The sequence below is a fragment of the Chionomys nivalis genome, chromosome 21 (genome assembly GCF_950005125.1).
Source record: "Chionomys nivalis chromosome 21, mChiNiv1.1, whole genome shotgun sequence".
In the NCBI taxonomy this organism is placed as follows: domain Eukaryota; kingdom Metazoa; phylum Chordata; class Mammalia; order Rodentia; family Cricetidae; genus Chionomys; species Chionomys nivalis.
In genome coordinates this window covers 8,513,087-8,579,197 of record NC_080106.1, presented here as the reverse complement: position 1 = coordinate 8,579,197, position 66,111 = coordinate 8,513,087, and the positions used below count along the sequence as shown (strand labels likewise).

Genomic DNA, 66,111 nt, shown 5'->3' with positions numbered 1-66,111 from the left:
TGTGTCTTTCACTTTGATTTGGAGTTGCATTGTGACTTCTTCAGTAGGTGTTTTTCTGTCTTCCAGTCTCTACTGTAACTCGGAAAGGAAACGAACATGGAAAGCTGCAGGGATACGGAGGTTTGATCAGGTGGTGTAGTTCAGGCTCCCTGACACCGGAGACAGGCCCAGCCTGTTATTTATTCTGCCTTCTTTTCCTAATCAAAACACCACGTAGCTCTGCCCTCCCGGTATTAATGGTGTGACTTGGTTGGCAATATTTGCCTTGTAGAGTTGTTTTTTTTTTTTTATTTGATACCCATTGTAAATTTGAAACAAAGACCAATCTGTGTAAAAACAAATCCCCATATGTTTTATATAAATATATATAAAATGAAGGCCTGTCCCCCTTTTCAGTATTTCGGCCGCAGAGGTGCGCCGTCTACAACACATTTTAAAACCCCTTCTGCACTGTATAAAAGGATAATCCGAGGGTATGCTTTTGTGTATTTTTTCCTACAAAAAGAACAAAAATAAAAATGTATAACATTTGTACATGGCCTCTAAAACTCTTGTCGCTAGAAATAAACTCGAATGGCTACTTTGTTGGGGGTAATAGACATTGCCTGTCTCTGGAGGAAACAAAACTTTAAGTCTAGGTGAATCTCACCCCGGCCCCCATTTCTCCCTCTCTTTTTCACTCTTCATTTCATGCTGCAGTAAAATCTGGGTAGAGGTAACTTTTTTTTCCTGCCTCTAATTTTTGAAGATGAGCTTTCTGTTCCCCTAAATGTCATTTCTTGGTTTTAAGAAATAGTCAAACATTTAAAGAAAAACTGTAGTATTTTCATCCCTGGGGGAAAGTCGGTGCGTGCAGAAGCACACAGTTTTTATATGTATTTCTGTATTTTTTCCTTCTACCCTGAACCCAGTGTGCCGTTTACTCCGGGCATGAGCCTTGCTTGACCTGTCTTGCATTCTGTTGTAGATAATGAAGTAACTTCAAAGTTTTGTTTGTTTATTTTGTCTGTTTTTCAATTGCCTGGTGGTCTTCCCCGGTGGACTCTGTAAAACCCAGCCTGGAAGGTTCCATCCGTGGGTGCCGCAACTGCATCCATGTTCCTGCCACTAACATATTTCCCTTCTAAATCGTATTTTAACCCCCTCTTCTGGAGACAACGAACAGCTAAACTCTGGGCTCCCCTGACCACCATCTCCATCACCAACCGCCCACCTAGGAAAACAAACACAATAAGCTGCATTGTTGGTACCGCGGTCCTGACCCACCGCAGTGTCTGTGCACCGTGGGGTCGTGCCTCAGAACCTGCTTCTTCTCAGACTTGACATTCTGGACGGGAGGGTAATTTCTCCGGTGCTCTGTTACATCAAAATTATCAATAAACTCGTCCGGGCAATTAATGTCCCAAACTAACAGCTGTCTATAAAACCCAGATAAAGAGGACAGGAAAAGGCCGGAGCAGCGGCGTCTGCAGCATCGGGCGGGGGCTATGGCCTCCCTGCTCTCAGGGCCCTGCGGCCTGGAGCAGGTTCGAAGCCAGTGGGGAGGATCTGACCTTCTCTTGGGCGGTAAAACAGGTCCAGGGAAAGCCCTCGGGGACCCTAGAACCGGGACACCTTCCTCCCCAGCTCTGATTGTGCCCTTGAGGGAACTGAGGACAAGGGAAGCACGGAGGCGGCCCCCTGGTGCGGTGACTTCTGCGCCCTGGATCTGTGTGCCGGCGGCGGTGCTGAACCCCAGCTTCCGGCTCATCACTAGACTCCTGTGTGGGTTTCGTGGGATTTCCCAGCTCCCACACATCAGGCCCAGCTGGGTGGAAGGCACCCAGAGTCGCTCCTGCAAAACTGGTCAGGGCCTGGGGAATTGGAGCTCTGCTTTCGCCTGATCTGCCGCCCGCCCGAGGGTGAGAGGGAAAGTCCAGCCTTCCCCAGAGGAGGGCGGCTCCAGGCAAGCTGAGCTGGGTCAGATTTGGTCGGCAAGAACGCCTAGCCTCTGCCGGAGGTTTCCCGCCGCCGCTTTGATGGCGCCAGGCTTTCTCCCGGGCTCATTGGCTTAAGTTCGCAAAGGGTGGGAAGGGCCCACCGCTGTGTCCACGAAAGCACTCGGACACGTGCAAGTCACGGTCTTAAATTAGCACAGGGCCTCTGAGTGGCACGGAATAGTGCAATAGTGCGTGCGTGCTCACTTACCTATCGTTAACACAGTCTGAGCCCTGCCGTTAGTTATCTCCAAGCACCCTGGCAGAGTGGTCCAGAAGCCCTGAATGTGTGTAAGGCCTAAGGCTGAAGGCCCCTGCCCGGAGAGGGACAAACAGCGGGAAGGCACAAAGCTCGGCCCTGTAGGTGAATCACGGGGTCCCCTCCATAACCTCTTCCTCTTGCAGACCTGGGTGCACAGCCTCCTAGGCCTTGACTCCAGGTACCAACAGACCTTAGTCAGGAGGAACTTCCCTGGGCCACTGACCCTGAACCCAGACCCAGGGTGACCTCAGCACCCAGAGGCTAGAGGACAACAGGGTGTGAGCCGTGATGTGCAGGTGCTGTCTATTGTCCTTTTTCTTTGGGAGTGAAGGGTCCAGGGCAGGGAAGGGTTGGTGCTGCACCAAAACCTTACTCCATGCCTGACAGATGCCATCAGTGACTGTATTCCTAGGAGGGAGTAGAAATAACGGACCAACCGGAGTACTTGTCCTGGGGCCACCTGGAAGTGTGCATACCAAGCCACCTCTCTTTGCTTTCCTCCTCTCTGACAATGTCCCAGTAAGATGGGGCAGTGACATGCTCAGGTGGAAGAGGACATAATGCCCTGGCACCCAAAAGGAAGAGTGGTGGCCTTCTCACCGTAAGGATGGTGTGTGTGTGTGTGTGTGTGTGTGTGTGTGTGTGTGTGTGTGTGTGGAGAACACTTTCCAGGAGCCGCCTCTTGGGTGCTTATAGCTCCGCCGTAGGTTTGGACCTGAGACTCCCCCCCCCCACACACACTACCAGAATAGTCTGAGGGTCTCAGGTGGGGAGATGAAAGGGTCGCATCACTTCCTCTGGTGGCTCTGAGCGACCCACCACATTGGGCTTCTCTAAAAGAGGAAGGGCAGGGTTCCTGGTAAGGGCTGAAGTGTGTGCTCCTCCTCAGAGCCCTCAGCCCCAGCCGGCCCTGGTGAGGTGGTTTGGTCTGGCCTCTGCTGCCCTCTCCTGCCCGCCCTGGCTCCAGTGGCAGTTTGGGAAAACTAGGTGCCCTGGGGAAACAGGCGATATTCAGGAGACTCTGACATCCTGACAGCCCTCTCCTCAGTCCACCCTCACAACACCCTTTAAGTGAATTTCATGGCCCCTCTTCCCCCCTAGGTATGGAAGCCCAACTCAAGAGAGGCCACACAAGTGCTGGTGTAGAATAGGAGGATGTGGGATTGGGGCTCAGACCCTGGACTTTCTGCCCCCCAAAGCTGATGATCTGTTTTCTTGGATAACCCATTGTCAGTGGAGGGGGGGATGTTGAAGGGGGGTTCCTGACCCAACCCAGGCTGGCCTTCATGCTATACACAAGGGCTACCAGACCCTGCCCAGCATTTCCACTGAGCCCAGGAAGGCCACAGACTCTCAGTGTCCTGTCAGACTGGAGACTCTCACGTCCCTCCTGGAGTTGCAGACACGGCCTTTCCAGCTTTCACGATGGCTCACTGCCTGCCCCCCTTTCTTCCTTCAACCTCTTGGTACAGTGGAAATAAACATCAAGCGAAAGTTGACACAAGACCAGAGACTGTGGGCGGCAGTCGGGTGCAGCTGCCTGATTCTGTTTCTCTGGGTAAGGAGAGGAAGGGCCTTCTTTCCTGCAAGCCCAGGTGGGGCCCTGCCAGTCACTGGATGGAGTCTGGGCTATCGTCAAGATGGACACGTGGATCACGGACCCTAATCGTGAGCTCCCCCCTCCCCCACACCTGCATTTCTTCACTTTGCCTTCCTTCTTCTCCACTCCTTTTCTCTTTTCTGGGCCGAGTACCCCACTCAGTGTTTCAGCTAGGATGCTCTCTACCCTAGATCTCTGCTTCCACCCTTATAACATTTTCTGATGAGCTTTGACGGCCCAGAGAGGAATACAGTCCGCGTGAAACAACAGGCTGGATAAAGAGTGAGCCCAGCTGTTCAACCACCCGGAGTGCCCTCAAGGGCCACACTGAGCCGCCATGAAAACTTGCCATTAGACTTGTTCCCAGTAGACAGGTCAGCACAGCACAGCCATTACCATAGTGTCGACAGTCACCTGGCTGACCATATGAAAGAAGCCCCCTTTGCAGAGAGCATGATGGGAAGATGGGGTTACTAAGGTGGGGTAGCACACCTGCTCTGAACAGAACAGGTGTGCTGGGTCCTGCAGCTCTTTCTACTATAAGGAAGGCTCGTTTGACTCCCCTGAAGGGATGTCACTGGGCCTGGCCCACCCAAGGGACAGTTGGGTGGGGTAGTCTGAACAGAGCTGAAAGCTAGCCCCACTGAGCCCAACCATAGTGCCTGACCAATCCTTTCGGTGGGCCCTGACCCAGCCCATATTACTCCGGCACAGTTCTAGTGTTCAGTGCCCTCATGGTGACACAGCAGTGGTCTGGGGAAGGATCACGTGCTAAGCATCTTTGAGCATCTTATTAAAACTAGTGACATCATGCTAGGGAGGTAGGGACCCCATGTTCCCTGACTGTCCCGGTCATGACCACGTGGAAGAATGCCAGGTTCTTAGATGTCCCTGAAAAAAGGACCAGTTATCTGTCTTTGGGAATTTGTCCCGAAAGCAAGTTCTAGATAGGCACACAATGTCTCTGGGTTTCTGTGTGATAGGGGCCTGGCAGGAATGAGCTCTCACCGGACCCTCAGCACCAGCCCCTGTCGTCAGGCTGGGTCAGAGAGCTAGGCCTGTGTGAAGAAGGAAGAGGATCACAGGGGTAAACCCCAGAGGGCAGGGCAGCAGATGGGCAAGGGGTGAGGGGCAGCAGGCTCCACTTCACCATGACGCCAGTACAGGGAGACAGCTCACGGTTAGGGACCCTTTGAAAATAAGAGGGAATCCCGGAAGGCACAAAAAGCACTCGCCCTGGGATTCTGCCCCTGCCTATTTCTCACGAGGAGACGGCGCCACCTGCTGTTCATTTCTCACAGTTCATGTTAGAACTACAGAAAAACAGATTTCACCAGGCAACAAGCATCCAGGTCCAGATGAGTGGACCCTAGTCCAGACCCTTAGACCTCAGTTTAGGGGAGATGGATTGTTCTCGCTGAGAGCTGAACTAATTATCCTTTCCTAGTTACACAAACAATAGGGCTTTAGAAAATGGACTTCAGAAAAGCGGAGGGTAAAGTCACTTCTAGCCCCATCCCAGGCAGCTTTGGGGTCTCTGAACGCATCCCCTGCACACCAAAACCATGGGGCCCCCAGAAAGCATGCTGGTTCGAAGCTCCCAGCCCCCAGGGTGTGGTTCCAGTCCTGCCTCTGCCTCTTCCTAACTTTGCTTGCTTCCCTCCTGTGATGTGTGGGGAAATCTGCTGCAAGTCAGATTTCCGGGCGGTGGTGGCGCACGCCTTTAATCCCAGCACTCGGGAGGTAGAGGCAGGCAGATCTTTGTGAATTTGAGGCCAGCCTGGTCTACAAGAGCTAGTTACAGGACAGGCTCCAAAGCTACAGAGAAACCCTGTCTCGAAAAACAAAAAACAAAAACAAAAAAAGTTAACTCTGAAGAACCCAGGCACAGAGAGGGTGAGCCCTGCCTGAGGTCACACAGCTAGAACAACACACTGCACACACAATCCCCCACCACACACACACACACAACACACACACACAAGTTGGTGTGTGACTCTGACTCCCAATTCTTCAGCCACTCAATGTTCTCTGTGTTCTGACAAGTTGCTGTGGCTTCCAGTTGGCCTGGAGGCCCAGCTTGTGGTGAGGAGATGAGCAGGTCAAGGTTCCCCTGGGAACAGCCTTTTTCCATTCCACAGGGCCAGGATCCAGGGCTCCAGCTAGTTCTGGCCTGAGACCCTGATCCAGAAAGCTGCCCCTACTGGGGGGACTGTCCGACCTGCAGGTGGGAGCGATGTTGGAGTTACCCACAGCTCAGCGCCTCAAGACCGGTGCTTAGCGCTTCCAACCACCAAAGTACGGCGCATCCACACCACACAGGCGCATGTCGGCTCCCATTGCAACCATCATGATTTATGGCCCTGGAAAATAAAGGGCTCCATTCACAGGAGGCAGCCCTGCCCCTGTGAGGAAAAGAGCGCAGCTCCTCACTTAAGTCTGCTTGTCTGCACATCTCTGCAGTTCCCAGTAAAAGCCTTGGGTGACCCAGAAGATGGATGGAAGGATCCAGGGTCCTTGGGACCTGCAGTGTTGCCCACAGGAGCACCAGGGAGGCAGGGGCCACAACCTAGAGGTGAGAAGGCTGAAAGATGCAGGAGGGACCCAGCAGGGTGGGTGATCCTGACACCCATGCCACAGACCCCAAGTCCATTTATCCTCTGCTGTGGGAAGAGCGAGGTGGAGGGGAGGGCTGATTTTCTCTCCTGACAAATGGCCCCGACTTGAGCCTATACTCACTGGGGGTAAAGAGCAACTTGACTGCGCTCCTGGCACCTCAGTTGGCTGAGGAACCCGTATCTGCAATGATGATCATGGTGGTTATGGTAAACCCTATATCTACTTTTTTTTTTTTTTAATTTTTCGAGACACGGTTTCTCCGTAGCTTTTTGGTTCCTGTCCTGAACTAGATCTTGTAGACCAGGCTGGCCTCGAGCTCACAGAGATCCATCTGTCTCTGCCTCCCAAGTGCCCTCTATCTACTCTTAATTGCTGCTCTTCAGAGGAAGTATTGGTCTATACTTTTAACATATCTTTTACATGTGTCTATCATTATCTGTGACAATAAGTGAAACTGCGTGATTGGTTACTGAGGAAGCAAACACCTGCCCCAAGTTTAGCGGCTCAAAACATTAAAGTCATCTCACTCATGAAGTTACAGGGAGGCTTCAGTGTGACCAGTGAGGGCTCCTCCCCCAGCCCAGGATCCCTTCCAAAATGGCACACCATCCCAACAGTGCTGGGGGTGTGTGGTCCTCTCCACAGGGCAGCCCAGCATCACCACTGCGTGGAGCTGGTCCCCAGGTGACTAGTCAAACGTGGTGTGACTTTAGCCAGTTTGGGGAGGTTTCTGGGGGGGGGGAACTGAAGCACTTCCTGGGAGATGCACCAAGCTCCCTGGGCACTTCCAGTCCTTGGGAGAATAGAAGAGAGCTCTCCTCCGCCCCCCAACTCCTCCATCCCCCAACTGCAGGAGAAGGAAGTTCAGAGTTTAAGAAAGGCCAAGGGGACAAGAAAGGCCAAAGGACCATGGACTGGGTGTCACCTGCATGCCAGCCCTTATACATGGGTCCTATCAAAGATCTACTTTTCAGAAAAGGCTCTGATATTTTGAAATTTGAAGCTGAGTGTGGTGGGAGACAGAGGCAGGTAGATCTCTGAGTTTGAGGTTAGCCTGGTCTATATGGCAGTTCTAGGCCAGTCAGTGCTATGCAGAGACCCTGTCTCAAAAAAACAAAACAAAACAAAACCAGAACCAGGGGCAGTGACAGGCCTTTAATCCCAGCATCCTGGAAGCAGAGGAAGACGGATCTCATGAGTTTGAGGCCTAAACTGAGGAAATGTACCCACCAGACTGGCCTGTGGGCAAGTTTCTGGTGCATTTTGATTGATGACTGATGGGGGGGGGGGGTCACTCTGGGCAGTGCCACCCTAGATTGCTAGTTCTGGGTTCTACAAGCAGGTTTATCAACCATGAGGGTAAGCCAGTGAGAATCCTCCTCCATGGTTTCTGCACCAGCTCCTGAATTCCTTTGATGACAGACTATGACATGGAAGTGTAAGGTGAAATAGTCCCTTTCTTCCCCAAGCTGCTTTTGGCTATGGTGCCTTATTATAGCCTCAGCTTCAGGTATCAGTCCGAGTCATGGCAGGAGGCTGAGACTCTGTTCTCGTCAGAACAGCCAGATGCAAGGCGAGCACACACAGGAAGAGGCCAGTGTGCTGGCTAGTTTTATGTCAACTTGACACAGGCTAGAATTATCTGAGAGGGAACCTCAACAGAGAAAATGGCTCCAGGCAAGCCTGTAGAGCATTTTCTTAGGGATTCATGTGGTAGGGCCCAGACCATTGCAGGTGGGGTCATCCCTGGGCTGGAGGTCCTGGATGCTATAAAGAAAGTAGGCTGAGCAAGCTGTGAGGAGCAAGCTAGTAAGCAGCACGCCTCATGACCTCTGCATCAGCTCCTGCCTCCAGGTTCCTGCCCTGCTTGAGTTCCTACCCTCACTACTTTTGATGATCAATTATTGTATCAAACTCTGAATAAAATAAACCCTTTCCTCCCTAGGCTGCTTTTGATCGTGGTGTTTCATCACAGCAACAGTAATCCTAAGAGTCGGGGTGAGAGCCAGACCAATTTCTTCTAAACAGCCCAATTACCATGTGGGTGGGTAACAGGGAGGGCCCAGAATCATGCAGCAACACTCACAGTATCTTTGCCACCTCAGCACCCGACAAGAGTTCTGCCCACTGTTTACTATGTGCCATACAATCACAGTGACAAAGAATGCAATGACTTGGTCACCTGTAGTCCACCAGACTCAAAGGTGTCCCGAGAAAGGCTACGGCCTGCCGCATCACCATGGCTGAGACTGAGGGCACCGGGGCTTCAGTGCTGATGCCACTTTACACAAAGACACAAGTGGCTCAGACTGTGTGTCAACACATCTGGGTGACCTGAGTGACTGGAGTCAGGCATGGCTGGTTGTGGGTGAGGGTCATCTCCCCATTTCCCAGCTCTGATGGACAGCTCACATAACATGCCCTGCTGGTCTGGGAAAAAGCTCCGGGCTGCTAACCTGCAGCCACTGTCCCGTGGGGAACATCAGTGGTAAGAAGGGACACAAAGGGCAGGCGAGGATTCAAATGCAGGCAGAGCTCTGGGAAAAGCAGAGTGGGAAAGGATGGGATGGTAAATGGCTGTGCTGGGGTGGAGCGGAGGGAAGGCCAGGCCAGCAGGTGCAAGGCCAGAGGTCAGCGCAGCTCAAGGCCTGCTTCCCACAGCCACTCTTCATAGCACCTGGGACAACTTGGAAGGGGTGGTTACTGAACTAGCACTGAGTGACTACGGCTAGGTCCCTGCAAGGTGTTGTGTGTCACAGGATTTTTTTTCTAGGCCTGCCCTTCTGGGGCAAAGGACAATGTTAATGGACACTGTGGAAGACCCACTGGTAAAAATGAGAAACTTCTCAAGCATGAACATTCAATAAATGCTTATTTTGACTTTTTGCCTAGGATCAATGGCACAAGTATTGCATCTTGGCAAGCACAGGCAGCTGCCACCCCCACCCCCCATTCTCACTGAGGGACAGTGAGGCCCTGAGCCTGTGGAGTTAAAGCTGTGCCGCCTGGGTAGACACTATCATACATGTGCACAAGTGGGGTTCCCATTCTCCGGGTGCAGAGCCCCTTACCCACCCGTTCTGCTGGACTGCGGCTCTGCTGCCTGCCCTGGATCCCTGCCCTGGCCTCTTTTCTGTGGGTCTGTGTTCACTTTCTCTCCTACCCTCAATCAGGTCTCCATTCTCTACCTTTTGTCCCTAGACCTTCTGCACCAAGAGGGCATGTAGGGGAGACCCAGCCAATCACCTTGCTTGTAGGGCGGGGTCCCCCGAGGATATTTTTTACTTATAAAGATTGCAGGAGTGCTCCCCACCTTCCCTTCTGTGTTCCTGTTCTCCACTGGAACTTTGGTCTCTGTGAGTCTTTCCCCAATTAAAGCTGAATATTTTACTATAACTTCCGTCTGACGTTCATTTATGCTGTTACAAGGGCATATCACACGGACCTCACAACCAGAACCAAAACTGGAATGGGTTAGAATAAGTCGGAGTTTGTGGTATCCTGAGAGTTGTGATGTGCTGCATTAGGAAAGTGTGGCCTCTTCCCAGAAGGAGCAGAGCCTATACCTCACACAGCAGCAGGTCCCCATCAATAGCAAACTACCACACGTCAGAGACATTCCAACAAGACGGCACAGCTCTTCCGCTGGGGGCTGCTCACCAGGTCATGTATCCCTCTGCTGCCCCAGTGCCACCCTCAAGGCGTTGGCACCTAGATGTACGCCCTGTAGGCGGGAGGCAGCCTGCTGGGCAGCAGCTGAGTCAGCATAATGTAGAATGGCCCTGTGCTGTGGCCCCTGCCAGGTAAGCCTCAGGGGCACTGCCCCCAGCTCCTGGAGGGCTCTCTTCAGTTCACGCACGCGAGCATTAGAGGGCAGGTTTCCCACGTACACAGTGGCAGCTGGTTGGGTGTCCACTCCATGGAAGGGGCTATGGGACCCTCCTAGGGAAGCTGCTTGTGACTGCGGTATATCCTGGGGTCTCCTCATGGTGCTTGGAGCTGGGTGCTGGCTGCCAGGCTCAGCTTGAAGAGCGACGTCCTTTCCAGCCCGCTTCTCTCGCTCACGGAGGATCCTGAGCACTGGGATTTTCGTAAGCATCTCACAACTGACCTGAAACAAATAGTGACCTCAGTCAGAGTCTTGGGGTGACCAGGTGGTAGTCACACCAAGGCCACACCCACACACTCAGGAGAGACTCTGGTAACATACCACACCATATGACTGAAAGGGTGCTGAAGGTCCCAGCTTTGGGGAGATAAGTAAGACACCACTGCATGTTTAATTTTATTTATTTCTCTGAGGCTAGGGGTGGAGCACAGGGCCTCACATGGGCTAGACAAGTAAGTCTTCTACCACTGGGCTATAGCCCAGCCATTTCTCTTTATTTGGAGAAAAGGCCTCATCATATTGCCCAGGTTTGCCTGGACATCAAACTTGCCATCCTCCTGCCTCAGCATCCAGAGTGCCCAGATGATAAATAAGCCTGCAACACGAAGCCAGGCCTGGATTCCATTTCTTAATAGAAAGTCATCAGCCTGTAGCTCAGCTCCGGCGCCACGGCAGCCTAAATGAAACCTGACACTCTGACATCCTTCAGACTGCCCTTCGTGCGCCACAGCAAGGGTGGAACGGGCCTCTATCTTCCCAGAGGAAGCAGCTGGGCTTCCTTTGTGTGCCACTCACCCAGAAGAGCGCCTGCAGTCAGTGGTATTACATGGCCACAGAGGGCAAGTCCTTGCCTACCTCCAGAAAAGTGCCTGTGGCAGGGATGGGGTCCTTTACAAACCCAGGAGCATCTCTTGGGTCACACTGAGGCCTGGTCCTGCACACTGCCAGGCAGGTCTGACACTAAGCACGACTCATGCAGCATTCCCTAGTAGTGGGCCACCAGGTTGTTAAATGAACAGCTTGCTGAGCTCAGCATCAGCCTGTGGGGCTTTCGCACAGGCCGCCTGTGGTCCTACCAAGTTGGTAAAGTTGCCCGCAAACATCCCAACAACCTGCAGAGGCTGTGGAAGGCAGATCACCATGTGAGCAGTGTGCCTTGGAGGAAGAGCCACGTGCCTGATCCGTGTGCACAAACACGGCTGGAAGCGTGTGGACCACAGCAGCCAGTTTGCCAGTGCAGCAGAGCCTGCAGTGGGCCAGGAAGCAGACTTGTTCAGTCCTTTCTGACCCTTCTCATCCATCAGAGGCAAGTTTTTCTTTAACTTTGGAGGCAGAAAACTGACAAACAAGCAGTTACTGAGAGAACAGCCATGGCTCCAAGACAGGGTTTCTTGTGTGTATGTGTGTGGGGGGGGAGGTGTTTTTTTGTTTTTATAGTTGATGCTGCTGTTCTTTTTTTTTTTTTTTTTTTTTTTTTTGAGAGTCTCACTATATAGCACTGGCTATCCTGGAACTCACTATGTAGTCCAGGCTCCAGGCTGGCCTCGAACTCACAGAGATCCACCTGCTCTTTCCTCCCGAGTGCTGGGATTTAAGGCGTGCACCACTATGCCCAGCTCAAGGCAGGGTTTCTACAGTGCACACATCAGATCAGCACTCGGTGCGCACATCCGATCAGCACTCGGTGCACACATCAGATCAGCACTCAGGCTCTGGGTTCCTTTCCTATGAAGTCCAGCAGCACAGGAGCTGAGCTGTAAGGATGGCATCTCCTGGTGCTCAGGCTACTATGAAGCCAGGCACCACTCCTCTTGGGAACAGCCTGTTTTGAGTAGAGAGTCATGCCACCTAGCATGGCTTGGCTCACTTCTCCACAAGTCCCAATCACATTGGCTCTGCCATTTCCCCGCGGCTTACATTTGGGCTAGCAGAATGGGTTGATGTCATAATCCACACTGAGGGGATTCTGTTTTTACTAGCTGGCAATTAGAAATGGTCCTTACGTTTTATCAACGTGCCACATGAAATGAGAGCTCTACTTGTTAATCAAACAGAAAACAGCATCTTTATGCTCCATCCTCCAAAAATTCCAGCTCAGATTTGGTTTTCATGTGTCAATTACCTAGAAGTTTGCAATCCTTTGTGGAGGGTGGCAGTGTAGCTTATAATCCTGGCTACTCAAGAGGCCTAGGCAGTGAACCCTGCCTTCAAAATAAAAATTAGCACAGGACTGGGAGGCAGCTCATTAGCAGTGCTTGCCCGAGTCACAAGGCTGAAGTTCAACCCCACAGAAATGCAAAACAACAAACTATAAAAACGTTCAGGGTGTGGTGGCACACACCCTGAGGAATGACACCCAAGGCTCATCTCTGGCCTCCACACGTGCACATATATGAACACAAATGCACGCGCACACACACATGCACACACACACACACACACATGAAAAAACTAGCAAAGGCACCACAGTGAAGTGACCCTCCCATGACTGCTTCCTAGGTAATTCTAGACCTCACCTGAAGACATTACTTGGAGCTACACCATTCAAAGTTCCAGGTAGTGCTGATGTCCAGCCACACAGGACAGCAGACAATGGCCAGGTCATACAAGGAACACTGATGGCCACTACAGTAGGCCATGTCAGCCACAGTAATAACTCACCTTGGACCAGATGATCCCTGTTGGCTTTGGGCGTGCACAGTCTGTAGCAATGACCCTGGTCGGAGTGATGATGTAGTCAACCGTGAGATCGTGGTCCTCTAGAAGAGCCTCAGGAATGTCAATGACCTGAACAAGGTAAGGCGCTGACTAGTAAGGTGACAGCAGGGCCCGGAAGGAACTGAGCAACTGGACGGATGATCTCCAGGGCATGAGACCCAGGGTCTCATCCATCAACACTGCTCATAGTAGTGACCCAAGAACAGGTGCTGTGGAATACTGCTTTAACTACGGAAATATGTGTTACATTTGTTTATATTGTGGAATATTACTTTAACTGGGCAAAGATGTGTTACATTTGTTTAAGCTACATTTGTTTAAAGATGTAAAGATGTGTTACATTTGTTTATGCTACATTTGTTTAACGATGCAAAGATGTGTTACATTTGTTTGTGCTACATTTGTTTAACGATGTAAAGATGTGTTACTGCTTTACCTTGTCTGCCTAAGGCACCTGATTGGTCTAATAAAAAGCTGAACGGCCAACAGCCAGGCAGTACAGGAACAGGCAGCACTGGTGGGTGGAGAGAATAAGTAGGAGGAGGAATCTAGGCTCAAGAGGACAGAGGAAAGAAAAGAGAACAAGGGAGAAAAAAGAGAGAGACGCTGGGGCCAACCAACCAGGTAGCCACTAGCCAGACACGGGAGAAGCAGGAAAAATAGGACATACAGAATGAAGAAAGATAAAAAGTCCTGAGGCAGAACATAGATGAAGAGAAACATGTTAAATTAAATTATAAAAGCTAGTGGGACAAGCATAAGATAAGGCTGAGCATTCATAACTAATAAGTCTCCATGTGCCTGCTATGAAGAGGTGTCTCTCTCACCCCTCCCTCTCCCAGAGCTGCTGAGAGGCACCAATGATAGATCTGCAGGACGTACCTGGCAGTCATGGACAATGGTGACGACCGGAGTCCCCTTGTGGACAGCTCCCATCGACACCATCATGGCATACTCAAGATCAGCATAGCCTTCTCCCTTCCCAATTCTCCAGCCTAAGAGACAAGGCAGGGGCACAGCAGAGGTGGGTTCCTATCAGGCCTCAGTGGAAAGGATGGGGTCTCAGTGTTCCTGTTGTCCCCAGCAATCCACAAGTGGCCCCGAACACTGAACGTGCACAATGAGTGCATGGGGTGACCAAGCTTGCACCTGTGAGCTGGCCATGTCACCAAGACACAGTGAAAAGCAGTGACAGCGGCCAGGTGCGGTGGCGCAGCTGCACCAGCACGCAGAGGCTGAGGTGGGAGGGTGGAGAGCTAACGTCAAGTTCTGAAATCAAAACTGAAAGCCACGAAGGGCCGGCAGGTGAGGATAGAGAACAACAGAGTTCTGCTTTGAAGGACAGGTGTCGCATCTCCTGTCTTAGGAAGAGAAGCCAGAAGCAAAGGGGGCCAGGCTCAGCGGGGCTGCACGGTCACAGGCCTGAGAGAGGAAGACTAATCTGAGGTCAGTGTGGGACACACAACAACACTGACTTTAAAGGCACGGGAGAGATTACGGCTCACTATCAGCCTGCTCAAAGTTCAAGCTGGATAATCCCAACATGTGCAGGGGACAGGAAGAGGAATGCTGGGGCCCCGTGAGCCCCTGTGACTCTGTCACCTGTCAACTTGACAGAAGCTAGGGAGACAGGCCTCCGTGAATGCCTGTGCAGACTATCCAGACGGCATTAGTTGAGGTGCAGGCCTCATACACTCTTCTGTGGTACCCGGGAGACTCTGATTTGACTAAAACAGGACAAAGCCTATACAAGTGGCCAGTGAGTGGCTGGGGTCAGGCACGCAGGGCAGAACAACTGGCAGGGGAGAGTGGACAGGGCAGCCTTCAGAACACCTGGACAGCCTGTCTCTAGCTTACCTTTCTCAGACACAGCAACAGATCCCACCACAACTAAATCCACGAGGACACTGGAGTCCAAGCCCATGGGGACGCTGAAGTTCCGCACGCCCTATCAATGGAAACGGGGGCTGAGCCATGGTCTTAGTGCAGTCAGAGTGGATGTGACTCCCACGCTACCCTAGAGGCAGTATCCCGGGACAGCCAGTCCAGAAACAATTTGAGAGAGTGTCTTCTACAGTTCTTACCCCAGGAAGAGGGACAGAGGGAACGAACCACACAAAGTCACAGAACACTAATGCCAAAAGAACACCATAGGTAATCAGGTGGGAGGGCCAGGCCCCGTTGTGTCTCAGGAGCTTTAGGTTCCTCATGGCACGGGACACCAAGACGAACGTTAGAAATGGAGGCACAGGACATGGTCAGTACCTGCTTGGCCATCGCTTCAGGCAGGGTACTCTCGCTTCTGGATATGTCCCCCAGTGGACCCACCCATCCTGACCATCAGAGGCCTGGATAGAAGGTGTGAGGGGACTGCCCCTGCAGAGCAGGTCAGAGACCTGGCAAGTCTCTTCTGGGATCAGTGTACGGCCTGGGTCTCCCTGGAGCACGTCACAGGGCATGCCCGAAGCACCCACCCTGTTGGAGCCTTACGCTGTCCCTCTCAGTGGCCATGGAAATAGGCTCCTCACTGCCTGAGTTGGGGCCCAGGACTGACCACTGCCCTGTCGCTGAGAATCCTGAGCTGCGGGCTTGGGATTGGCCAGAACTATGATTTTATCTTTTCATCCTTCTTATTCTTTCTCCATTTTCTTCAGTGCTGGGGTTTTGTACACGCTGGGGAAGAGCTCTAATGAGCTACGTTTCACCCCCACCACATTCCTTTTAGCATTTCTTCTGAGATGCAGTCTTGCTATAATCAGCAATCTCCTCTCCCCACCTCCCCAGCAGCTGGTTTCAGACGTGTCCTCCCCAGCTCGCTCCTCTACACACACTATTTTATCTTTATAGCATACTGCACATGTTTTTGTAAGCCGTAGCCAATTTTTTTCAATAAGTTATCAGAAAATAAAAAGTCATTCAACATTTACATATTAGACTCAAGGTAAAATCCCTTTAAAAGGAATAAGTAAAATCACATGGTGTTTATGGTTCTTTTTTTTTAAAAAAAATTATTTATTTATTATGTACAGTGTTCTGCCTGCATGCGTACCTACACCCCAGAAGAGGGCACCAGATCTCATTATAGATGGTAGTGAGTGACCAAGTGTTGCTGGGAATTGAACTCAGGACCTCTGGAAGAATGGTCAGTGTTCTTAACTGCTGAGCCATCTCTCCAGCCCCACGTTTATAGTTCTTTAAAAAGCTATCAAATGTGATTTAACGTAAGACGCAAATCCTAGTTCTTTAACACATCGATGAATTTACAGACTCTAGTTTAGCTGCGAAGTGTCTGATGACATGCAATCATCAGGAGTTACAACTGACGGGTGATTTACAGCCTGTCCAGCAAAGAGGGTGCATCCTGCCCTACACTGCTTCATCTAAACAGGCGGGAGCAAGCACAGGCGCAAACCAAATCTACCACAAGAGGGCACCAGAGTGCCCCGTGCTGTGTCTCCCTGGCTCTTGAACAAGCATTTCTAACCAACCAAACTCTCTGTTCAGGTATCTACGGCACAGGCAGAACTGGCGAATACTTTAACAGTGCTCTCATGGCTCTGTGTGAACTCCATAGATTCTATTCCACGGTGCGATGACTCAGGAGGGCAGTCCCCCAGGGTGGGCGCTTCTAGCACTCACCTGGGAGGTGGCACATTTCCTCAGTATGTCTTTAGTGGCTCCAGGAGGTGGTGTGATCTTATTAAACAGCCCTGTCCTCAGCCGTGGAGTTGGGACCAGCAGTGTCTTTTTGCTCTTTGCGGGAAAAGACAATCAATTACACAGCGAGTGCATGTTTTCCCCATGAACAAAGGGAATCTCTACAAAGGGACAGCTGAGCATAGCTGGACTGCTTCCCCTCTCATGCCTGTTTCCCAGGGGCCACTGAGTGACCACCCTAGTGTCCTCCCCCACATCAGCAACAGCTCCCTCCTGCTGCTCCCTGCTGTGCTCCTTGCAGTGTGGGGTGTCAGTCTAGTTCAAATACCATCTCACTGCCTGGGAGGGGAGGTCAACATTCCTGCGCTTCCAGGAAGCCTCCTTGAGTCTCATGGGCCCAGAGTAGGAGCTGCACGTCACTGCTCTCCTCAGCACAGAGGCCTTAGGCCTCTCTTACCGCACAATGTCCTGCACAGCTGAGGCTTCTGCCATGTAATGGGACAGCAATGGGGGACCAGCAAGTCACTCCATGGCCTCTGGCAGTCCCAGGTTGATTTCCAAAGCTCCGTGCCTGACATTCAGTGCCAAAGCAGCACAGCCTTGGTTCGGCAGAGCTAGGTCAGTCATCACATTGCCTGTGCCACTCAGTGACACGCTGTGGCTTGGCCTGTATTCACTTCGTCTGCACTGGTTTTATAACTGCTTAGAGCTATGAGCATTAAAATGCACACCTAGCTCTCGCCTCATACTACATGAGATGATATAAAGTAGTTTGAATGAAATGATGGGGGTGCTCTCTTTTCTTTGAGAAGTGGTCTACACATTTGTTTGTTTATGTCTTTTGAGACAGGATTTCTCTGTGTTGCTCTGGCTGGCCTGGAACTCACTCTGCTCTGTAGACCAGCTGGCCTTGGACTCACAGAGATCCGCCTGCCCCGGCCTCCCTTGTGCTGGGATTAAAGGTGTGCGCCACCATCACCTAACACAGATTCAGATTTCTAACTGAGTTTTTGCTTCAAGGAATTAGAACATTAAAAACGAAGTGACAGATGGCTGCTGTGAGCTGCAGGTCACCTAGAGATGCGGCATGCAGCATGTGCTCAGTAGTCATCTAGAGACAAGGCATGGCATGCGGTGTGCGCTCAGCAGTCACCTGGAGGGGGAGCGCTCCTGACTGAGGGCAGCTTGGGAACATGGAGTTACCTGCAATGCCAGTAACCGGACACCTTCCAGGGGCTTATCAGGGTCCACTTTCACTTCCTGCGTCCCAGCAAAGACGTCCAGGTCTTTGATGCTTTGGCAAGTCAGGTAAGACCCCTAGGTAGGCAAAAACAGTGCTGCACTCACCTCCAGCACGAGGAAGCGGGCGTTTCTCTGAGGAGCATCGGGGTTGACTTTAATGGTTCTCGCCACCCTGAAAGCATGCAGGTGTGGGAAATGCTGCGCAGCACGAGAGGCACCCTGTGTAAACGTGGCTGCATGTCACCTTGGGGACGTGGGCCAAATATGGCCTAAGCATCACAGCCCCGCATCCACCCCGATACAGGAGCCCTCATTCCCCCAAGGAGACACTTCAGAAAGAACACAGGACAGAAAGGAACTGAGCCAGAATTCAAGTTTTTTTGGTTTGTTTTTTGTTTTTTAAAGATATTTACTTTATGCTCTACCAACTTTATGCCAGAAGAGGGCATCAGCTCTCATTACAGAGGGTTGTGAGTCACCATGCGGTTGCTGGGAACTGAACTCAAGACCTCTGGAAGAGCAGCCAGTGCTCTTAACCACTGAGCCTCTCTCCAGTCCCAGAACTCAGTTTTTAAGGAAAGAAAACTCTAAAAAGAGCACAGAAGCTGAAGGATTTCCACAGAAGAGCGGAGCTCACGTAAGCAGCGTCAGTTAAGGAGCGGGATGCCTGGAGAGGCCTCTCCTTCAGCTTCTCCCTTCGCTCCAGACCCCATGAGCTCATCCTGTGCCCTCTGCCTTTCCACTGCTGGGACGGCCAGCTTGAACCAGCTCCTGGCTCACACTGCCTCTTTCAGGCAAACTATTTTCCAAGCAAACTATCGGCAATAGTCACCTTGGGTTAGGAAACAGGGCCAGGGCTTCTGTCACGTGACGCTTCTCTGGGAACTAAGGCTGGGCTTCCCTCTGGGGGTTCCACAAGCTCCTCCATAAGTGGCTGAGGGAAGCCAGCTCTGTGAAAAGCCCTGGTAGCAGCTATAGTGTAACCCTCCACCCCCACAGAGAGGCTGGGCCCCACTGGGTAATGGAGGGGAATGTGTCCAAACACAAAGAGCCCTCCAGGCCCGCTTGGATTCTGCCTCTGTTCACTGTGCCTCGATGACCAATCCTACCAGAAAGCAGAGGAGCTGTGTTGCTGACGTGATTCTCCCAGGGATAACTTCATCCCCTTCTAACAACCCCAGGAACACCTCCGTACCTTAAAGTTCGGAATCCTGTGATGCACAGGCCGGGGGAAGTCAGCTAAATCGTGTGATTCCATATAGTCCCAAATGCGTTCACGGATGCCTTGCTTGGAGACACCTATGGCGACAAAGGACTGTGACTTACTGATAAAAACCAATCCCACAGTGCATGTGGCCACTGTGCTCTTGTGACAATATCTGCACAGGAGTCTGGGTCCACGCCAGACCAGCTTAAGGTGCCAAGTCTTTCTTCGGGGCAATGGAAATATTAGTTTCTCCTGAAGCTCCCTCACCAGTTGGGAGAAGAGCTCCAAACTTGTGCTAGGAACCAGGAGCATACCATGGAACCTAGCTGTGAAGTCATTTGCATTTTCTCTGTGGTACCAGGGGCGCCAGTATACTTAGCCATCATCTACTGAGAAGCTACACACCACCTTTTTTGAGGCAAGGTGACACTGTGCTGCACAGATGGGCCTTGAACCTCAAGCGCTCTTGCTTCAGCCTCCCAAGTAGCAAGAGTTGGGAGTGTGGACCACCAGGTTTGGCTAGAATGCAGTCTTGATTATTTAGGGGTGCAGAGGGTCAAACTCAGGGTTCTGAGTGTGCTAAGCAAACACTCCATCACCGAGTCACACCCCCAACCTGCCTGGTGTATAGTATTTTTGTCTTTCTTTTTAAAAAGATTTATTACATACGTGTGTCCGCATTTGTTTACGTGTTTATGTGCACCACCAGCAATTGCGGGGTGGTGGTGGTGGGGGAGCACGCAGGTGCTAACGGAGGCCAGGGATCAGAGGGCATTGGTCCTTTCTCTTGTAACTGCGAGTTGTGAGCTATCTCATACGCTGGGACTGATCTCCCGTTCTCTGTAAGAGCAACAAGCGCCCTTGACCACAGAGACCTCTCCAGCCCCAGCTTTGGTCCTTTGTAAATTTCGTGGCATTACAGCGTTTGCGAGGGCAGATCTCACCGACGGGCAAGTGGAAGCTTTCCAAACTTTCGCTGCTTGATGCGTACGCTTCCTCGTTTACAATGCTTTGTAGCGCGGGCTGTAAAGGCGCGGCGCGGTGTTCGAGGCTGAACGATCCCACTACACTCCCCCTACCCACCCACCCCGGCTCAGGCTAATTTATAAGGCGTAGAGCCCGGCTGGGAGAGGGCCGGACTGACTCTTCCCTCGCGCTGTCAGCCTGGGCATCATAGCGTAACAGGCCGGGTCGCATCCTCCACAGGCCACGTTCGGACCACCAGGACTTTTGGGCAGGCCAAGCCTTGGTTTCCCCCATTGCCCACCGTACTCCTCACCCTCCAGAGCCTCCATGGCCAACCCACGTCACAGCGCGACTCCTCTCATGGTGACGTCAAACGCCTGCGCGTCACACTGCGCCTGCGCACTGAGGCTAGATGGGCTCAGGACACACGCCTGCGCAGGCGACGCAGCGGGCGGGGTTCCTGCTTTGGGTCCCAGTTCTCCATCTTTTCAGCTTGATGAAAGCTGCAAATGCACCCAACACCTTTATTTATTTATTTTACTATTTATTTGTATAAGTGCTATGTCTTCATGCAGGCTAGAAGAAGGAATCTGATTCCGTTACAGGTGGTTGTGAGCCACCATGTGGGTGCTTGGAATTGAACTTAGGGCCTTTGGAAGAGCAGTCATGTGCTCTTAACCGCTGAGCCATCTCTCCAGCCCGCCTCAGTGATTTTTTTTTTTTTTTGAGACAGGGTTTCTCTGTAGCTTTGGTGCCTGTCCTGGAACTAGCTCTTATAGACCAGGCTGGCCTCGAACTCCCAGAGATCCGCCTGCCTCTGCCTCCCGAGTGCTGGGATTAAAGGCGTGCGCCACCACCGCCCGGCATGCCTCAGTGATTTTGAGGCTGCCGCTGGAGCCGCCTTAGAACGAGGGTGCCTGGGACACACACATACACACACACACACACACACACACACACACACACACCATGTATGCTTTTGTATTACGTGGAACATATATAACGCACATAGGGCTGACAAAATGACCTAGCTGGGAAAGGTGCTTGCTGCCAAGCCTAACAACTTTCATTCCCAGGACCCACTGTAAGAGATGGGTATTGGGTTCAGGATCCCCAAGACCAAGTTCTCAGCACAAAGGAGGTTTATTTGCTACACGAGGAAAGAATGCTGAGGGGTGGGGGGGGGTGCAGGAATTAAGAGGCAAAGCTGGGAGATAAAGGGAGAAGGGGAAGGAAACAAGGGAGGGGGTAGGGATATTTGTGGAGGGGCAGGAGAAACAAAGGATTGCCACTGGATAGAAAGGAGACAGCTGGGGCACATAGGAAAATGGTGATTTGTAAGGTACAAGGGAGACTCCATGTTAGGATGAGGTGTTTAATTTTAATTGGGCATGTTAATTAGGTGAGCTGAAGGCTAGACCTCGGTGGTCAGCCTTGGGAGGAGGAAGTATCCAAGTGAGGAAATAGACCTCGGAGGCTAGCTTTAGGAGTGTAAGCTCACGTTTTTTTAGCAAGGCAGCGGGAACTGGGGAGAGATGGGCAAGCCTGCCAGAGCCATGTTTGCCTCGCTCGAGCTAGCTATAGTCCCTTCACACACATAGTTGAAGGAGAAAACCGACTCCCTAAAGTTCTCCTCTGACTTCCACAGACTGTGCTGTATCATGAGTCCATACACACATAGCATTAGCGCACGTACTAAATACATGGAACATGCATATGCATGTATATGCAAGTATGTAGTGTGTTTAGACCATCTTGTGTGTACATCTGTAGAGACATCGCTTGAAAGTCGAAGGAAACCTATGTACACGAGAAGATCTGAGACTGAGGACACCCATTGGGATTTCCAGCTCCCTGTGTCTCAGGACAAAGAACTATCCTAGGGGCACATGGTTAGATGTAGAAATAAAGGCTGTTTATTAAAAAAAGGAAAGAAAACTCCTGAAATGAAATGAAGATGGTGGTAAGGTGGGGACAGCCAGAAGCTCAAAAGTCTTGGGCCTGAAGGCTCCTGACTCCTGATGAGTCACTTACATAGACCCACTCACGACTTTGTCCAGGACTCTTTTTTTGCAGGGAGGGGTTCTTTTTTTGGGGGGGAGATTCTCTGGCTGTCCCGGAACTCCCTCTGTAGACCAGGTTGGCCTGGAACTCACACAGGTGGCCTCTTTCATAGGGTGTGTCTGTGTGTCCTTGGGCACACCCATGTTTGTGGAAGTCAGGGGCAGCCTCAGGCTCTTTTTTTTTTTTTTTTTTTTTTTTTTTTTTTTTTTTTTTGAGATAGGATTTCTCTGTGTAACAGTCCTGGCTGTCCTGGAACTCACTTTGTAGACCAGGCTGCCTTCAAACTCACTGAGATCTGCCTGCCTCTGCCTCCCTGAGTGCTGGGATTAAAGGCATGCGTCACTACTACCTGGCACTTTTTCTTCTTTAGTTACTATAGCTGTACCTGCTGGCTTCTTGCTGTGTGTTTAAAGGTGGCAAAAAAAAATCCCCCAAATTGGCTGGTTTCCAATGCAGAGAGGAGTGGAGGGGCCTTAAAAGGTGACCGAAGCTGCTCTGGGCTTGCCTGTCCTCGTGTACCCTGTGTTTGGAGCATCTGAGTGGCTAGGGATGTCAGGTCAGGTCTGTGGTGGCTGCCCAGCTCCCACCCCAGCCTCTGATGGAGGTATCTGTTGTGGTTTTTGTTTGTTTGTAGCTGAACTTCATTTTCACCTTGAAGAAATTAGGCCCCCGTGAACCCTCTTTATGACATGTGACCTCAAGGCCACCGTCTCCACTGATTCCCCAGCTAGTTAGAGTTTGTTAGCACTCTGCCCTTGCTGCCTATGGATCACCAGGACAGTGCATTGTGGTTTTTTGTTGTTGTTGTTTGTTTTGTTTGTTTGTTTGTTTTGAGACAGGTACATACTGTGCAGCCCAGGAAGCTGGCCTTTTTTAAAAATTATTTATCATTACACAGTATTCGGTCTGCATGCCAGAAGAGGGAACCAGATCAAATTACAGATGGTTGTGAGCCACCATATGGTTGCTGGGAATTGAACTGAGGACCTCTGGAAGAGCAGCCAGTGTTCTTAACCTCTGAGCCATCTCTTCAGCCCCAGAAGCTCGCCTTGAAATTACAGATCCACTTTCTCTGTCTCCCGAGTGTGAGTGCCAGGATCAAAGGTGTGCAGCGCTTCACCTGGCAGGGTTCAATTTTTACTGGCTATTGTTTCTGAAGTTTTAGGTTTACAGCAGAAGTCACAGAGAGTCCTATACTCTCCTTCTCTCATGGAAGCAGAGCCTTCCGCAAGGTCACACCTCTGCCAGAGTGGGAAAGCTGTCATGTGTTAACTCGCGGTCAGTTGTCACCCTGGTACACAGCATTCCTGGTGGGGTAATACAGTTTCCTGTGAAAGATGGGAGTGGGGAAGGGGACAGTATTTCAGGGATAAGAAATGGGAACAAATTTGGCTCCAGCAGAGAAGTGTGGCTGAGAGCTGAGGGTGTTTCTGGACATTGGGATGAATCAGAGTCACCATTGCTCATGGAAGATCACCAATAGGGAAGCTGCTAAGTCACAGCTAGGAGGTGTACAGCAGTGTGCAGGTAGGTGGGGGGCAGGGAAGCAGAAAGTCGGGAGAAAGGAGGAGGAGAGTAGTTGAGTTAGGGGGCTGATAGACTAAGGGATGTCACTACGCAGCTTGGCTGATGGCAGCGAGAACGTCCAGGAATCTCCGTGGTGTCTCTGGATTCCTGGTCTTGCCAAAATGTAGTCTCCCATGATGGCTGCTGAAGAGTCCAGAAGAAGAGAACCATGAAGAGCAGAACAGGGGGATGGAGACCCAAGAGAACATCCTAGTGTCTCAGGAGCTTCCCCAAAACTTAGTGCTTTCTCTCCTCCTCCTTCTTCCTCCTCCTCTTCCTCTTCTTCCTTTATTGAGACAAGACCTCTCTACAAGCCGGGTGGTGGTGGCGCACGCCTTTAATCCCAGCACTTGGGAGGCAGAGGCAGGCGGATCTCTGTGAGTTCGAGACCAGCCTGGTCTATAAGAGCTAGTTCCAGGACAGGCTCCAAAACCACAGAGAAACCCTGTCTCAAAAAACCAAAAAAAAAAAAAAAAAAAAAAAAAAAACACACACACACACACAACAAAAAAAACCTCTCTACATAGTCCTGGCTATTCTGGAACTCACTAAGTAGACTAGGCTGGACTTAAACTCAGATCCATTGTACCAGGTTTTCTTTTGGGCCACCAATCAGCTCCCAAATCCTGATATGGAGACATATTAGTTATAAATGCCTGACTTTGGCTTAGACTTACTTCTTGCTGACTCTTATAACTTAACCTGTTTCTCTTCATCTACGTCTTGCCTTGGGGACTTTTACCTTCCTTTACTTTTGTATCTTACTTTCACTGCTTCTCCAGTCTGGCTAATAATGGCTGTCTGCCTGGCTAGCCCCAGGAGTCTCCCTCTCCTTCTCTCTGGAACCTAGATTCCTATCTATTCCTTCTGCCTGCCAGCCCGGCCTATTCCTCTCCTACCTGGCTATTGGCTGTTCAGCTTTTTTTTTTTTTTTCGGTTTTTCGAGACAGGGTTTCTCTGTGGTTTTGGAGCCTGTCCTGGAACTAGCTCTTGTAGACCAGGCTGGTCTCGAACTCACAGAGATCCGCCTGCCTCTGCCTCCCGAGTGCTGGGATTAAAGGCGTGCTCCACCACCGCCAGGCTTGTTCAGCTTTTTATTAGGCCAATTAGGTACTTTAGGCAGGGAAGGTGAAACAAATGCAACACATCTTTACATAATTAAACAAACACAGCAGGAACAAATGTAACACACCTTACATTGTTAATGGAATGCAGCAGAAAGAAAAGTAACAAACCTTTATACAGTTAAGGTAATATTCCACAGCATAATCAAATGTAACACATCTTTTAAGTATTCCATAACAATTCATCTGATTCTGCCTCCCAAGTGCTGGAATTAAAGGTGTGTGCCATCATGCCTGGCTACTGTTTCCTTTTCTGCCCCTTCTCCTCTCGGTCTTCCTCTTTTTCCTCCTTCTTCTCCCTCTTTTTCTTCTTTCCTTCTGCCTCTTCCTGCTCCTTTAGATGTTTTAAGACAGGGTCTTACTCTCTGTTCTGGCTTTGAATTCACAATCTTCCTGCCTCAGCCTCCCATGCTCCCAAGTGCTAGGATTGTTACAGGCCTGTGTCACCACACCTCAGCTGGTGTTTTCTTTTCCTGTGTTTGTGTGTGTGTGTGCGCGCGCGCGCGCACGCACCTGTGTTGGGATGGTGTTTACTATGTAAGCACACATGAGGACACTGTTGTCACCCTCATGAGTCATCCACCTTGTTTTTTGATCATCCAGAGGAATCTGCCTGTATTTCAAAATCTGCTGGATTTCCAAGGGCCCACTACCACACCCAGATATTTATTTTTATTCTTTAGCGTGGGTGCTGCTTACAAGGCTAACACTGTACTGACTGAGCCATTTCTTACTTCAAATGCCTTCTAACTTGGAAATGTGGCATGAAGGAGGAAATGGTGGTGTCCTGTTTAGTGACCTCTGGTTTCTAGGATTGTCATTACTATGGGAGACACGGTCAGACTGAGCTCTGAGAAAGGACTGGGACCTGGACTGGAGACCAGCACCTCTCTGTGCAGACACTTGGTTACCGGCCTTCCAGGACCTGGCTCACTCTCCTGAAGCCCTCTTAGATAAAACATATTTCCCTGGAAGTGGGGGAGGATGCCTCTCCAGTAGATTTTAACAGTCATTCATTTATTTATTTTGGATTGGGAGACAGGACCTCAGAGCCCAGGACCTACATGGTGGAAGCACAGAACGGACTTCTGATGCCTGAAAGTTGCTCTTTGACCTCCACAGTCACCTTGGCCTACATTCCCCTGCCCCACATAAATAAATGCAAAACATTTTTAATTTTAAAAGGAAGAGATCTTAACAGCAGGGTTCTAGGCTGCCCTGCCCCTACTTCCTTCTGCTGTGTGTGTGGTCTGGCAACAAATGGAAGCAGATCGCATCAGACTGACTGGTGTGGCTGAGAAATAGAACAGGGTCAGGAGTGTGTGTGTGTGTGTGTGTGTGTGTGTGTGTGTGTGTGTGTAGGGGGACGTAGGCAGGTGGTCCTAGTGAGGCATCAGAGGAGGAGGCTGGGGATCAGGTACCTGAACTTGAGGGACAGCCGAAGGCTCAGCAGGTACAATGGGCCTGAAGAGGGTGGAATCAGGGTGAAGGCAACCCTAGCTTTGTCACCCCTAAAGGTAAAGGGGATCCCGTGGTACAGGACAAGGGTCCTGTTGTTCCTGTGAGGTCCCAGTGTCAGTCTTAAAGGCCTCTTTGAGTCACCAGTCCAAATTGGGGACTCTGAGTCAGCTCATGCTCAGCGCTGGTAATGTCAACCCGGTAGGCTGCAAATCCCACAAAGGCCAAGTGTCCATCTCCTTACCTCTTTCTCCCCTCATCCCTGGAGATGGTTTAGTTCTTTTCCGACCTCCCAGTGCAGGTTCTCACAGGGAGGAGGGTGAGTCACAGTGTTCATACCATCCATTTGGGACTGGAGTTTGAGAAAATCCCAGAACAGTGGTAGAGGGGACACTTGGTGATTCTTGGTGAACGGTCTCCATCCACTACTGTGGAAAGACCTTGGCTTTCTGTCATTTTTTTCTGTTTCCAGAGTTATGATGATATTTTGAGTTTTGAAAATTTCCAAATTTAACAGAAAACTTGCAAGAATGGTGCAGTGGAGGCCCTAATTTAAAAGCCACCATTGCGCTCATTTGTAGGACCCTCTTCCTGTTCCTGTCACCTGTGTTAGTGCTGATCGTCAACTTGACAGAACCTATACTCACTTGGGACAGGGGACTCCGGGTATGTCTGGGAGGATGACCTTGATGGCCTTAATGGAGGTGGGAGGATCCAACGCTGCAAACATGCCCACCCCTGACTGGAGTTCTGCACTGTCTGAAACAGAACAGAGTGGAACACTAGCATGGCGGCTGCCATGTGGGCAGCTGCCTCAAGCTCCTGCCCTGTGACAAGATTCCCCCACCCCAAAGATGAGGAGCTGTGAGCTGAAATCACCTTTGTCAGAGTGGTTTATCAAGGCAGCGGCGCAGAAAGCAGGCTAAGGCACCATCATTGGTGAGTATTTACTCCCCCCACTCCTTCCTCCCTTCTCTTCCCTTCCCTCCCTCTCCCCGCCTTCCTGTTCTTCCTCCCCCCTTCCTCTATCCCTCCCTTCTTTCCAGTGTTGGGATAGAACTCAGGGCCTTGTGTGTCAGGCAATCACTCTGCTCTACAGCACATCTCCTTTCAAATCTTTTCAGATTTGCACAGACTGTGACATTAGCCCTAAATATTATGACACATGTCTGCTCCAGACAGAGCGTGTTCTTACCTGAGCACAGTCCTATCTCACTCAGGGATCTTGACCTGGGAGAGATGGCTATACTACACACACTCTGGATTCTGATTCCCTCAGACCTACCTGCCCTTTATTTGTTCTGAACTTTATACCACCTAGCATCAAACACTGCATGTAACCGCTGGGTCTCCTTAATGCCCTTTGACCCTCCCACCCTCACCCCTATCTTCACCATCTCAACTCCAGAAAAAAAAAAGTCATTCTCAGTAAAAATGAGTTTGAATCCATCAAGGGCTGAAACTTCCTGAAAAAAGTAATTTCTAGAAGCTGACTCATGAGGGTTGTTTAAAAAGTAGCTCTGAGGCTGGACAGTGGTGTTCATACCTTTAATCCCAGCACTTTGGAGGCAGAGGCAAGCAGATCTCGGAGTTCATGGCTAGAGTGGTCTACAGAGTGAGTTCCAGGATGACTAAGGCTACACAGAGAAACCCTGCCTGGAAAAACCCAAATAAATGGATAGATAGATTAGCAAGACCCTGTCTCGAAAAGGGGGGATGCCTCCCTGCCCATGTCTAACTCACGGGTCAGATTTATTTATTTATTTATTTATTTATTTATTTATTTATTTATTTTTGGGTTTTTTGAGACAGGGTTTCTTTGTAGCTTTGGTGCCTGTCCTGGAACTAGCTCTTGTAGACCAGACTGGCCTCGAACTCACAGAGATTCGCCTGCCTCAGCCTCCCGAGTGCTGGGATTAAAGGCGTGTGCCATCACCGCCCAGCACAGGTCAGTTCTTAAGTAGCCTGGGAACCTGAGACTCTTCTGCTATCTCATTCCTAAAACTGAAGGCATCTCCTGAGCCCAAAGGATGCTAATCAAAGAGCTGAGAACAAAATCAGCTTCCAGCTTTCTTGCATTGGTCCATGCTGGCCTGAAAGACAGAAGTCTCAGGACCCTCCAGAAACAGTCTGTCATTTCACATCCTAATAGTCAGCTCTCTGCTTAATTTCCCAACCCTCCCACAACACCTCCGCAGGTGTCAGGCAATTCTAGCCAGCCAGGATGTGCAGAACCTCCTTGCTGCTCTGGAAACTTCCAATAGTCTCAAAAGATGCTTCTGTCACTCAGCAGCCTTGACACATGGCAAATCTATGGAAAATGACTTTTTGTAAGCTAACAGCAAGGCCCAGTTGACTTGACCTTCTTTCTGAGTTTTTGCACGCTTTATTCTTGCAGTGCAAAGCACGCTGGCGTCCACAAGGTGTCAGCACCTTCATTAGAACCAAACCCGTCTGGCATTCTTTGCTTTTTTTTTTCCTCCCTTTTTTCGATGTAGTTCCCCAGTTGGCCTCACGATGGCACTATCACCCACGGAGTGCGTGTCTCCAGGTGCTGGAGTCGTGGCGTCTGCGGAGGAAGAAGGGCCGGGGAGGCAACTCTCTGCCCTTTTCATCGCTTATTATTTGACTAACACACAGGACCCTCTGGGGTCTGATTTGCTTTCGTCTCGCTGACAACAAGACAAGGAAGAGAAGGAACAGGCAATAAGCAAGAATGTAGCAACTCTTAGACCGCTGAGGCCTCTGCAGGCTGCCGAAGCCGCGTGATGTGGTGCCTGCCAAGTCCAGGTGTGTGCGGTGTTGTTTTAGAATCCGGAACAAACAGATCTCTCTTTGCTCTACAGAAGTTGGAGAAGCCCAGGTTCAGAGAGGGGGAACGTCCCTACCACCTCTCTGAGACCGGGTAGTAACTGTATGTGACAGCTAAACCAATGTTCTTCCTAGCAGACACTGGTTCAATCCTGGGCATATGCAGGCAGAAAGTGGCCTTTGGGAATTTAGATTTCATAGTCGGAGTTGTTTGGTTTCTGCCCTGTGCTTTGATAAAGCTATTTAAGCAGACACACACACAGACAGACACACACACACGGACACAGACACGTACCAACACACACATACACAGGCATATATGAACACACAGAGACACATATGGACACACTCGGACGTGGACACATATGGGCACACGTGCACACACACACCTCTCATAAGAACAAAGTAAACAGTGTCCCTGCAGGAAGCACACAGATGGGGGGAGTGTTTCTTGATCAGTGAGTGGAATTTCCAGTAAAATCGTGAGAAAAATTCAACACTGCCTGCCATGAGCTTCAGGGGTGAAAAGGCACTTTCTGTCATAGTCATAAAAAAAAAAAAACTCCCAAAAAACACATGAACGCAAGTACACTAGGGGCATTGGAACAATAAGGTCTTAGCGAGAGTCTGAGAGTAGGGGAAAAGCTTAAACTGGAACTCGGACCCGGGAAGAATTATCTTGCTGCTTAAAAAGGAGAAGGTGAAACATGCCAAAGAAGAATCCAGAACAGCCAAAAAAAAAAAAAAAAAAAAAGTGTTTCCCAAGATACTTTAGGTCAGGGGGCCTTGTACCTCCCTTCCCTTTAAATCCTGAGTCAAAAATAGTACACACAAATATTTATTTGATTGTTTTGATTGTAATTCACAAGATGCCACTATTGTCATCTACTCAAGCGTCAACGCTGAAAAAGAAGTCTCTAATGTCTCAGGGCCTTTTGCTGAAAATCTAATGCGGGGGGGGGGGGAGCACGGAAAGCTGAAACAAATGTTTTATCTGTCGCCTTCTTCCCTACCCAACCGGACCAACAACTTCCAGAAGGTTCGGCGGGGCATAGAGCCTTTCCGAAGGGATGATGATGACCCAGTGCTTCTGGGGAAGCGGGCGAGCAGGGATCCGATGACGACCTGAGGTGTTGAAGGAATAAATAAGCACTCCACAAATAAACAAACCGTCCCTGGGATTCCTAGAGGGAAGGCGAAAGCCTGAATGTTGGAGACCTCGGTGTGGCTACGCAGCAAGGCTGGCAACGATAAAAAAAATCCTTCAGTTGCCAGGTCCTCTGAGGAGCCCTTGGTCCCCAGCTCACCTTATCAAAACTCAGCAAAACAAACAAACTGAAATATAGTCGATTTACAAATCCCAAAGATGCTGGCTACAGAGTGTGATCCGGCGCGGGCCAGGAAAGCCGGTCAGAGGCCACGCAGTGCGAGCACTCCAGTCAATCTCGAGCGGCGAAGCCCCGGGTGGAAAGGAGGCCTGGAACTCCCCACGCGGTGTGGGGTACCATGGCCCGGACTGCACTGGGGACACCTTCGGGGCAGCACAGAAATTAAAAAATCGCCAAAGCAATTTTATAGCTGGAGAAGGGAAAGCGACCAGATGGATGACACTGGAGTCTAGCCCGCGTCTATGCGGGAGAGGAGAGAGAGAAAACAAGTGGCCGACTCACGCGCTCCCTGAGCCCCACAAAATGGGCTTGAGGACGTAGATCTGTCACAGCTAAGACTCAGGAACAATTGCTCCAGAGGTGTTCCCTCCCGGCTAGGCTTTCCCACCGAGTCTTCCTCCCCAGCCCGACCCCCAGGCGTGGGAGCGAGAGGAACCGAATTCTACAACCCGGCCTCCTTTGTGGGCTCTTCTTCAACACTCCGACCTCGAAGCGCTCAGTGGATTTATTCACCATTGTGTTCAGGAGGCCCAGCCGGCTCAATCGGTTTGCTCTGAACCCATTACAACTAGGCCCCGATAATTAAGAAATCTAATTATTCGCCTCTTCACTCATTAATAAGAAAAATCTTTAGAATCTTTGCTACTTACAAGGTCTTGGTCGGGGCAGACCTTTGCCCAACTTCATCAATTCGATTTTAAATTCCAAACTAAACCTCTTTTTTTTCAATTTTGTAAAGGAACGGGTTTTTAATTTTTGCTGTGGACACGTGGTCTCGTTAAACAAAATGTGATAATAAAATAAAATTTAATAAGATGTAACTTATTTTTAAAAGTCCTCAAGTTAACTTGAGCTACAGGGGGTGGAGGGGGAGAAAATTCTGGCTAAGAGCAGCTGGGTCTTAGAGCCGACGGGTTCCAGCGCTTCTCGCCCTGATTGGGTCCATCCTCTTCACCGCTGCCAGATGATTGGTTCAAACTTCCTGGAGGGGGCGCGGCCTGAGGAAAGTAAAAACTCGCTTTGAGCTTGAAGACTTTTGAAACTTTTCCCAATCCCTAAAAGGGATTTTGCTTCTTTTTCCGGGCTCGGCCAGGCAGCTTCTCCGGACCCTAGCTCGCTGAGGCTGCGGGCTGCCGTTCTACTGGCGGGGCCCCGAGAGCCGCGATCTCCTTTCCTAGCGTTGAGAAGGGTCGGTCTCGCTCCGTGGCGTCCCAGCCGCCAGTTCTGGGCTGCCTCCCGCTGGGCCGAAAGCGCGCGGCCAGTGGGGCCGCCCCGGGCGCGCCCTCCAGGATGCTGACCCGCCCGGTCGGCTGAACCCGAGCGCTCCCGGTCGGCCCGAGCGCCGGCGCCTTCCGCGCGTGGCTCGCGAGGCTGCCCCGAGCAGGGGCTGCCCGCGCCGCCCAGTCCCCTCCTGCTCTCCTGCTCCGGGCCTCGCTCGCCGCGGGCCGCAGTCGGTGCGCACAGGCGGCGGCCGAGCGCCTGGGACGCAGCATGCAGGCGCGCTACTCGGTGTCGGACCCCAACGCCTTGGGAGTGGTGCCCTACTTGAGCGAGCAAAACTACTACCGGGCAGCGGGCAGCTACGGCGGCATGGCCAGCCCAATGGGCGTCTACTCGGGTCACCCGGAGCAGTACGGCGCCGGCATGGGCCGCTCCTACGCGCCCTACCACCACCAGCCCGCGGCGCCCAAGGACCTGGTGAAGCCGCCCTACAGCTACATCGCGCTCATCACCATGGCGATCCAGAACGCCCCCGAGAAGAAGATCACCCTGAACGGTATCTACCAGTTCATCATGGACCGCTTCCCCTTCTACCGCGAGAACAAGCAGGGCTGGCAGAACAGCATCCGCCACAACCTGTCGCTCAACGAGTGCTTCGTGAAGGTGCCGCGCGACGACAAGAAGCCCGGCAAGGGTAGCTACTGGACCCTCGACCCAGACTCCTACAACATGTTCGAGAATGGCAGCTTTCTGCGGCGACGCCGGCGATTCAAGAAGAAGGACGTGCCCAAGGACAAGGAGGAGCGGGCCCACCTCAAGGAGCCGCCCCCGGCTGCAGCCAAGGGCGCCCCGACGGGGACCCCGGTAGCGGACGCGCCCAAGGAGGCCGAGAAGAAAGTGGTGGTCAAGAGCGAGGCGGCGTCACCCGCACTGCCCGTCATCACTAAGGTGGAGACGCTGAGTCCCGAGGGCGCGTTGCAGGCTAGTCCCCGCAGCGCAGCCTCCACTCCTGCTGGCTCCCCAGACGGCTCGCTGCCTGAGCACCACGCCGCGGCGCCCAACGGGCTGCCAGGCTTCAGCGTGGAGACCATCATGACGCTGCGCACGTCGCCTCCGGGCGGCGATCTGAGCCCTGCGGCCGCGCGCGCCGGCCTGGTGGTGCCGCCGCTGGCTCTGCCTTACGCCGCCGCGCCACCCGCCGCTTACGCGCAGCCTTGCGGGCAAGGCCTGGAGGCTGCGAGCTCGGCGGGCTACCAGTGCAGCATGCGGGCCATGAGTCTGTACACCGGGGCCGAGCGACCCGCGCACGTGTGCGTCCCGCCCGCTCTGGACGAGGCTCTGTCGGACCACCCGAGCGGCCCCGGCTCCCCACTCGGAGCCCTCAACCTCGCGGCGGGCCAGGAGGGCGCGCTGGGGGCCGCGGGTCACCACCACCAGCATCACGGCCACCTCCATCCGCAGGCGCCGCCGCCCGCCCCGCAGCCCCCTCCCGCGCCGCAGCCTGCCACCCAGGCCACCTCCTGGTATCTGAACCACAGCGGGGACCTGAGCCATCTCCCCGGCCACACGTTCGCCACCCAACAGCAAACTTTCCCCAATGTCCGGGAGATGTTCAACTCGCACCGGCTGGGACTGGAAAACTCAACCCTCGGGGAGTCCCAGGTGAGCAATGCGAGCTGTCAGCTGCCCTACCGAGCCGCGCCGTCGCTCTACCGCCACGCGGCCCCCTACTCCTACGACTGCACCAAATACTGACGCTCCCAGCCCGTCCTTGCCTCAGGCCCACACCGGCTTCGCCTCCCCGATGGACCCTCTTCGACGGAGCCGCAGAAAGCGACGGAACGCGCCCCTCTCAGACCCGGGAGCAGAGAGCTCCGCGCAACTCGCAGGTAACTTATCCGCAACTCGGTTTCCGAGATTCCAGCGAGTCCCTCTAACGGGGACACAGCCCACCGAAACGAAATATCGATTTTTAAAAATTTCCTTCCCCTACCCGGATACTGCGCCTGCTCCCCTTGGGGTTTCACAGATTAGTTTGTGGACCAAATCCCACAGGGACCCCTAATGACTTTCTGTGGAGACTCCCCAGGGGCGCACGAGGTCTCTTTGGATAGGGTGCCTTCTGTAAACGAGTGCGGATTTGTAACCAGGCTATCTTGTTGTTGCCCAGAGCCTTTAATATAATATTTAAAGTTGTGTCCACTGGATAAGGCTTCATCTTGCCCAACCGTTTCTGCCAAATTGAATTAAGAAACCAATGTGGGTTTTTCTCCCCACAGTACCATGATAAAATAGAATTCTCCTCTCAACTGTAGGTCTTTTACAAAACAAGAAAATAGTTTATTTATTTTTTTGTTGGTGGTGGATAACGAAGTCAAGTATCTGATACTTTTAATTAAGGAAATGCGATGGCTTTGTACCCTAGACGCCATCTGGAGTATTCCTAACAGACACCAAAAGACTTAAAAATTTAACTTCATCTGTGTTTGTCTTATGTGGTCTCAATGTTGTATTTACCTTAAAATAAACCCATGTTGTTTTTCTGCCCAAAGTTCGGACAGTGTCTTTGTGTTCTTGAATTAAAAAGAAATAAGTTGTAGTAAACCCACTTGTGACTATTTTATGGTGCAGGTGGCCTGGTACGTAGGTGCACATACGCGCCATGGGACAATGGAGCTCTCCTTTAGTAATAGAGAGGGCTTTTGATTTGTTGACATCCTGCCCTGGGATTTTTCTCTCAAGACATTCTGAGAAACTGTCCTACCCGCAACACACAGACAGGGTTGCCTGAGGGCAGCTAGCTGGCCTCCGAACAAAATGCTTTTCGGGATGCAGAAAACGCTTGCCAATTGTCAAAACAAGATGGTGTCGCTCCTTCTCGGTATCCAGCTGTCCCCTGTTTAAGGGGAGAAACAGAGAATAGACAAACGGTCACAGCTCACCACTCTCAGCTGAGCCAGAGCCTGGGTGAGTCCTGTGTCCCCTGAGTTTCCTTAAATGCGGACTTGCTGTCCTGTTAATGTTTGAACCCTGCCCGCAAGAGCGAAAGAGGATTGATGTATTTAACGGCTGGGGATCAGATTAGAAGTGACTTTCCTTTCGATCTGACTTATTTCTCAATTTGGGCTTCAGATATTTACCCCCTGAGGTGAAAAGGGAAGCCACGGTGCCCCTTAAAAACTCGATATTTTAGCGCTGAAATCGATCTGGTTTTCAGCATGCTAAAGAACAGGGAGATTATTTTTCTTTCTAAAATTTTTTTTTTGATAGGGACGAACCTTGGATTACCCTGTGGGGTGGGTGTCTTTCTTACCTTTCTGCTGGCTGACTTCATTGCAGGCCTGTGTGTTGGTCCTTAGGCGCTCAGCATCATGGAGTCCCGCCCCAGTTGGTAACCTGTATTGTGCCCAGGGAATTTCCTCCTGCATAGAACACGTTGACCAAGGAGGACTTTGCAGGAGGTCACCTGCTTGGTTCACTTATTGTTAAAACTGCTATTTATGCTATTTTGAGCTAGAATTAGGGAATGTTTGAATCCTGATGATTCCTCCCATGTGCGGAAGACAGTCTTTCAACCTGCAGCATCAGAAGGTGGCCCATGCTTCACAACCTTTCATAAAGTGGGGACGCGGAGGGCTTGCCTGGGCTGGGGCAGGTAGCTTAGGAGGAGTTCTGGAGATCTCTGGTCCCTCCGATGCTGGTTTCATTTTGCAGCGCACTCTTCAAACCATTGCCCCAGGAGAAGCGAACTGCTGCCCAGCCAGCTGGCTCTCTCCTTTCCCAGATGTTTCAGGGGCCTCTCAGAAAGCATGCCCTCCTCTTAAGATCTGGAACTTTCTGGAGCCTGGTGACTGACCCAGAGGGAAAGAAAGGAGGTGGTTGGGAGTGGGGGAGCTCTTAAAGAGTACCCTTCTGGGGTAGGTAGCCAGGGAAAAGCCCCGGAGCAGGCCCTATACCAAGTCTTTCCTTGGAAAACAGGTAGCTGGCTTGTGTTGCCGGCTTTTTCCAGGCGGCCTGGAGCAGCAAGAGTGAAAAATAGGGCCCTGGGAAATGTTGGTCTGGGGTGTCACTTCCTCTGGGCAGTGGAGAAGGATAGGATAGGCAGAGGAGAGGAGGACAGACAGAGGAAAAGGATAGGCTAGGAAGGTTGGGTTTCTAATTCTTAGGCTCACAGCTGTTTGGCCCAGCCTTCGCTGCAGTCTCCTTACTACCAGGGACTTATCATCACTCCAGATCATTCAGGAAGCTCCCCAATGTTACTAGCAACAAGGAGGCAAGGTCGGGGGGGGGGGCAATATTGGGGTCGTACCAGCCACTCTGAGAGCTGGATACTCCTTGCACTAGAACGTCTATGGGAACGCAGATTGTCTTTGGCTCACTACCCCTAACTCTGGTCTTCCTTAGGCCTCTGCTCTGTCACTGGCAAGTCCAGGACATTCCAGGAAAAGGGGGCAAAGAGTTCCGAGGTGGAAGGCCTGGAGTGCCTACCCCAGGTAGTCCAGCTCTCTGCCAGGGTGATTCTGCTGTCCATCCAAACACAATCTTGTTTGTTAACCATGCCTCAAGAAGATGGTGCGGCTTGGCAGATCACACAGATAGGGCAGATAAAGACAAAATCAGGCCCCTGCAACACTGGCTGAGACGTTCCTGTGGGTTTGCTCCGAAGAACCAGCCGGCCTTAACCAGGTGCACTGATTAACATCGCTCAATTTTGACAGATGGGGTCTGAAGAGAGCCCTCCATGCCTCACACTCCCAGCTCAGACCCTGTGGCCGGGAGGGAGCACTGTACAACCATTGCCTTCTGAGTCTGAAGTTATACCGCCACTGGCACGCCCGCTGCTTTTCGGGAAGTGCCCACCAGCTTGGTCCCTGTTCACACCTCTCCCCAAAACAGCTTGGATCTGCAGCTAGAGGCCTCACTTGCCTGGCTCAGGTGGCCTGTCATAGCAGCTGAAAAACTGACAGTGACTTTGGTCCAGAGCGTGTCCCCCATCTCCACGCACTGTTGCGTGGGAGGCAGGCGGGTCTTACTTCCTTCGTACTGAACTAAATGAAGATCAAAAGTTAGAAGGAGCTGATAAACGAAGGATCCAGGGAATACCAGCGCTTGCCTCGTACCCTTCAAGGTCCTCTGCCCTCCAGCCCCACTGTCTGGGCTCTGGGGAAGGCAGGTGAACTTCAGGTTATGGAAGAAAGTTCTCAGCACTATGCAAATGAGGTCTGGTGACCAGTGACTAGTGTCTTCTTCATACTTGTCTCCACTCCCAAATCCAAAGGTGGAGGCAGGAATCTCCAACTTTGTTGTAAACCAAAACAGGTAAGTATGAATAAAAATGTGGGGAATTGCCTCACCCAGCCTTCGAGCTCCCCGAAACTGCCTCATCCTTCAGGGTCATCCATCTGTCATTCTACATTCTTGATCCCCACTTGTAGCCTAAAGATGGGTCAGCGGGTGGCTCAGCTAGGGAAGGAGACACCGAACGTCCTCACGACTGATTTCCAGTTCAGGTGGAGACACGGGCTGGGTCCAAGGCACAGAGTGCCACTCCCCACCCCCCAGCCATCCAGCTCAGAATATTTGGAATGCTTTCCCAAACTTCAAGAAGCATTCCCTGCCCGCCTTTCTTGCTTGCCCTCCACTGCCAAGGCGTTTGAAATGTCTGCTTTTGGACACAGGCATGCGAGGAAGGGATAGCATGCTTCCAGGGTATCTAGGGGGCTGGCACCCACCAGCCTCATTGGGGACAGTGCCTGGGAAGGTGTCATTCACCTTTAACTTGCATCAGCCTTCTTACTCGCCAACATCCCCGCTCTGCAGGGAGGACAGCAGACAGATATGCACAGATGTGCCATGGGTATTGTTGGACGGTGGAGCCTGTCCCTTTGGGTGCTGTTGGCTTTTTAAGCACCCAAATGTGAGAATTCATCCTGGGGCCCTAAGTACACAGAGCTGGGGTGGAAGGAGGGGCAGTGACATCCTAGGTGACTCAGAGCTGGGTAATGGGAGACTTCGACCTGCTCTGTTCTGCCATGGAGTATGGCCTTGTGTTTTTGGATCTCAGTCTCTGCCACTGGGGTGATAAGCCTGGATGGCCATTAGACAGCTGTGGCCTTCCAGCCCTGACTCTGCTATTCCCTAGACACCCTGCCTCCCAGGGAGTCTGTCTACAGTCAAAGCCCCAGCATCATTCTGGCCCCATAATCGGTCTAACTTCATCCCATTCCCGTAAGCTTTGAGGCCAGTTTCTTAGGTGATATTTCTTAGGATTGTGAAATAGAGTTTTAATTGTGTATGTGGGGTAGTTCCAGCTCTACCATCACTGTTAGGGAGAACTTTCTCAGAAGGAATTTCTGTGTCTATCTTACCTATCTGGATGGCTGTGAGTTGGGTAGTGGACGTGCCCCCAGGGCCTCCTTGGGAGCCTTCCCATCCTTTCTGGGAACAAGGTGCTCTATAAATAAGTATGTCATTTAGAAAACCCTGCTCTGCTCTTTGGGCCCCACTTAGCATCAGCTGACCAGGCCCAGCCTCCCTTCTCTTCAGACACTACCCCCATCTGCACCCCCTAGGGGAAACAGGGCTAGACTCTGCTAGGCTCTTTTCAAAGAGGGAGAGGGAGAAGAAATAAAGCCTTCTGAGTTTGTGAGGATTCGGGGTACCCTGAGACTCCCAACCCTGGGCTGCACACTTTCCAATCTTTCCTCTTTCTCCTGAGGACACCCGAGCATTCGGGACCCCACTGAATCCACTTTTGAGGACAACCTGTGACTTGATTCCCACTCTGCTGGTTACCCAAGTGGCAGTAACTGGGGAGTACTCTGTGACTTGGCCTCAGTTTCATGCTCTGTAGAATGGGTGGATCCTTCAGGCTTGCCTTTCATTGCTGCAGCAAGGGCTTGAGAAGGAAGTTCTTCCCGCAGGGGTCCTGGGTGCCTCGTACAGGGCGGCTGCTGTAATACCATTGTGTCCCTATCTTTGGACAGGTCTCTAAATGAGAACTGAGACAGTTAACTTCCTGAGCCTCAGCTTCTTGTGAGAATAACACCAAGATTTCTTCTTCCTTTAAAGTGCGCGCACGTGTGTGATTACTGGGAACTGAATCCTGCATTTCACACATGCTGAGCAAGTGTCACATCACTGTCCCTACAAAACCCTTTACTTAAAAACTATTTTATTATTTAATTATTCTGCCCCTGGAGCTGGAATTACAAGGTGGTTGTTAGTTAATCTGTGTGGGTGCTGAGAACCAAACATGGTTCATGAGAACCATACATTCTTCTCCCAGAAGAAAAGTGCCCTTTTATTCATTTATTTATTATGTTTATTTGTTTGTTTTTAGTTTTTTCAAGACAGCGTTTCTTTGTGTAACAGCCCTAGCTGTCCTGGTCTAGCTCTTGTAGACCAGGCTGATCTCGAACTCTCAGAGATCCACCTGCCTCTGCCTCTCAAGTGCCTGGATTAAAGGCGTGTGCCATCACCACCTGGCAATAGTGTTCTTAACTACCAGTAGTTAACCATGTCTCAGCTTCTCCTTTTTCAGACAGGATTTCATGTAGCCCAGGCTGACCTCAAACTCACCATGTAGCTGAAGATGACTTTGAACTTCTGAGTCTCCTGCTTCTACCCCTCGGTGTGGGGATTACTGGCACAGGCCACCATGCCTGATTTATGTGGACTTCCTGATTGCCAGGCAAGCTTTCTACCAACTGAAGAATGCAACCATCCCTTATTTGCTTTTTTTCTTTTTTGTATTTCATATTTTATGTTTTGAGACAGGGTCTCACTAAATTGCCCAACTTGCTTTGAACCTTCTGTGCAGCCCAGATTGACCTTGAGCTTGGGCTCCTCCAGCCTCAGCCTCCCCCTGCGGCTCTGATAGATGCCTGAGGCTACTTTAAGCTTAGAGTTGCTGCAGAGGTGAACTGACTTGACGCTAACATGAACATTTGCACAGTGCACGTTGTGCTCAGTTCACTTTAGTAAAGAGGCTTTGTCCACAGTGGTGTTTTGAGAGAGGTTTTCTTTGTGTAGGCCTGGCTGTCCTGCAACTTGCTCTGTATACCAGGCTGACCTGGAACTCACAGAGATCCGACTGCTTTTGCCTCCAGAGTGCTGGGATTAAAAGTAGGCCCTAGCACCACTCTGTATCCACAGGGGTTTTAAGACGTCTTTATGGTGACCAGCCTGAGTCCCCACCCAAACATACTGTTAGGTGAGATCAGAGGCCCAGTGCTACTTATGATACTGTCGCCTGAATAGGAAAAGAATTGCAGATGCTGGGAGAACAACATAGATAGCCCTTCATTTGGAGGCCTGCTTTGTTCTGGGTGTGCCTGGGAGAGAATCCTGGCTCTCAATCTTCGCGGGCCTGTCTCCTCCCCACAACCTCCCGGAGGAGCTCACATCCGCTTTGTCCCAGTAGTGGGAATGTGGCTGTCAGTCCTCATCCCACGCAGAAACCACTGCCCATTCTGCTCTCAGGCATCTGGAGGAGCATGGGGCTCTCCTGAGAGGAAGGTAACTTGTCTCCAACTGCCTGCCCGGTACTTAGAAGGTTGTTTTCGTTATTGTTGTTGTTTTTGTTTTTCTGGATTTGAACACTCAAGGAACCTGGTTAGAACCCCTCTTTCTCTGGGGCACCCACTCCTCCCAGGCTCCCCCACCAGGCCAGGTCGGTCTTCAGAGGACTGAGCTTCCGCACGAGGGCGCATCCGCTCCTAGGCTTGTAGACTCCTGGCCTCTGCTCCGCAGTCCCCGGAAAGGCGGGAATGTGCCCGTGAGCGAGGATCCTCCCACAGCTGGCCTTCTCATGCTAAGGCTGCGAGTGTCACCTGGGAGCCCAGGCTGCAGACCGCACCCGTACCGGACCGGGTGCTCCGGCTCCAGCCTCCTGCAGACGCTGCCAATCGCCGGCCCTGAGCCTCCAAACTGCTGGTGCAATTCTGCGGAAGGTTTCTAAACTTTTCCCCCTTTCCTAGCCGTGCCCCGCCCACCTACCGGGCGTGTCTCCTCCAGCGATCAGCCCACGCCTAAAGTGGGCGGTGTTTATTATTGTTGGAATTCAAGCTCAGATTTGCCTTAGGGTTCAGAAGACTCGCCCGGACAGCACAGCAGGGCGCGCCTATCGGGAGGGTCGAGGGTGCGTGCTGGACTCGCGGTCCTGGAGAGCTCTGGGATTGGCGCGGGCTGTGGAGGTGAGGGCACGGTGACACTGACTTAGTTCTGGGTCTGAGTCTTTTAAGGGAATTCAGAATCGAGAGACCGGGGTGGCAAAGTTGAGACTGCTCACTCACCTTTCACCCCAGAATTTAAAAGGGTATTCTGGTGAAAGCCTGGGTTCTGAGAGAAACACACTCCGACCCTCCACCCCCCACCCTCTCACCAAGGCGGGTAGCCAGGGCTGCTTTCAGGACTCACGTTAGAAGCCCTGCTGTCACAGAAGGAGATTGAGTGGGCAAAGGCTAGCTGGACACTCCCTCAGGCCCATTTTCATCAAAATCAGGTGTTTTTTTTTTTTTTGCTTTGTTGTTGTTGTTGTTTTTTCCAACCTGTGGTAAAACTTCCATTTTCAATTTCCTTCCTCACTCGTCTGTGGTGGTAGGATGCCGAAGGCTATATTCTGAATTCCTCGCTTCCGAGTGGAACGATCATCACCCTGCTTCTCCACATTCAGAGAGCATCTGAGTACCAGCCACTGCTCTAAACCCGGCACCTTCCCTGGCGCTCAGTGTGTCTCGTCCTCCATGGGTGGCAGAAGGCTATTTCTTTACCAAGTTGCACCTCCAAACATTTCCCCACTAATTCTTCAGTAAATTACCCAGGGGGCAGCTACCAGCCCAGTTCTTCACACTGTTTTCACTTCCTTTCAAAGGACACTCGCAGACAAAACATCGCAACTAGAGGTGGCCACACCAGGCTAACCTGCATCCCTACCCCACTGGAGGGGAGCCAATTGGGGAGATGCCCCCTTTGGAATGAGCATCATTCAGGAGTTTGGATTCAAAGTTTGACGTGGCTAAATGTAAAATGAGACGGGGCGGGGGCGTGCTTACACCCCTGGGTGGGGTGGGGGGGGGACCAGCATGCAGGCTTCACAAATGCTTAATGTAATCACCAGCCAGCTGTGCACACTTGTAAAGCTGTTGTAACCCCCCTCCTTGTTATAAACAGGAAGGCACAGAGTATGGAGCTAAAGACCCACATTCACGAACACCAGCTCCCCGCCAGCTGCCACCCCCCCCCTTATGGTGTGCCTTGCTAGCAAACTTAACCAGACCAGAAAGACCTTTTTCTCTTACCCCCACTTTCCAGGGTGGGGGTGGTTTTGCAGTCTTTAATGGAGCTAGGGACCAGGTACTCTGTCCACCTACAGCTTCCCAGAGCTGTTCCTCTGCAAAAACAGCTGGCTCCTGGGGCTCACTCCTTTTTCCCTAAGTCTCCCCCACCCTGTTAGTTGGGGCCTCTGGGACAGTAGTCCCCTAAAGAGTGCTCACCTCCAAAAGGTGTGTCTAGTGTCTTCCCATCTCCCCTAAATGCAGGGAAGGGCTCTATCTTTAATTTGCCTATTGAGCTTAGGGGAAGGAAATAAAAGTTCTTTTGTGGGAGGGTCCCCCAGCCCAGCTTTAAAATGTACCCGTTTGTTCCCCCACCCCCATCCCCATCCCTCCTTCCTGGCCTAGCAGACCCAGCTCCGGGAGAGCCACCCATTCCTCCACATCCTGCCTCGCTGACTGTGTGCTTACAGCGTCAAGGGGTGGACGTGGTATTTCAAACATCAGATCAGTGCGTTTATATATTGGGTGCCCGGAAATTTTTCCAAATAAACACAGCTTGATTCAACTTGGGTGGGCGGACTTATCAACAGACTAATTCTATAAACAAATGAGGAATAGCCCCGAAACCGATTGGCTGGTATCAAAAAGACACGTGGAGGGAAGAGCTGGGAGATTTTCAGCAATGAAATTTTAATTAATGTGGGTGGGCTGAGAACACAAGGACTGTTTATCATAGACAATTTATTTTCCAGCGCTAAGTCAACACATAATAGCAAACTTACAACAATTATTTAACATTTTTAAAGCCATGAAGAAGGGACAGAGTGCGCAGCGGCTGGAGAGAGCGGCAGATCGCAGGGCAGACGCACGGAGGGCTCCCCAGGAGGGCCCTGGCTCGGGGCGAAGTCCCTAGGCTGCCCCGGCGGCGGCGGAGCTCAGAGGCTGCTGTCACCATGAGCCACCTCTTCAGTCCCCCGCTGGCCGCTCTTGCTGCCTCGCCGTTGCTGTACGTGTACAGCCCCGAGAGGCCCGGGCTGCCCCTGGCCTTCACCCCTGCCGCTGCGCTGGCCGGCCCTGGCCGCGCCGAGCCCCCGCAGAAGCCGCCCTACAGCTACATCGCGCTCATCGCCATGGCGATCCAGGACGCGCCCGAGCAGAGGGTCACACTGAATGGCATCTACCAGTTCATCATGGACCGTTTCCCCTTCTACCACGACAACCGCCAGGGTTGGCAGAACAGCATCCGCCACAACCTGTCGCTCAACGAGTGCTTCGTGAAGGTGCCTCGTGAGAAGGGGCGGCCGGGCAAGGGTAGCTACTGGACACTGGACCCTCGCTGTCTGGACATGTTCGAGAACGGCAACTACCGGCGCAGGAAAAGGAAGCCCAAACCCGCCGCGGGTTCCCCGGAGGCCAAGCGCACCCGGGCGGAGCAGTCGGAGGCCGAAGTGGGCTGTAATTCAGGGTGTCCGGGCCTGGTTACTGCACGCCCTCCGCGCGCACCGGATCGTGCTCAGTCCCCGACGGGAGGCACCGCGCGGCCCGCGCTCCTTCCCTGGTCCCGCCCAGAGCCCTGGGACCCCGACGCGGACCGTACAGCCCAGGGCGTGGGGGCAGTGGCGGGTGGCCAGCGTGAGCGCACTGTGCACCGCCCGGGATCCCCTCTGCGCCCCGCCCCCAGCGGCTCCCCCAAGGGTTCCAAGTCTAAGAGCTTCAGCATCGACAGCATCTTGGCCGGGAGGCCAAAGCCGGCCTCAGGGGCAGAGGCCTCGGGGGTCCCAAAGTCCGTGCCGGGCTTGCTGGGCGCCTCGCTGCTGGCCTCCTCCTCCAGCCTACCACCTCCCTTCAACGCTTCGCTGGTGTTCGACCCACATGTCCAGGGCGGCTTTTCCCAGCTGGGAATCCCCTTCCTTTCCTATTTTCCTCTGCAGGTCCCTGAGGCCGCCGTGCTTCGCTTTCAATAAGGCAGATCAGCAGCGAGCCCCCACCTCCAGCGAGCAAAGGCCGCGGCTACCGCTTGCCTGAAGGTGAAGAAGTAACCTCGGTCTCTGCCCTGGCGACTGTGGGTTTAGAACAGCGTACCCACGCCGGCCACACTCGGTGCACTGCGGGGTCGTGTTAATCTGACTTCTCCGAAGATGACTTAACCAGCGGTGGGTAGCTTTGCAGACTTAAAAGAGAGAGGACGTGATCACAGCCCACTCAACACTAACAATCACCAGCAGAAGCCCGTTGGCCCGTTGGGTCATTGGTGTTTTTAAAATGGCCTGACCCTCTTTGCCCACCACAGGTCCTCACTAGGACTCGAGTCTCCTGCTGAACCCGAGGGCAGGACTTACAGGCATAGCATATATTTCTACACGGAAATTCCACTGGACCGTGGTCAGCTCAGCGGATTCCTTGTGACCCAGGCCTTGGCTGTGACCTCTTTGGATGATGGGAGCTAGCATCCAGGATGCAGGGGATGATCCGTGGTTCCTAGGGTGTGGGAGAGATGTAGGCCTGGTTACCATTCACAACTAAGGCTGAGAGAAGCAGGCAGAACAGCAACACTCAATATGAAGAGACAAACCTTCCTCTACACTAAAAAAAGGACGTTTGTTCTTGGCTTATGAACCAGGCTCCTCTCACTTGGCTAGTGGCTTCTTTCAAAGCACCCATATTTGGCTGGCACTCACAGCTTAGCGTGGCACACCAGTGCCTTCGACAGCAGCGTAGCCCTCTGTTAGCCTGTGCTTTTTCTTTTTAAGGGACCAAACGATTTCAGGGGACACAGGAGGGCGTGTGTGGAGTTAATAAGCCTCAAGGTCAGAATTTTTATTTCTGTAGTTTTTCAAGATCTAACTTTCTTTTTTTTTTTTTTTCTCTCCATTTTTTCCAGACTCACATAGTAAAGGACACCATGTAATCAGAAAGGCTGGGGGAGCAAGCACACTCCTGTCTGATCTGGGACAGAAGTGCCTCTACATGGCACAGCCTCTAGGCGACTCAGCCTGAGGCACCCCAAGTCAGTGTTCCCTCCAGGAGACTCTAGATCCTGACATTAAATAAACACATAGGGGCGACCAGAGAGTTGGGAGGGTACCAACAATGATCTAAGACAACTGAGCTGGTTATACAGTTCAGTTCAGCTTCCAGCTTGGGGGAAACTGGTAGACCTTCTTGGTGCCTGTGTTTTAGCTTTCTGACGGGTTCTTGAAGTTTGACTTCCTGAGGAACTAAAGAATTATCTTTTATCTGGGGGTAAGAAAGGTACAAAAATGAAGGATTCTTGGGCATAGGCCCAGAGCGAAGTCTCACAACCACCAAGGTGTGCCACGTCACATCTGTAATCTCAGTACTCGGGAGGCTGAGGCAAGAGGATTGCTCTGAGTTTCAGGCTAGCCTGTGCCACAGAGTTAGACCTGTTCAAACCTACTAACAGAAACCAAACAGACAACCACAGACAAGTCTCTGGACTTGTGCAAAAATGCCTTAAGAACTCACAAGTCCCCTGCTGGTCAGTGGTGGGAAAAGCATTTTGGGCAGAAGGGACACCACCGGTTATCAAGAGAGTCGGATCTCTTACAACAATTCAGTCTTACAGTCCAATCCGGGTCCCACCAGGTCTGTGCGGAGATGGGGAGGGGTGTTCAGCGGCTCTAGCTGAAGGGTTTTGCTGGGACCTCACCGTGGATCCAGGTGGCTGGGACTGAACAGAATGCAGCAGGCAGGCTGCCATTGGATGTTTCCCATGTGCTCAGCCTCTGAATAAAGGTTGTTTTTTCATTAACCTCTCATTGGCTGGTTCAGTGGATTATGGGGACATAAACAAACTGTGGAGTAGGAACGAGAGAGCGGGATTATATCCGGGAACCCGGTCAGCCTCTTTGGCAGCCTTGACTTCAGAGGGTGAAGACAAGCTGCAGGAGAGGGACCAGAAACTCCTCTGAGCCCTGGAGGGGATTGAATAGCAGAAAGAGTGGGCAGTTCTGCTGTGCTGGGTGCTTTTAGTTTTTCTTTTCGTTCTTGTGTTTGACATGTTGTCTCGTGTGTGTTTGTTGATTTGTGACAACCGACTTTTGGAGAAACAACTGATTTAATACTGCTGTTCTTAGAAGGTGGTATTTTAGGGTTATAATTCAAAAGGCATTTGTAAGGACATGGTTGTCCAGGGACAGACGGATGCAAGGGCATGTATCTACTTTGTGTGTTTACACAGAAAGATTCCATCCAGTTTCAGCTTTCATCATGCACAAAATCGCTGGAGAATTGGGCTGCGAAGATGTTTTCTATCCAGTCTGTGTTAGTCTCTGTGGGTTTCTTTTCCTGAGGAAAAGGAAGGGCGCTGGATCCTCACTAGCCAAACCTCTGCTCTAATGTCCCATGTGTATAACTGGCTATACGGTATGAATGATAATTATTACTATTACTACATTATTATTGTTGTTGTTGTTGCTGCTGCTGCTGTTGTTATAGATCAGCTAGACCAAGAAATGGTTTCAAGCCAGGCATGGTGGAGCACACCAGGAAGCAGAGGCAGTCAGAGTGATCTCTGAGTTCAAGGCCAGCCTGGTCTACTGATCTACAAAGGAGTTCCAGGCCACCTAGGGTTACACAGTGAGATCCTGCCCAAAAAACAAAACAAAACAACGGAAAAGTAGATCTCTGTTAGTAATTAAGACAGCACTCCGGTTATGTTTAGTGGGAAGCAGAAGCGAGACTATGGCTCCACTCTCACGCAATCACAAGGTTGTCTCTCTTCACAGAACAAAGGGATGGAGGCAGCCTGCGTCTCTTCTGATAGCTGTGCACTTCCTCTCTCTTTGTGCATCTGTCTCTGTTTCTTACTGGATCTCTGTCTTTGTCTCTCTCTGTCTCTGCCTGCCCACCTGCCTCTCTTTCACACATGCAGGCGAGTCCACTGAATGCGATGACAGCTACGTTAACGATGAACGTGTGTACTTATGCCAACACGCATGCTTGTGTGTGCGTGCACATGTAAATATCTACATATCTGTGCAGTGTGCATGGGCACTCAGAGACTTTTGCATGTAGGTGGTACTTGGGTCGAGTGCTGAACTCTGAGGCTTTCCACAGGACTTCCTTTTTTAAACTTGCACTTGTGTGTGATGTTCATTTATGGGAGTGTGGTTGTATGTGTGCTATGGCATGCATGTGGAGGTCAAAGGACCAGCTCCGGTGCCAGTCTCCGTCTTCCATCTTGTTTGAAGTAGCGTGTCTGTTGTTTGCTTTTGTATGCGTAGGGCTAGCTGACCCACAAGCTTCTGGAGTCCCCTGACCCTACCTCCCATCTTTCTGCAGAAGCCAGGAGATCAGAGTTTCCTACTCTATAGCACCTGGCTTTTTATGGGTTCTGAGGATCCGAACTCAGGTCCTCATACTGTTACAACAAGCATTTACCCATTGAGTCACCTCCGTAGGCCGGCATGCAGCTTTCCACAGTTTCGTTTTCTGTATAGTTCTGATTAGGACAGATTATTCATGTTTCTGCATTACCATGATGAGGCTAACCCAGACTTTGTGTCTCAGAAAACACCCTAACGCTGAGGCTTTTGTCACTTTTATCAGTAGAGAGTTTTGTAGACCAGATGTTTTGAATACCAGGGGCCTGACACATTTTCAAGGATATGAACTAGACCTGTCCAGGGCATTCAGGGGGTGGCTACTAACTCCAGCCCTTCTCAAAAGGACCCTGGGTCCGTGTGTTCTCCTCACCTTTCCAAGGAGTGTTCAGTTACTATTCTTGTGTGAGTTAAAGAAGGGGCCACAGATGGTGACTATTATAGCTAGAGCCAGGACCGGCCTGCCCCTGTGCCGGCAGCTTTAAGTTCCCACCACAGAAACCTACACGTGGGAATCAATGGAGAGCTGAAGCCTTGTGCATGGCCCGGCCTCTTGGTGTTGGAAATAATGATTGCTTCACAGAGATAAAAGATCAATGATAAAAATCACCTGTTATTAAAGAGAAAGAACAGGAATTTGTGGGGAAAGTAGAACTCATTTGTTATGCACTCAAAATAGCTTAAAAATAGCCCAATGAAAAGTGGTCTGCCATGCCGCTCCTGCCTCAAGGTCCCAGGGCTAGGTTCTTCAGGACTAGTCAGATGCCAGGGTGCTCACAGTGACTTGGGAAGGGCCACAGAAGGGGCTGAGACCTGAAGGGGGAAAATCCTGTCCCTTCAAATGGCATCTAAGTGCAGTGACCCTGGGCAAGACGGATATGTGACTCATAGGCCAGATTGGGGGTAAACTGGCTACGTGCATCATGGGGACTGGGGTCTTTGATCCTTGGGTGTCCTTGTTAATACTGGTACTGGGTGAGGAGGAGGAAGGGGAGGCTGTGGGGGTAAAGGTTGGTTTCAAGTCTCTTTTTCCAGCAAGTTTGAGAATCAGGGTCCTATAGGAAATTGAAACTTAGATCAATGACGCGGATCATTTTGTGGGTACTGAGGGTCCGGTGAGGACACTAGGGGGATCAGTAGGGTGAGGACGCGGTCCACCTTCCCCTCCCCTCCAGCCTCCAGCACCACCCCAGCAACTCCATCCCTCCCCTATTCCCCTTGACCTGCCTGCCTTAAGCCACCAATACCTCTGATTGGCTATAACCTGCCCCAGTTCCAGCCGCAAGGAAGACCGGGTAACATGGCTTATAGAAGATAAGCTATATACTTTGCTGCACACTTGGGCAGAGCGGGGCGAGGGTAAGGGTGTGGGGAGGCAATGAAGCATGAATGACGGACTGGAAGGTCCTTCTTGGACAAGTTAGTGGCCGCTGTCCTGACCACAGCTATGACATTCAAGATAGATGATGCTCAGCTGAACCTTGACTTCGTGGAGACCAGGTTCCTTCTGGGCAAGCCTCCAAAAGGACACAGCATCTCTAGGCTCTAATCCAGAGCCCCTTAGGTGTGTAAGATCTGGAACTGGACATGGTTCCCAGGGTCACACCTTGGGTCCTTCGGTCTCCACCCTTACACCTCAGAGCCCAAGAGGGGGCTGCTGAGTTGGGAAGGTTGTGTCTGACTGTGCTCGACCTGTCTTAGTTTGTCATGAAGCACAAGGTCACCCTTTGTCAGTGACTCTCTGGATGTGACAGACTCCACACTGTCCTTCCAGAATGTGTGTCCACAGATTGCGGTGTCATCTACCAGTGTCGAGGAGGGAGGGCATGATGGTGTCTTGGCTGCAGGGCAGAGTCTCCCACAAGTCCTCTTGGAGGGGACAAGACCACACCCTGTTGCTCATGGGTCAGGTGGACTGGTCTGGCTTTCAGGGGTGACTCATATTCTCATGATGTCCAATGGTGCCTGGCCCCCATATCCTTGCTCTGCAGCTGCCCACCGTCCACCACCCACCACCACATTCTTCGGGCATGTTCCCACCTCTGCACCCTCCCACCACCAGCTTCCCACCAGCTTCTCACCTGTTGGGACTTGATGTTTGGGCAGGATGGGAAGGAGGCATTGACTGTGTCTAGAGAGGTCAGGACCCAGCTCCACCTTGACTTTGGCAAAGCCACCAAACTCTCTAGCTCTTGCCTTTTGTCACACACCCAATGCAGGAAACATTTGCCACTGCCTCTGCCCCACAGAGCTGTCACAAGGAGTGACCCACCAGATAGGCATAATTCCACTGTGCCTGGGTTACCTGTCACAGTTAAGTTGGCTGGTATGTGTGAGGGTCTCTAGTTCAACCTCTCCTGGAGATCTCTGAGTCTTGGAACACTCTCTGGGACAACTCTGTCAAGGAACTGCAGTTCTGCAGGCTGCCCATCCTCTCCCCAGCCTGAGCAGACCCAGGCTAGCCCCTTGGCATCTTTTGCTGCATTTAGTTTATCTCTTGGGGATGGCCTGAGCATGTGAACTCAAGATACAAAGCAAAAGAAATTGCTGGCTCAGTGGGGAAGGACAGCAGGGGACATCAGGAAGAGCGTGGGGGCAGAGAGAACGGTTCCCAGGGACAGCAGAAAGAAAGCCCTGTGCACTTCCTTGCTATGTCTAGGCAGTTCGAGGACTCCAAGGCCTCTTCCTGGGACCTGAGGTCCAGGCCCATGAGTTCTCTGTTTAACAAAAGTCCTCTGTTTCTGCTCTAGCACCGAGGCTCTCCGTAGGGCAAGGGAGAGCCCAGACCCCTCTCCTGTGATGACGGGGACCTGAAGAGGACTTTTGCTAAACCCTTCCATCTTGTGGCCCGCCTTAAAAAGAACGTGGCTTTTCAGTGCTGCGGCTAAATATAGCAAGGGCTTGATCAGCGAGAACGCTTTTAGAAAGCACATTACAAATCAGGAATGTTTGGGAGAAATAAACTTTCCCACATTTTTGGACTTGGCGTTGGCACTGTGCACAGGATGGAGGCAGTGATGATTACATATGTGGGCACTGCCCAGGGTCCGCGCTGGTGCCTGAGGACACAGACGCTTCACAAGGACCCAGGTGGTGGGACGGGGGCTGGTGAGATACTCTCGGAGGAGAGCAGCGTCACGTCTCTGTAAGGGTCACTTAACCAGCAAGGAAGTCAGATGCAAGCAACAAATCTAATCCTGGAGTTCTGTTTCTTGTCTCTGCTAGTTTTCTCTGAGGCGTTCGTAGAGATGAGGTCACAGCTACGAGCCATGGGCCGTCTGCTCTGACCAGTGATGGCTTCCTGGTGCCTGTGTCCTGTCCCCAGAGGTCAGAATCAGCTGGTGGTGAGACCAGTTGACTGAATTTTTGTTTTTAATTTTTTTAAAGACGTATTTTTATTTAAAGTGTATGGGTGTTTTGACTGCATGCATGGTCTGTACACTGTGTCTGTGGATTGCCCACAGAAGCCAGAAGAGGTCATTGGAGTCTCCAGAACTGGATCGACAGATGATTCTATGGGATTGGGAACTGAACCCAGGACCTCAGGAGAGCAGCCAGAGCCTTTTAATGCTGAGCCGTAAGCCCTGATGGGTGACCCTGCAGCTTCTGCAGCCAGCACTGAGAGCCAATGCAGAGGCAGACAGATGGCAAGACTGGGTTTTAGGACAAGGAGTGAGAGAGTTGCCAACCACAGATCGCTTCTTGTTCTCCTATGCTATCACTTGTCTGTCCCTTACGACTGATATACCGTTTGTATATAATTTACATTTGGCTCCAGTAGGCTCTGAGGATCTGTGAACTTGACTGTGCTTTTCTTGTCTCTGGTGATTATGTGACCTTCAAAAGGCACTGAAGAAAGAAACCCTCTACTCGGTCACCTGGATGGTCCAAGAATGTGCTTAGTGCTCCCAATGTACCTTGCTGTTCTTTTTATATATAGCTGCGTGTGTATTGTGGTTTTCTTTTTTTCTTTCTTTCTTTCTTTCTTTCTTTCTTTCTTTCTTTCTTTCTTTCTTGCTTGCTTGCTTGCTTGCTTGTTTTTTTGTGGTACAGGGAATGGGTCCCAGGACTTTGCACCTGGTAGGTGAGTATTCTACCATGGAGTTACACTCCCAGAATGTATATAAACATTCATATCGTCACCAGTACACTTATCATTGTCACCGTCTTTGTTATCAACCTCACTGTCACCGCCATCATTACAACTCTTGTCATCATCAGCACCATCACCGCCATTGTCATTACCACCAGCAGCGGTACCATCACCGTCCGCATTGCTGCTATAAACAAAATGCATTTGCCACTTCCTGTGAAGTGCACAGCATTTCTGGGTTTAACAGCCCTTTATGAATGTTGACAGCCTGGCGGAAGAGAGATGTGAACAAAAAAAGATGCATTTACTCAGTAACTTTTTTTCCTTTGATGTGGGATGTTATGAGTAAATATTCAGGGAGATGAGAGAATTACTTTGCTCGATATATATATATTTTTTGACACAATGTTTCTCTGTGTAACAGTTCTGGCTGTCCCACTCACTTTGTAGACCAGGCTGGCTTCAAGATCCACCTGCTTCTGCTCTCCGACTGCTGTGTGCACCACCATTGCCTGGCTTTTTATTTTATTTAAACACTTTCTTCTTTAAAAAACTAGATCACAGGGTTGTAGAGATGGCTCAGCAGTTAAGAGGAATTACTGCTCATGCAGAGTACCTAGGTTCAGTTCCCAGCACTGATATGGGTGGCTCATAGCCACCTGTAACTCCAGGTCCAGAGGATCTGAAACTCTTTTCTGGCCTCTGCTGGCCCTAAGCACTCACAAGGTGCACAAATATACCGATAAGTAAATGCTCAAATACATACAGCTTTTTAAAAATCTTCTAAAACTAAAAAACAAGACACAATTCATATGTTTTCTCTCTCGTGTGTGTGTGATATATGTGGATATATATGTGGATATATATGTGCTATGGTGCATGTGGAAGCCAGAGACACTTTTGTGGAGTTGTTCCTGTCCTTCCACCTTTACATGGGTCCCAAGTATAGAACTCAGGTTGTCAGACTTGCACAGCAAGCATCTTAGCCTGCTGAGCCATCAGGTTGGCCTCTTGTTCAAGAACTCTCATTATCCGTTTTTCATTTTTCATTCATTTTTAACCATCCTTGCCTGAGGTTTCATATACACACACCCATTCGCTCTGGTGGTCAGGTGGCATGTTCAACACATGTAGTCACTTAAAAAAATCTCCCATAAAGCATCAGGGAGATGGTTCAGTGGGTAAAGTGCTTGCCAGTCAAGCCTGCTAACTAGAATTTAGATCCCTGAAACTCACATTCAAAGCCAGATGTGGTGATACACATCTGTAATCCAAACACTTCTGTGGCAAGATAGAAGGCAGGGATGGAGAACTGTCCAGAGGCTTAAGCTCCAGCTAGCCTGGAGTACAGTTCAGGAGCTTGAGACCCAGGTAGCCCAGCTGGGGTACATAGACCTGTAGTAGAAACAAGAGAGACCCTGCTGCAGCAAGACAGAAGGCAAGATCCAGCTCTTGAAAGTTGTCCTCTCTCTCTCTCTCTCTCTCTCTCTCTCTCTCTCTCTCTCTCTCTCTCTCTCACTCACACACACACACACACCCTCCACAAAATGCCCTTTTGACTGTACAAGTTGTGTGTGAAATATGATTAAATTATGATTTATTTAATGTTCACACTTGAGACTCATTCTCAAGATAGCTCACAAGCAAACATGTCAAGATCTTGACAAAATCCCAAGTGAGTACCCTTCCTTCAGTTCTCAGCTCTTTGGATAAGGGTCCTCTCCCCATGGTACTGAGGGCTGGCCAGCCATCTGGAATCCCCTTTGTGAACTCTCAACATCGAAGGGAGCAAAGCCCATGGGACAAGCTGCTCCTCTATCATCTTGTCTCCCCATGACAGGTCTGCAAAGCTCTGGAATTCTCTCTCTCTCCCCTTTATTCTTGTGGTACAGGGTATGGGAGGCAGGAGCTCGAAAGGCACAAGTAGTGTGCGTGGGGACGTCATCTCACCTAGTCACTCTGCCCTCTCACTGCAGTTCCCAAGATCAGGGGGTGAGCAGCACCTTGGACTTGGCATTTGTTTTCCTTCTAGACCAGTGACCCAAGTGAGAGCAATTCAACAATGGGCAGTGGCCATATTTAAAGAGTAAAGATAAGCAGGCAAAATTAATCCTCGTAATGTATTTGATTTAACCTCAAATATTCGACCTCACATATCAAAATATTATCATTTTGTTGGATAATTTAGTGTGAAGAATTACTGAGATTTTTGCATTGTGTGTGTGCACTAAGTCTTTGAAATCCTGTGTGTACTGGTATTCACAGGAACTCTTAGCCTAGACAAATTGTGTTTTCCACACGTACATTTGGTGGCTGCTGGGGTGGATGGCATCAGTCTCGTGTTATCCCATCCAGGTGCTTTTGTAGAATTCAGAAGTTCTTTGTAGTCCTTATCCGTTATGGCAGTTTGGATGAGAAATAGCCCCCATAGGCTCAGATATTAGAATGATTGGTCCCCAGTTGGTGGTGCTGTTTTGCCAAACAAGTTATGGGGAAGTGCAGCCTTGCTGAAGAAAATACATCACTACGGGTGAGTTTTGAGAGCTTAAAGCCTCACACCACTTCTAGCTCACTGTCTCTGTACCTGTGGTAAACAATGCAATCACCCACGTTCCTGCTTCTGCTGCCAAGCCTACTGCTTTCTGCCATGCTTCCCTGGAGACAATGGAGTCTTATCCCTCAGAATCATAAGCCTGAATAAGATCTTTCTTTCTAAGCTGTTTGGCTGTGGTACTTTATCACAGCAAGAGAAAAGCAGCTAGGACACACATTACCACCACCTCCACCATCATCACCTTTATCATTAGCATCACCATAATCACCACCATCAACATCATCATCACCACCACCATTACCATCATCACTAGCACCATCAGCATCACCTTCATCACAACAGTCCCTATCATCAACATCATCACCACCAACACCATCATCATTATCATTAGCATCACCGCCATCACCACCACCAACATCACCATGAAAACCACCACCATTGGGCTGGTGGTTCAGAGGTTAAGAGCACTGACTACTCTTCCAGATGTACTGAGTTAAATTCCCAGCAACCACATGGTGGCTCACAGCTATCTATAATGAGATATCTGGTGCCTTCTTCTGGCATGCAGGCAGACATGGAAGGAATGTTGTATACATAATAAATAAATAAATCTTTAAAAAAAAACCACCACCATCATCACCATTACCATCATCATCAACACCATCAGCATCACCTTCATCACAACAATCCCCATCATCAACACCATTAACACCATCATCACCATCACCACCCTCATCAAATTAAGAAATGGCTCAGGGAACTTGATGGTAGTGTAAGCTTGCCTAGCATGTGTGAGATTCCAGGTTAAATCTCCTGCACCAAAAATAATAATAAAAAAAGAAATGGCTTGGCCTTAAGTTTGCATCTTTCTCCTCAGCTGTTCCATAAACATCCCAGTAAGATGGCTCCATCAATTTTACTGCTGCCCTGTTTGCCATTGTGGTGCCAGATGAGTTCGTCACAAGATGAAACTCTCCACCAGGACGCCCGCCCCCCCCCCCACCTGAGGGGAAGCGCATGTCTAGGATGTTTTCAGGATTAATGCTTCCCTTCACAGTCACCCCACACAATGACTCAGTGAGGAGTGTATCTTCACTCTCAGAAAAGCCACAGTCTCCGGATGGAGCTTTTGTAGTCAGTGTTTGGTACCCTTGTGTCTTCTTGGGTCCCTGGTGATGACCTCAGAAACTCTGAGGATGTGGAGTCACAGCGCTAAGACTGGAGGAATCTGAGCTCCAGTGTGTGGACAGGATAGTGCCAACCCAGCGAAAACCAGACAGCACTTATCTACCCTGGGTATGGCTGGGGTGAGACCCTCCCTGAAAAATCAAAGAAGAGACCGCGCTGGCGACACCCCTTCCTGGAGGGACAGGGAATCTGGATGTTACTGCCTCTGGCTTTCTAGGCTTTCCAGTGGGTTCTATTGCCTGTGCTTGGCCAGAAGGACACTCCCGGAAGACTGCTGTTGTAGCACTGGGAGATGAAGGTGTCAGCTGGGTAGTGTGAGAAATGACACATGTCCTTTGCATTCCAATAGGAGTGACTGGTCATTCCAGCAACTGGAGTTCTCTGAGGGCCCCACGAGTCACCCCACTGAGCACAGCTTGGCTAGCCCAGAAAGGAATGCTCACGGGACGGTGATTGTGTGTGTGTGTGTAGTGTCTGTGTGTGTGTGTAGTGTCTGTGTGTGTGTGTAGTGTATGTGCGTGTAAAAGTGGAGAGACAGAAGATGTCTTTGGCTGCGGTTGGGGGTGGGGGCGGGGGACATTAGCTATGAAGCCTCTCCTTGTTCTTCCTTGCTCTTCTGGTTGGTGGGGACAGTCCCTCCTGCTTATAACCATCCTCTGAGCTCTGTCATTGTCCCAGCACTTCCCAAGCCTTTGTTTTTGTTAGCAGAGCAATATGTGATCATAGTTGTTAAAATAATTGCATTTCTGTTTTAACATCTGTAAAGATTAAGTTAAACAGTGTGAAGCCCATTAAACCATTTCATGGCACGATGCCATAAATCGCCCTCATTCCCGGCTTCTCCGTGGACGGCAGAGTCCACTTTGGAGATGGGTGCCTGCCACTGAGGGTTATTTATCGTAGCTCATTCATCAATGAAAAACTTCAAAAGGAATCTGTTTTTCTTCTATTGGGAAGAAGAAGAAAAAAAGAAAGAAAAGGAAAGAAAACCCTCCCAGAAACGACCCCATTAAGAAACAAAATGGAGACCACCAGACTCAGATTTCTAACGAATACCCGTCCAGGGAGAGATGGCCTGCACACTCAAGTCCATCTGAGCAGGTCGCCTCCCAATTGGATGCTAAAATAAGCCGTTAAGCAGTTATATTTACCTTGGCTTCAAAGGGCTCAGGCCCCTCGCTGGGCTTTAAAAATGTAATAGATTTGTGATTTTGACGTGAGGAAACAGTCCTTTCATCTTGTGTGTGTGTGTCCGTGTGTGTGTCCATGTGTGTCTGTGTTTCTGTGTGTGTCCATGTCCATGTGTGTGTGCCCAGTTTGCTCACTGCTTGAAGCTCAACCTGCAGTGCTCCTGAATCATCTTAGATTCTTGGTGATCAGAAGAGGCTGGTGATGGGAGCCTCTTTATCTGTCACTCACTAGGATATTACAATAGCCTGAAGAAACAAGTGTGAATGCTCCCACTTAAAAGATGGAAAAACTGATGTTGAAGGAGTTGCCTATATTCACTGGGCAGCAGCCTTGCTTTTGGTGGCACTGAGAATTATAGTGATTCTTTCTATGTCTTTCAGCAAGCAGAACCAGCTAATCTACACGGATATTTACAGACCTTATTAACGTGACCAACACCTGGTCATCCGTGAGACACATTGGGAAGATGCACGGAGAGGCACAGGGGGCAGGTTGCCCTGGCATGCAGGTTCTGGCATGGAAAGCTGGCTCTCTGGAAATGCTATGGTACTCTTGCATTTTGTTTTGCCCAGTCCTGTGGTACAAGGGCCACTGGGCTCATGCTACGGTGAAGGTTTGAGATTAGCCACCCACGAGGTTGGCAGTGCTGGGATTAGAGCTTTCTTAGGGAAGGGCTCACAAGAGAGACACCTCTCCCATCCCCGCTCACAGGGGTGGGGTGGGGAGCTCAGCATCCGGAAAGTGTCCCGGCATGATGCTTCCTTGGTGTGCCAGGGTACCTTTAGAGAGACAGCTGACAGGTAACTAGTCTGGTTCCTGCTTGCCAACCTTGCAGCACCAGGCAGAGGCGCCTCCCAGGCTCGAGATGGTCCTGGAGCTGGGCCTATCAGACTGGGGATCTGGCTTTGCTGGTGGTTAGCCAGTCACTCCAGCAGCCTCCGGGAGCCTCCGATGTCTCATCCCACAAATGGGGCTCATAACGCCAAGGCTGTGGGGAGGATTAGTGGGATGAGGTCATTTATGTGTGGCGATTGGCACATCCTAAAGAGCAGTGGGCACTGCCTGGGCACCACAGCCTCAGCGTGTGTGGACTCATGCAAGCCAGCTGCCCACCCTCCAAGACTGGATGCTCGATGGCAGGGAGGAGAGGGTGGAGTGAAGCCAATGTCACACAGCTCTCCAGGGTGGGGCTGGGAGGCAGACCGAGGCATCTGGGTGTCAGAACTATTCTCCTGCCACTGTTGACATCCGTGTCTCCAGTGGGCTCTGGCTGCCTACGGATAGAATGGAGGCTGAGCTTTTAGAACGTGGACAGGGCAGGAGCAACCTTGGTGTGTATTCTGGAAACTTCTGGGAGCTTTTTGTGCCCGTCCCGGGGAAGCATAGCTACACGAATTTTCAACCATGTTCTAGATTCTAGACATCTAGAAGGTGGTCTTGGGCTGTGCGCAAGGATCTTGGGCTACAGCCTGTGCATGTCCTGGGAACCGGGAAATCCAGGTTCTATCTATAGGCTGGAGCTGCTCATCTCCATGGATGATACTTGCAGGACTGGCCATCTTCTGCTCTGTGAGTCGAGAGTTTCAAAGTTTCGCATATGCCGGGACTAGAAGCATCTCTTGCTGTCTTGACTGGAATGGACACCCAGAACTCTGCATTCACCCTGAGCCTGGGATGGGGTCTGGTCATCAGAGCATGACCAGCTCTGGGGGAGCTATGTTGGTTTATTGTTGATGGTTGAGGAGAGGACTTGGGCATGTTTCTTATTGTGGGTGGCAACCAGAACAACCTGCAGTCTTTGCCAGTCGCCATCCTCCTGAACTTCCTTCCTGTCCTTCCATCCTTCAAGAGGACAGGGGTAGCCACAAAGACCGGGAACTCGACAGCTCTGAGAGCTGCAGTTTGCAGTGCCTGGCTTTTTGAGCCTGTTGGACAGAGGTCGAGAAGCCAATGGATCCGAGGTGGTGTGCTCTCCTTGTGCTTGGAGGCACTCACTTTCCCCTGAGCCCAGCAGTTTGGACTTTCTGACCATTTCACACTGTTTGAAAAATGCTTGGGGTTTGATAATTCCGAGAAGCTGTTTGCCAGCGCTTTTCCCTTTTGTGTCTCAGATCCTTGTGGATTTGGAGGGGAATCCGCTCCATATGTGTGGAGCTCGATTGCTCTCAACTCATCAAAACCTTGTTTCAGAAAAAGCTATTTGATGTCCAAGGAGCTTTTGTAGTTGGGTTTTAAATCTTTTAAAGTCTTCATTTCCCAGCTTTGAAAGGAGACGTCGTGTTTTGCCAAGCGCGAATGTGCTCCCACACAAGTAAAGGTTCACGTTTGGTTCACAGTCAGAGAACTGGGAACTCCCAGAGGGCCACACAGCCCACAAAACCTGGAGGCCTTTGAAGACCTGTCAGAGCACGCTCCCCCAAGTCCAGAACCAGGGCCTCCGGCCTTGCAGAGAGAAGGCCTTCCCCCAGGCTGGGGCTGACAGGAAACAAGAGATCCCTGCACACAGAACAAAACCCATTCTTCCTGGAGAAGGGCCACTGTGGGACATTTTGAAAAGCACTTGACCCACATTTTAGGAGAACATTACTAAGGAGACTTCTAATGTTTTCATAGATTTTTGAGTTATGGTAAACTTTTTTTTTTTTTTTTTTTTTTTGAGACAGGGTTTCTCTGTGTAACAATCTAGGCTGTCCTGGAACTCACTTTGTAGACCAGGCTGGCCTCAAACTCACAGAGATCCACCTGCCTCTGGCTCCCAAGTGCTGGAGTTTAAGGCGTGCGCCACCACGGCCCGGCTATATTACTTTTCTGATTGCAGACTAGGTAGGGGATGAGGGGTGAGCTGCTCTTGCAGAGAACTCAAATTCAATTCCTAGAATTCAAGTCAGACAACTTGCAACTGCCTGCAACTCCAGCTCCAGAGGATTAGACGTCATCTTCTGACCTCTAAGGGCACCTGCATGTGCACACACACCAGCAGCAGCAGCAGCCACAGCAGCAATAGCAACACCACCAGCAGCAGCAGCAGCAATAGCAGCAACATAAAACTTAAAAGTTTAGAACACAAGAGCTGAGGAGCTGAGAGCGCTCCTCAGCAGAGGCAGGCACAGGTGCCTCCTGCCCACTACATCTGCGCTTGTAGAGGATGGAGCCGGTATTGGGCTCCACCTGTGGCCCAGGGCCTTAACCCTTGTTCTTGATTCAGAATGTCTGGTTCAGTATCAGGCTGGATGACTGCCAAGTGAGTTCTGGACCTCCAACCATTTCATCATGAAATGTTTCAGCACCCCCTTTTAAAGGGGGGAGGAAAAGGAGACAAACACACACGCGCACACACACCACTCACTCACATACACACACACCACTCACAAACACAAATATACACAGAGACACAAATACACACACATACACATACAAATGCGCACGTGTGTGCACGTGCACCCCCCCCACTCTCATCCCGCCCCCCATTGGCCTCTTTGAATCAGAATCTAAACAATGGTTGTATGTTACTTTCATTGTTTTAAGCATGTGGATCTCTCTTTTCCTGTTTCTCCTTCACCCTCTTCCCATCTCTTTCTTCTTCTACTTTTCTTCTTTATGTTTTACTATTTTTTATTTTCATAAAATAACATTTTAGTAAAAATTACACTTACATCTTGATATACAAAAATAAATTTAAAATACTTATTGTTTTTAACATAATTTTTATTGAATCCTTGGAAGTTTCACATAACGCATCCTAACCCCAGTCCTTCTAAGTCTTCTGCCCTCCACCCTTAGAGCCTCTCCTCCCCAAAAATAGAAATTAGAAAAGCAGAAAAAAGAATAGAAAAAGAGAGAAAGGAAGGAAGGAAGGAAGCAAGGAAGGAAGGAAAGAAAACTGTCTCACTGTGCCATCTGGGCAATCTGACCTGCTCCTCTATCAACCACAGCATTCTGTGCATGTATCATTCAGCTCCTCCATCCTTCCCGCATCCCCATCACGTGTTCCTCTGTCATTGTGGCACTGGAGTTGCTGTGTCACAAACAGCTTTACTTGTGAATGTTCAGTGCAATGAGCCATTCATTTAGTTCAAGGCCCCTGGCTTCTGCCACACTGTCAACACTGGACCCTCATAGAGACTCTCCAGCACCCTGCTGTTGCCCTGAGTCGTGGAGGTCCTGTGGCCATGGGTCCCCAGGAGTGGTCCCTTCATGCGCTCCAGTATCTCACAGATAGGGAAGATGCTGGGGTGAGCCAACTCAAAGTCCTGGTTCTGGGCCTGGGCGGTAGTTGAGTTGGTCAGTCTGCCAGCTCTCCTGCACCCAGGTGAGGGGTGAGACCAGCTCTCCTGCACTCATGACATGGGGCCAATTCTTCCATGTCCGCACCACCAGGCCCAGCGCTCCTGCGCCATCCAGGTGAAGGGCAGGGCCAGTTCCCCTGTGAAACCCACATAACCGCTGGAGCCACCATGCAGTGCCCGGTGGGTGCACAGCAGCTCCCTGGGACCCTCAAACATCAACTTGGCTTCAGATGGCAGTACAGACCTTCGGCAGTAAAACGGTCATCAACACAGACCCTGGCTGCAGTGGGACCCGGGACCCAGACATGGCCCTCGGTGCCATCATGGACTCAGGTGGCAGTGCAGGCACCTTACATCAGGTTGTTCCTCGCAGCCATCTCCAGCTCTGCCTCTCTTCAGAGGGCACAAACCGCTCCGCTTCCCTCCTGTCTCTCCACCACAATCTCGTGCACTTTCGGGTTCACCTGTCTGGCGAGGGCTGAGCGTGACTCAGTGTCTGGGTCCTTCCGCTACTTACTTAATCTTTACAATTTCATGTATGTGCACGTGTTACAGGTGCCCGAAGAGGCTAGAGGAGGGTGTCAGATCCACTTTTGAGCTCCCTAAGAACTGAACTTGGGTTCTCTGCAAGACCAGTCTTTCCAGCCTCCTAAAAAATAAAAGTTTTTTTTTTTTTCTCCAAGACATGGTTTCTCTGTATAGCTCTTGCTGTTCTGGAACTCACTCTGTAGACCAGACTGGCCTCAAACTCATGGAGATCTGCCTGCCTCTGCCTCAGCTTCTTGAGTGCTAGGATTAAAGTTGAGTGCCACCACCCGGCCAAAAAAAAAAAAAATCAATAAAACACCCCAAAAGTCAATATACCCACTAAGTCCAGGAAAACAGAAATTAATCAAGAAGGGAAACAAAATAACACCTTACAGAGTGTCTCGGAATAGATGGCATTTGTGTCTTAAGAGGAAACACTGCCAATTGTAGCAGATGGTTGGCTGAATCCTGTTTGCTTGACTAGACTGGGAAATGGCTACATTAGTGAAGTCCCCTTCTGGGCATGTCTGCGAGGGTGTTTCTAGAGATGATGGCACGTGCGAAGGCAACCAAGGGGGAAGTCCCATTCCTGAATGTGGGTGTCGCTGCCCAATAGCTGTAACAGAAGCCCAACGGTCTCTCCCTACCCTCCCTCCACCCATACAAGGTGAGCACCTTGCTCTTCCACACTCCTGTTGTCGTGAGGTTCATCCTGACTCAGACCCAAAGGGATGGAGCCGTTCACGGACCCAAATCCCCCAAACCCTGAGCCCAAACCAACCTTCCTTTAAATGACATTTGTCTGGTATTTGTCACAAAAATGAATCTTTCCCAGCACCTGGGAGGCGGAGGCAGGCAGATCTTGGTAAGTTTGAGGCCAGCGTGGTATAAACAGCACATTCCAAGACAGCTTGGGCTATGTAGAGAGACCCTATCTCAAAGTAACACACACACACACACACACACACACACACAGACCCTAAAAGCTAAAACCCAAACACAGGCTTCAGGGTCCCTCTCTAAGTTTCTCCCCCATTTCCTTCTCTGTGCTGTTCACTCTCGGGCCTCCATGACTTTTTGGGAGAGTTTCCTCGACTTGATGTTTCAGCACCTACATAGAGCTCTCTTTGTGGAGCCGTGATCCGTGCCCTCAATGCTGGGTGGATTTTAGATGCAGCATGTGGTGTCTGACGCTCTTGCCTGATGTGTTGGGCGCTTCTTTAAGTGCTGACTTTCCTGTTTATGAGCTGGTCTGTACCTTTAAGGGTCTGCCTCACCTTACCATTGTGATGTGATTGTAGGTAAGCCTACGGCTGTAGCTCTTCTTCAGACTTCATCACCAGGAAATAGATAGTCATGATTTTTATGTGACAAAATGACCCTAAAATATCCCCAGCCTCCTGCCCTACAACCATCTAAAAACGCAGGAACAGGGAAGGCAGAGCTGGCTTAGGTGTCAAAGCTGAGTCTGATCTTCTGGACTCAAAGTGGGGTGTGGTGGAGTATCATTATAATCCCAGAGCTGAGGAGGGAGAGCCAGGATGTCCCTGGGGCCTGCTGGCAGCCAGCCGACTTAGTGAGCCCTAGGTCCAGTGAGAGACAATCTCAGAAAACAAGGTGGATGGCAGCTGACCTCTGACCTGCACACACAGGCTCTTAGCTCACAGGCCAGGCTGGTTTAAGATCAGGGCTGTGGTGTGGTGTGTGTGTGTGTGTGTGTGTGTGTGTGTGTGTGAGAGAGAGAGAGAGAGAGAGAGAGAGAGAGAGAGAGAGAGTGTTGGGGGTGGGGTGGGGAGACACCATTTATCTGATACTTCCTCTAAGGTTAGTATTGGATTCCTCTTTTGGCCCACTGCCACCAAACTCTATCATGGCTCATGTTGAGGTATGTGTGTGTGTGTGTGTGTGTGGTGTGTATGTGTGACTGTACCACGATGCATGTGCGGAGATCACAACTTGCAGGAGTCGGGGCTCTCTTTATCAGGAGGGGACCTCAAACTCCTGGAACCCTGGAGAAGGGGCGTGTTGATGAGTCCAGCATGCTTTGCGTGTTTGATTTTAGATGGTGCTCGGGTGCCAGGGACAGGTACATGTGTTTACTTCACCTTGAGGTGGGAAAAACGCTTCCTTTCCCATACACTTCCACGCGGCCTGATTGCATCAGGGAGACTCGGCTCTGTGGCTAACTGCCTCCAACACCTGCCAATCTTGGCATTTAACAGACAGCTCAAGCCGCAGGCGAGGCAGCCCCAGCAGGGAACAATGTCTACCTAGACATTAATCATACCGCGTTGTTTTCTCTGTGTCCACTCGGTTACGTCCCACCTATCGGGACAACCGATGGCCACCGCACAGCACCTCAGCCTTTTCCTGTCAAGATGAAGAAGTAAAATAAAGACTGAGTCAACCTGAGGGAAATGTTTATCAGGTGGAGGTCAGTAGCCGGCTGTGAGGCCCTCCTCATGGCCTGAGGTCTAAGGAGGAGGTCACAGGCTGTGGGTCATCTTCCCTCAGGATTTGACAAGTGTATGCTCTTGGACAGCCACCCCACCCCATCTGCCAGATCTCCCTGTGTCATCTGTAGAGAGGGCTGAGTGCTCTGCCTGGGCCCCTCCACCCCCAGGGCTGCAGTTGGGAGCAGCGTTGATGAACGTGAAAGTGCCTTGTAAACCCTAATTACCGTGCAGCCCTAATGGGCTCCCCTGACCTGGCTAGCTGCCTTTGCCTCAGCCTTCTCCTCCCCTTCCTCCTCCTCCTGCTGATCCTCCTCCCCTTCCTCCTCCTCCTGCTGATCCTCCTCCCCTTCTTCCTCTTTCTCCCCTCCCTCTCCAATCATTCTGCGCTCCCCTTGAGCGCCCCCAGCCCCCTCAGTATTGTGCTGAAATCACAGCAGAATAAAGAGCTGGCCACTGGGAAGAGCCTATGGGGAAAACAAACTTTTTCTAGAAGGTACTGTTTCTGGTCAGACTCTGCCCTGGCTATGGTGATTGGCCCATCTTATACCTGTGACTGGCATTGGGCCAGTCAGGGTTGAGTCAGGGCTTTTGCTATTGAGTTGGGAGGCCGCACGTCCTTCTCTGGGGTGGCTGTGGCCTCCTGGGTGAGTAGAGAGGCCTAGAGCCCTTGTCTGCTCTGATTCCGTGGACTGCACCACAGGGTATCATTGTGGGGCTTTTGTTTTTGTTCAGAAGGAAAAATTGGGGGAGAGAGGAGAGAAGGGGTGAGTGCATGAGAAAGAACACATCTGACCCCCTATGGCCCACTCTGCCCTGGAATTTGATTTAAGGGGCTGGCAAATTCTGAAGCCAGCCTGGGTTCCTGTCACCTTCACTTACCCGGAGCACACATTTGGCTGTGTGTGACATCTTGGACACAGACATCTGCCATAGACTTTGGATGTGTCTGTGACTCTGCCAGGTCCTCTTCGTAGCCCATCACCCTGCTGGCTTGCTATAGCAGCTCTTCCAGAGCCTTCTGTCCCCTCCCCCCAGAACTCTTGAGCCTGTCATATGGCTTTTTGGGTAGCATTTATTTGATAGGTTCAGAATGATTTTCAAGAACCTGCCAGGATGGGGCCGGCCCTGTGGTGCGGCCGAGGTACCAGAGTTTCTGTGCCAGCGTGGCTGACACCGAAGAACCAGACGGAGGCTAAGAACTCACCCAGGCTTTCTGTGAAACCAGGGAGTACTGCACCTTGGGCCCCTCTCCTCCCTTCTCAGTTTCTAGAAGATGGGTGCCCTAGATACTTTCTCCTTCTGCCTTTTTTTGCAGAGCTGTGCTCAGGTGGTTGGGCCCCTCAGAGGCTCCCAGTACCTGTGCTGCCCCTGAGAGATGCTCATGCAGCTAGAAGCAAGGCTGAAAATGCCTTCTCAGAGGGCAGAATCAGCTTCCTTTGCTCTTTACTTATTTGAAGCCTGGACCGCCCCGGAACTCAATGTGTAGCCAAGGCCGACCTCAAAATGCAGCGGTCCTCTTGCCTCAGCATCTTGAGTGTTGGAATACAGATGTGAACCCTCATGCCCAACTTTCTTCCTTTTACTCCTTTTCTTTGTTATAAGCAGGGTCTCACTCTGAAGCCCAGGCTGGCCCACACCCACTCTGAGCCCCAGGCTGTCTCTAGACTGCAGCTGTTCCGAGTGCTGGGATACAAATTCCTTTTCCCAGCCCAAATCACCATGAGTCCCACCAGGACCTTTTATATCATCATAGGTGACAGGGGTGGACAGTGTCTCCTTGGGCTCTGTCATAGTCCCACAAGGCAGATGCCTGGTTCACAGATAGGAAGCCAAGGCCATCACAGACATCCCCCTGGTCACACATTGTAGGTGATGGAGTTGGGATCCAGGTTACCCACTGTGGTCCCATCTACTCCCAAGCCCCTGAAGTGCTCCATGGTGCCCATGTTAATCCCTAATGCCCATTCCCCAGACATCCCCTGCAGTTTGTCTGTCCCACAGCATATAAGCATTTCTTCTAGACATCCCTGCTTCCCCGAACTCTCCAGGGGCTCTGTCTGTTTATAAAAGGCCCTGGGCCTTCTCCCTTCACTGGCCTCTATTGACAAATAAGTGGCTGACTCACTTGGGTAAAAATACACTTCTGGATCTCCGCCGGGCAGAGTTATTAAAAGTTTGTTGTGTCTACTCAGGCGGGACAGCCCTGCCTGGGTTGAGGCAGTGACGCCACCATAGGCTGAATCCAGCCCTGCACCTCCTCTCCTGACTCAGTAGCTTCCATGTGTTGCAGCCACTGTGACAGGCTCACGGCGTTCCTGGTGACTGCTCCCCTCTGCTCTCCAGGCAGATTGTAGCATTACATCTGGAGTTGGGGGGACACTGGGTGTCTTGGGGTGACCACTCCTCAGCAGTGAGTCACCTGCTC

At 51.0% G+C, this 66,111-nt stretch overlaps 3 protein-coding genes across 10 annotated transcripts; 2 read left to right on the top strand and 1 right to left on the bottom strand.

The window, feature by feature from the left end:
- Positions 1-8,695: 8,695 nt before the first annotated feature.
- Mthfsd (methenyltetrahydrofolate synthetase domain containing) lies at positions 8,696-20,504 on the bottom strand. Of its 8 annotated transcripts, none has more exons than XM_057754354.1 (8): positions 20,450-20,504; positions 19,159-19,262; positions 17,925-18,038; positions 16,704-16,817; positions 14,922-15,012; positions 13,947-14,059; positions 13,008-13,133; positions 8,696-10,568 (listed from the first exon to the last, which is right to left on the bottom strand). In XM_057754354.1, exons 1-8 carry the CDS (start codon positions 20,463-20,465, stop codon positions 10,122-10,124), a joined length of 1,125 nt encoding a protein of 374 aa, XP_057610337.1. In that variant the 5' UTR covers positions 20,466-20,504; the 3' UTR covers positions 8,696-10,121. The 8 variants fall into 8 exon arrangements, with proteins under 8 accessions (XP_057610337.1, XP_057610340.1, XP_057610338.1 ...); XM_057754357.1 differs by lacking the exon at positions 17,925-18,038 and adding an exon at positions 18,069-18,182 and having other exon boundaries at positions 20,115-20,480; XM_057754355.1 differs by having other exon boundaries at positions 20,115-20,480.
- Positions 20,505-32,038: 11,534 nt separating this feature from the next.
- On the top strand, positions 32,039-34,045 carry Foxc2 (forkhead box C2). The gene has a single exon (XM_057754207.1). It carries the CDS (start codon positions 32,039-32,041, stop codon positions 33,521-33,523), a length of 1,485 nt encoding a protein of 494 aa, XP_057610190.1. The 3' UTR covers positions 33,524-34,045.
- An 8,953-nt stretch (positions 34,046-42,998) lies between these two features.
- Foxl1 (forkhead box L1) lies at positions 42,999-44,009 on the top strand. Its single transcript, XM_057753212.1, has one exon. The coding sequence runs from the start codon at positions 42,999-43,001 to the stop codon at positions 44,007-44,009; it is 1,011 nt and encodes a 336-aa protein (XP_057609195.1).
- The last annotated feature ends 22,102 nt before the right edge of the window (positions 44,010-66,111 follow it).

Coding starts and splice junctions, on each gene's coding strand:
- Mthfsd (XM_057754353.1), bottom strand. CDS start 20,465: ATGGAGGCTCTGGAGGGTGAGGAGTACG. Junction 18,183..19,158: donor ACAGGATTCCGAACTTTAAG/GTACGGAGGTGT, acceptor ACGTTTACACAG/GGTGCCTCTCGTGCTGCGCA. Junction 10,569..13,007: donor CAGGGATCATCTGGTCCAAG/GTGAGTTATTAC, acceptor TATTTGTTTCAG/GTCAGTTGTGAGATGCTTAC.
- Foxc2 (XM_057754207.1), top strand. CDS start 32,039: ATGCAGGCGCGCTACTCGGTGTCGGACCCCAACGCCTTGGGAGTGGTG.
- Foxl1 (XM_057753212.1), top strand. CDS start 42,999: ATGAGCCACCTCTTCAGTCCCCCGCTGGCCGCTCTTGCTGCCTCGCCG.